Source organism: Camelus dromedarius, chromosome 1 (genome assembly GCF_036321535.1).
Source record: "Camelus dromedarius isolate mCamDro1 chromosome 1, mCamDro1.pat, whole genome shotgun sequence".
NCBI lineage: Eukaryota > Metazoa > Chordata > Mammalia > Artiodactyla > Camelidae > Camelus > Camelus dromedarius.
In genome coordinates this window covers 9,478,824-9,550,912 of record NC_087436.1, presented here as the reverse complement: position 1 = coordinate 9,550,912, position 72,089 = coordinate 9,478,824, and positions in this window count along the sequence as shown.

The following is a 72,089-nucleotide window of genomic DNA, read 5'->3' as shown; positions in this document are numbered from 1 at the left end:
TCCTTCTCCATTTCTTCTAAAAGTGGGGGGATGAATATTTTTAAGAGAAGATCATAAGGAAAAAAGCTCTGTGCTGGTTTTTGACACCAAACATTTAGTATAGAAATACTCATTAGTTCAAGTTTCTTGCCTTTTTTGGGGGGTGGGGTGGGGGGCGGTCAACCTTCTAAAACATGCTGAGCAAGGAGTCCCCTGGCTAAGGCAAATCAATTTCATAGTGTAGAATGTTGTTAACTGTAAATTATCCAAGCCTTGTCAATTTTTTATTTTCTTCTTAAATTATATCATTAAAGAGAAGGACTTATGCCATGTTGAGATCAAATTTAATTTAAATGCCTTAGAGATGTTGCTAAGGTTAAAATTAAATTCCTTACCTGTTAAGTTTCTGATAATCTTTCTGTTTGTGGTTTGTGCTTTAAAAATTATATTTTATCGAAAATAAATAACTGCTGTTTCTACTAAATAAGTAACTCTGTAGTGCAAATAAAAAAATAAAGATTGACTTTGTAGGTATGACAAGCCTGCAAGATAGTCTTTACATTATTAAAATGAAAACTAGTTTTCTAGTTTTTATTTCTGACTTAAAATGGTAAAGAATTATCTACCCCTTTTCCTCTCAGCTGTCATAATAATTATCAAGGAAAATGGAACAGGAACATAAATTATAACTTGAAGGAAAATTGGAGAAATGTCTAACATCAGATTACTAAGAAAGGGGAAGTGTAGGGAATCCTCTATAAATGCAAAAGGGTTGCATACAATTTGTAGTGAATAATAATTATTGTAGTTTTTAGACAAAGCTAGGTCATTTTCTAAAGACATAAATTGTCTGAGTTGAGCCCAGAAATGAGGGATAAATTGAAGAATACCAGTTATTATTAGAGAAAAAAGAAAAAATGAATGACAATCTCTGCTTCTAAAACATTAAGTCCGCATGGTTTTTCAGGAAAAAATCCCTATGAAGTTTAAGAAACATAAGACTAATGTTGTTTAAATTGTAGCATAGCCTACAGAATGGGAGAAAATATTTGCAAACAATGAGACCACAAAGGGATTAATTTTCAAAATGTACAAACAGTTCATATGCATACTCAAAAAAACAACTCAATCCAAAATGGGTAGAAGACCTAAAGAGACATTTCTCCAAAGAAGACATCCAGATGGCCAACAGGCACATGAAACGATGCTCAACATCACTAATTATTAGAGAAATGCAAATCAAAACTAAAATGAGGTATCACCTCACACCAATCAGGATGGCCATCATTAAAAAGTTCACAAACAATAAATGCTGGAAAGGATGTGGAGTAAAAGGAACCCTCCTACACTGTTAGTTGGACTGTAACTTGATGAGCACTAGTTACAATAACCTAGACAGAAGCGAACTAATTGTCCATTAACAGATGACTGGATAATGAAGATGCGGTGTGTATAGATATGTATATATACAGTGGAATAATACTTAACTCTAAAAAAGAATGAAATACTGCCATTTGCAGCAACATGGATGGACCTAGAAATTATCATAGTGAGTGAAGTCAGTCAGACATACAATGTTTTACATCACTTACATGTAGACTCTTTAAAAAAGGATACAAATGAATTTATTTACAAACTGGAAATAGACTCACAGACATAGAAGACAAACTTGGTTACTAAAGGGGAAAGGGGTGTGGGAAGGGATAAATTAGGATTTCGGGATTAACGTATACACACTACTATATATAAAATAGATAAACAAGGACCTACTGTATAACACAGGAAACTGTATTCAATATCTTGTGATAAGCTATAATGGAAAATATCTGAAAATACATTATATATATATAGGCACACACACACACACATATATATAAAACTGAATCACTTTTCTGTACACCTGAAGCTACCAAATTATACATAAACAATTCTTCAATAAAAGTTTTGAAAAAATAATAAATTGTACTACAGCACAGAACATGTACAAATGCTTCAGAATTATTTTATGTAGATTTATAACATTTATACCAAAATCCAACCAAGACTGCATATACACAACTAGAAAAAATAAACTAATCTCATTTAATAATACTGGTAAAAATCTTAGAGAAAAATATAAGCCTAAACAGCTAGGCTTTAAAATGAATTACATATAATACCATGAAGATGTTTATGCCAGCAACTCGATGCTTCAGTATTAAGGAAAGGTTTGTTACAGTTCTTCACATGAATAGAACAGGAGAAAAATTATTTAATCTGTTCAATTTTGAGAAACCTATGATACAAAATTTAAAATTTATTCTTGAGTTAAAAAAAACTCTTAATGTATAAATTTTACCTGTATTAAAATCAACTTGAAAACCCCACTAACATTCTCATTGAAATAATAAATTAGACCAAATTCTCCGCTATTACTACCATTATTCAATATTGTAAGGGAGATAGTGTCAACACATTTTGGTTAAAAAATGTTATTGTATTGGATACGATAAAATAATACTTAATTGCAACGAATGATTAGAAAACTCTTGGACCGAAGAGCTATACAATTCTGTAATGAATCTGTAAATCTGATATTGATTCCAATATCAAATTTACAATGAGACAAATTAATTACAAGTTTATGTGCAAAAATACACCTGTTAGATAGCCAGAAAAAACAAAATTGAATAATGGAACCAGAACTAAAGCTAATAAAGATTACTACACATTTATGTAGAGATAGAAAAAATAGAGTATTTTTAAAAACTCATAAAATGAAGACTTTTCTGTGCATAAGAAATTAAAAAAAAAAAACCACAAAGACTGTTAAATTATTTACATGAGGTACAAGAGCCTTATGTAGAGCCAACATTACAAAGTAAAAAAAAAAAATGAAAATATGGGGTAAAATAACTTCAACATATATTATACATAAGAGTCTAATTTTCTTAAAACATAAAAAAGTACCTAAATCAATCATAAAACAACAACAGGAAATAAACTGGTAAAAGTAAAGATTTGTGCAGACTATGCAGAAAGAAATTTATTTTCTTGATTATTCACTAACATTTGGTAATATCAAATTTTCTGATTTTTTTTTAATCAATCTCATAGGTTAACAAAATTTGCTGATCACTAATGCTCATAACATAGAATTTCCTTTCTGATAATTGGCTATTCATAATTTTACTTTTTTTTTCCTATTAGTGTTGTAGTTTGTTTACAAAACTCTCTTGCATTTTCTGAATATTAATTTATATTTTTTCACATCACACCAGTTTTTTAAAAATGTGTTACTGCTTCTTAACTTTATGCATGAAGTCTTTTCTTGGTTATGGATTACCTCTGAAAAAAAATTAATTTTGATATAATAATATATATCATTAAGTCATTGAAATTAACTGTGATTATAGCTTATTATAGGCTTATATAACTTAATTTTATGTGAAGTATCAACTCTACTTTTTATTTTTTTCCCTTTTTCGATATAGTTCAAATATATATTTCTGCTTCACAATGTGTACAGGCTAGTTTTGTTCTCTAGATCTCATCCCTGAAACTCACAAACACATTTATTTTTCTTATCAATTTTATAAGACTATAAGTACCCTTGAGAGAAAAAACTAACTCACAAGGCACCATTCTGTGGTGTCCCGTACCCTACTTCCAGCCTTCCATTATGGTGTAATTTTCTAGAAATTTTATTCTAGATTATCAATAAAGAAGTATCTTTTTTCTTTTCTCCTCTCCATTTTTTTTTTTTTCGCTTATTAAGGCGATAAAAAGTTTCAAACCTACATATCTAGCAAAACTTCCATTATCATATAGTACCCTGCTTGATGTATTTCTTTCTTGCAGGAATTCAACTTGGGTCTATATGTTAAGCTTTCTGAAACCTTGTTTTTCTCCTTCACTTAACTAGAAAGAAAAATTGAATTTTGAGGTTTCATTTTTTCCTAACTCCATTTTATTTTTCACAAAGTATAACTTATAATGTCAAATTGATTCTTTGCTAGCTAATTTACTTTTCCCCCTGGCACTTTTAGGATGTTCCAGTTTTCTTTGATGATTTAAAATTTTGTGACTACAAAATGCATGTGGAATTTTGCTTGGCGCTTTATAAAACCGGAGATCATTCTCTCATTCTGAGAAGTTTCCCTGTAATTATTTCTAAAAGAAATTGCCTTACCAGCATGCCAAAGATTTATCTGATTTTCCTGGGAGTTCTTAGTTTTTTGAAGCTATATTCATGGCAGTTGATGACGTGTAGGTTGGAGGAGCAGCTAAAGTCTAAAATCAGATGCTAGCTTATGCCTTGTGTGATGATTCTGAAGCAGGGATGACAAGTGTGAAATAAAATTCACATTTTGTGGTGTCAACTGAAATAAACGCACAGCCTAAAAGTTGAGAGTTATGTTTTATTTGGCGGGAGGACTCAAGCCAGGATGACAGCCTCTCGGATCGCTCTGAGGGGCTGCTCCGAAGAGGTAGGGCAGGAGCTAGGATATATAGGAGTTTTACAGCAAAGACAAGGTAGTTGGCACATTAAAAGATTACTTGTTATCTAAAGAAAAGCAGGCATCTCAAGTTAAAGAATTTCGTGCTCTTCTATGTATGGGAGGAAGCAAACATTTGGGCTCATTGAATTCATTCCTTTGACAAGCACCTAGCTGCCTAGGGCCAGTGTCCTGTCCCTTCTTATTCTGAGTCCCCTCAGGGTGCACCATTGTGAGTGGCTGCAGAGGTGGGGCTGCAGGCTTGTCTTCACTGAGGGGTGGCAGCAGCCACTGATGACTTGACGGCTTCAGCATTCTTTGTTTGCTGATGTGGTTTGCAGTATTTTTCGTTCACAGTAGCAAGACAAGAAGAATTTAAATATAAAGAAATTTTTTCCTCTGACCTTTGGCCTCCTCTCCCCCTTCCCCCCTGTGCATTGTGTTTCTGCATTGCGCATCCATCAAACCTCCCCCATTGGCAGAAATACCTGTTCAACCACAAAGAGTAACAGTCTCCCAGCATCAACAAGACAGCTTCTTAAAACATAACATCCCTTCTTGATCTTGTAAGGGATCGCAATGACACTAAGATCTTGAGGAAGGCAGTAAGAAAAGGAACTGAAACTCGGAACTATTGTCTGGAGACTTCTTGAAAAGTTTAAAATTAACCCTCTTAAAATTAACCTAGAGTTGGCCTTAGGAAATACTTTTGCTTGGGTAATGGAAAAGGCTAGGTTGTAGAAACCCAAAGCCCTGACTTGATTTAATATATGTATAAATATCCAACCACATTGCTTGAGGGACCTGGCTGCTAAATCTTGTTTCTTCTATTCTATTCTCTTCCTCCCTCCCCTCCCTTCTCCCTCCCTCCCTCCCTTTTTTCTTTCTTTCTTTCTTTCTTCTTTCTTTCTTTCTTTCTTTTCCTTTCTTCCTTCCTTCCTTCCTTTCTTTTTTTCCTTTCTTCCTTTCTTTCTTTCTTTTCCTTTCTTCCTTCCTTCCTTCCTTTCTTTTTTTCCTTTCTTCCTTTCTTTTTTTCCTTTCTTCCTTTTTTTCCTTTCTTCCTCTCTTTCTTTCCTTTTTTTCCCCTTTCTTTCTTTTTTTCACAAAGTGTTTGCTTCTCAAAGCAGAAAGAGCCACAGAAAAGAGGACAAAAAGGGCAGCCAATGAGAAGGAGACAAAGGGTCACAAAGAAGACAGGTAAAAGGATGCAGCCTAGACCCCAAAAGCAGAAGTTCTCACATCAAACCACCTGGGCTTACAGCTGCCCCATGTGAGTGTCTTTCCACTTGAGTGTCTTTTCCTCTGTTGAGCAATAAAGCAGCCTTTCACTTTGCCTCTCTGATTCTGCTGAGAATTCTTTCTCAGCCAGTGGGCAAGGACACACACGTTGGGTGGGCTTTTTAATTTGAGGGTCTTTCTATCTGCTAACGATCTGGCTTGTGTAAGCTATCAATGATATGTCAATGTCAGTCCTGTACAGTCTTCTGTCTCAGAAACATATAATTAGGCCATGACTTCTAATTGGAGGAACAGTTCTCATAGCTTTCTGAGATGCTGTTCCCAGATTATAATTGCATAAGAATAGACTTCATGGAGAAGAGTAGGTAGAGACCAACTCTGAGATAATAGATTAAGTATTTGTTCAGTCTCACATGACTTAACTTTCTTGTCCATGATTTTGCAGAAAATGCTTTTTAGTTTCCAAATACAGTGAGGTCATTGTGTTCACTGTCATTCTCATGGCTGCTGCTGCTGCTTTTTTTTGCATTTCTCAACATTTACAAAGCCTTACTGCTCCTCTCTGGACAATATCTTTTATCACAGGACACAGGTTATCACCCTATTCTCTTGCATCTAACACTTCATTCTTTCACCTCCCCTCCTTGTACCTTCTCTTAAGTGTGAATTTTTCCCCACTTCTGGATCTTTGACCTTTTATTTTCCTACTCACTCTTTCTGAGATTTAACATTTCTAAGAATTCCAATAATTTTTCTGTATTGCTGTTTTGAGAATCACCTGTTTTTATTACCAGAAACATAAAAAAGCAATTATATTTTACAAGAGGCGATATATTGGTGCCCTTTTGAAAAAAACAGCAGTCAGAGCACGAAATAGGAGGGGGCTAACACTAGCACAAAGCAGACTTTGGGGCCAAATTAGAGTTGGCCGACCATTAAATGAGATAATAACTAAATTACAAATTTAAAGAAGAGTGGAAATTGACACAGAATACTGTTCATTACTTGTACAAATTATATTAAAACCCAAAGTCTCTCTGTCTAGGAAAGGAGAGCAATTGATATTAAGAAAACATGAAAGTATTACATTTTTGAATTGGCAAATATGGAACAGCCTTCAGGGACTGAGAAATAATTCACATACTTCTACAGTAGAAGTATTAATGTATTTCTCATCCAGCATACTTTTGATTTAAAATGGTTACTAGACCTAAAACTCCTGGTATGTGGAAAAGATAAAGCCTATGAATCTTCAAACAAGTGGAAATTATTTCTTTTTTAAGCTGAGGTAATAAACTATGATTTAAGCAAAGTATATACATAGAAAATCAAATGAGATTCCATTTAAAATAATCTAAATAGAGACATTTAATGTAGAGGAGATGCAATACATATTTCTCTAATTTTTCAAGGAATCCAAGAATATTCATGATAAAATATGTGATCATTTAATCATGAGAAGAAATTCAGATGAAAATTTGTAAACAAATATATGTATATACTTATATATATATACATATATATGTAAAAAATTTATATATATGTATTATAAAAACTTCACCTTTTACTTGAATAATTTATATTTATTGAGATGTATTTCTTCTGGTAGTACTTTGTGCACACAGAAATTAGCATATTGTCACTGAATTATCCTCAGTACAAAATGTACCATTTTAATAACATGACACAATAAAATAGCTATTTGATTTCAGGGACTAATGCATCTGATTTGACAGTACATTTTAAATTAAATAGATAGCAAACATTTTCTTCCAAGCTTCCAATATAAAAAGAGGCCAAAAGATTTGCATATGAAATATATTAACTGTCATGAAATACTTATCTTCACAGCCAGTTTCAGCGGACAATATTTATTCAATCATGCAGTCATAATTCAAAAGGAAATGTAATGACAATTTTATTTAAGAACATTGTCATCTTGGTTCTGGAAAAAACTGTTTCCGCCAAAAGATTTAGGAAGCGCAAAGCTGCCAGTTATGCAAATTTCGTTCGGAACAACAACTCCGACGTCATTCAAGGACACCATGTTTGTAATGGTTTTCTTCTGCTGTGACTATCTTTGTAATTGTGCGTTTAAGAAGAGAAGTCATATTTTCAACCCATTTAACATCAGGAAGAAAATAATGAAGCTCAGCGGTGGTTGTTTTGATGATAACATTGAAATTGTTATAGATTTTGTTAGAGAAATGGCATTTTCCCATAACAGACTTTCCTTTTCTGTTTGCTTCATTTCTCGTTCAGTTGTCTTGATTGGCAGTAATAATCTGCAATGTTGGTAACGCATTGCTGTGGTATAACAAGTGAAAATATTGTCGATTTGGGGGTTTGTAAACATCCAATAAAGAATGTGTATTTCTTTTCCCCAAACTAATTCAGAACCATATAAGAAGAGAGATTTGGGATTTAAATGGATTAAGATTCAAACTTTTCATTTATTATTAATAAAGCTGAATGAAGAGCATGACTCTATGTGTGAAGACAACTTGCTCCTACTTAGCCCTGGTTTGGGCAACCTACCCCACTAGCTGGTGGCACAACCAGAAAAATTATAGGATTTCCATCCAAGAATAGTCGCATGTATCCTGTGGTCAGGCAGCTCGCAGAGACTAAAATACTGAGCAACACTTTCTCACTAACCGATTCCAAAACTGCTGTATTGACTTTGTATTGCTGCATAAAAATCACCACAAACTTACCAGCTAAAACACCACCCTTGTATTATCTGCCACCTAGGTCAGAAGTCCAGGCATGTCCTTATGGGCCCTGTGCACAGGTTATCACACCCCAGAAAGTAGATTTTGGCCAGGGATGAGGCTCAGGGCCCACTTCAAGCTCATGTAACTGTTGACGGAGTTCATTTTCTTCCAGCTGTTGAACACATGGGAAGGTGCTTAGTGAAGACTAAATGGGTAAACTCTCTGATTTCAGCAAGAGCCTAAACAGTCTTTTAATGACTCATTTGATAAGGTCAGGCTCACCCAGAATAAGTTTCTTTTTGACTAGTTCAATGCTAAACTGCTTAAAGGCTTTACTTATGTCTGCAAAATGCCTCCACCTTTGCCATTTGATGTAATAAATCATGAGAGTAAATTCCATCACATTCATAAATTTTTCCTATAAACAAAGGGAGGAGATTATGGAGTGTGTTAAGAAATGAGAATCTCTGGGGCCATTTTAGAATTCTTCCTGCCACACTTGCCAAGCAGAGAATTCATTCTTCAAGCAGTTAATATGGAATAAAGAGGGATGTCAAGACTTAACTAAAATTTTTCACTGAAAAACATCTGGCTAAAGGAAAGAATGTCTCCAATGAAGATCTTTGTTATGTTTTATTTTAAACATTTATTGAGTCAAATTTCCCTAGTGAAAAAAATAGTGTTCAATGTATGTTCTAACTTTCCCCAATTAACGCTTTAAGAATTCAAGAGGGATACAGCTCATAATATATTTTCAAACTCTCATGCACTTACATTGTAGCTTCTATGTGATTTGAGCTAATGGTAGATACAAATTTTAAAATGTGGAAGAGACTATTTTAAAGCTTTGTGCTTCACTTTCAATCTTACAGATTACAATTCTCTAGTATTCTCCATCTGTTCATCTGTTTTTCCACCTTTTCTTATATTTCATTGAAAATACTAAACATAAATGTAACATTCTTGCCTGTTAACACCAATATTTAGCTTACATTAGGATTTACTTCAATTGACTGAATTTTCTCTTATGTTTTGGACATTTGGTCCTATCTTTTGGCAACCCTGGTAATTTTATTAATTACCAGATATTGTTTGAAAAGTAGAGGTTCTAAATTATGTCATATTCTATCAAAGAGGGTTTACCCTTTGCTCTGCTAGGAAAATAGAGCTTGTAACTAATGAACTTAATCTAATTACGAACTTGCTGAGTTTGAGATGGAACAGAGTTGCAGTAATAATATGTCCTTATCTGTTTGACACCCACTTCTCATCATGAGCCTCCAGTAATTTCAACTGAGAGCCAGAGATATTCATTGAGGTTGGTCCCCCAGTGAGCTCTAAACTTGATAATCTTTGTTCAGCACAGTGAGACAAGGGAAAACTGTTCCATTTTTTAGAAAGTTTTGACCCACTCATTTTTTAGAAAGTTTTGACCCACTCTCTTCTCCTCTTACTGACATAGTTTATACTTTTGAAAATGTCTTGATTAAAAAATTATCTGTATTTATGCTCAGTTCTATGACTCCTGTTTTTAATCAGAAATTTGCTTTCTCTGATCTCCAAATTCCAAGTCTTCAGTCACACAGCAAATCAAAACACTTGCTGAGTTCTCTCTCAGCTGCCGTCCTCTTCCAAGCCCTGTGCCTACAGCCTCACCCTCTTTCCCTGCACCTAGAAACAGGCATATCCTAAAAAACTGGCTGCCGGCCATCTTCTCACCTCTCTGCATTCCCCTTCTAGGGAACGTCAAATTTTCGTCATTACCTCAGCAGCATTCTGCTGTCTATAAAAAAAAATTAAAAACCCAAGTTAGTAAATAAATAAATTTGCAATTTTTCTAGGTTTCTAGATCATTTCTCTGGAAGGATTGTTAAGCTATACACTACTCTGTCTTAGCCAGAAGCAGAAATTTTCTGCTGACCTAGTTTCAAAAGAGTCTGAATTCTTGCCTCAAATTAATAAATAAGATAATGGAAATACTGAATTTAAAGGTCTAAATTCAACCACAGAAGTAAAATAAAGTGAGTACATTGGATAAATTTATTGCTACTCTTTAAATAACTTGCCTTCTATTACCAAAGTTAAAGATTATGTAGTAAATCATTTGTCTAACTCAAGGTCATATTTTAAAAATCTCTAGGTAACATTTTAAAATCACTAGGTTGTATTTTAAAAAGCACATCTCGTTGTCTGATTGGTATGCTTTTAAGAAATTCTTAAGGATCATTCTCCAGTGGTAGATGAAAAATTTAGAAAAAATGTACACAATTGTTGGATCATCTCTGACATAAGTAAGTATTTTTTTCCTATAGTCTTGAAAGTTATTCTTTACTAAGTATACATTCTACCAGATAAGAAAAATTTATGGCTGTTAAGATCAGCAAATTTTCTATACCACTTCAGCATCATAAGTATAGTTAAATATGAATTTTGAGGAAAGTTCAACTATAGAGTTTATGTGTATATATATATGTGTATATATATATGTGTATGTGTGTATATATATATATAAAAATAACATACATAGGAAAGTTTCACTCAGAAGGGATTTTTTTCAGAGGTCACCGAGTTATATGCAACCATTTTCACTAGAAGGATAATTAGCATCTCTCTGAGTGAACTGTAAAATTTACTCTTCTCAGATCTCTTCTGGCTCTGCTATTTTATGTTAACCACATTTAAATGGAATATCTATTTGTCCAAATATATAAAGATGGACATCTACCTTATTGCAATATAAGGTGATAAAAATTACATTTAATTTTAACCATCCCACATAAAATTTCACAGTATATAACTGTCTTACTGTACATATATTGCTTTCTTATATGCTGACATTCTGATTTGATTTTCTTAAGGTATATAAAATCAGGTCTATGGCTGGGATTGAAAGTCTCCTATTGCTACTTCAGGATTAAAAGCACTATGATATAGATTATATAGATTATAAAAGAAACAGTGAATAAAATCTAAATATATCACCCTGGGTTATTATACCGTTAACCTAAAGCAAAGGGATTTGCATTATACATTTAGACAAGGAATTTGAAAGCAAGCAGTGCCGTCTTCAAGGCAGAGGTTTGATCTTCCATCAGAGAGCACATGACAGACAACATACTGGTGCAACAGACATGAAGGTAAAATATTATTGCTCTAAGAAGTCAACAGTCTTAGATGTGGATGGAAAGCTTGTGGGAAAGTAGACAGAAGGTTCATACGTGTATAAAATGTAGCTTTAATGCAAAATGGTCATGAGAGTTACGGGTGCATCCAGGGAAGCACATTATTGCTGTGTTTGAGAGTGTTCTTACAGAAAACTTTTCATTAGACCTAGTATTTTTAAGTAGGGCTGGAGGAATGGGTAAGCTTTCATTTTGTAAGGTCACTTCAAGGGTAGAAAATGGAGAAGCAGAAGCAGAGATGTGGGAGTGCATCTCAAGTGCAAGATAGAAAGTATCTGTAAATGAAAAAGGAAGGATGGATGGTGGTCAGGATATGATGGAGTGATGTTTCAAGATGATATTCCTTAATAGCAGTCCTTGGGGGCAGTTCAGGTACAGAGGGAGAAAGCTGCTATTGGAAGACCATGGTGAACATGGGAATTTGAAATCTATTATAATGGTCCAAACAGAAAAGAATGATGTCTGAACCAGAGTCATAGTGGAAAGAATGAAAAAGCAAAAGGCTGTAATCTGTTAGTTAATAACTTACTTTAGCTCAGTACCTACAGTTTCTCATCTTTTCTTAGAAATTTAAATTTGCTCATGCTAGAAAAAGGAAAACAATGCTAAGTATCTACCCTGTGACAGTTTACATCAACTGTGTTTATAATCTTAAGAAAATGTGTCATAAATCACATACACTTTGCAGCTGAGGAAACCAAGACCCAGAGATGGTAAATAACTTTCCCAAGGCCAAGGATAGAGATAACAGGAAATATTTACAGTTATATGTAAATCCCTTCATATTTTTCATGTAACATGTTTGGATAATTTCTTCAACAATTATATAGGTATATGTATTTTTTCTTACATTAGCTAATGATAAATGATTTTAAAAAATATGATCTTCAAAGGAGTAGCTTATTTTTCACCATCTATTTAGCAAGTAAAGGGTCACTGATAAGATCAGGTAGATAACACAGCTAAGCTAATCAGTGCAAATTGCTAACAGGTGGCACTTCTGAGGGAGGTCTGGCTGAGAGCGTCATAACATAGGGCCCTGCGCTTCTGAAAGAGATAAACCCCCATTCCAAACACCCAACAAGAGTTCATAACAACGAGCAATGGCCCAGAAAGAGTTAAAAAGTATTAAAGTGAAAATGAAAAAAAAGCGAAGAGGAAAAATATCAGGACAAGAGCAGTGTCATAAAGTTAAAAAGGAAAAGTGTGATGTACAGGAAAAGTACCCCATCTAGAGAGCTGTGTCCTTGCCCTGAAGGCTGGTTCTCGAGTCTCCTCTCAAAAGCAAGAAAAGCATAGCTATGCACTTCATTAAAAAAAAAAAAATTTAAAGAAAAATATGCTTAAATATCATGGTGTTTTTCTAGCTCTACTGATTTTTCTATTGCAAAGGAAAAAAAAGTATGAATGAAAAGAAGACAGTCACACAGAGATTTTCCTGAGTGGGCTCTCTTCTTCCTGTCTATATTGTATCAAATAGAAAAAAAAAAGTGTTTTTTTTCCCTAAACTTAATTTCTGTCTCAATGTTCTGCTTGTCACTAACATGCTAATATATATTTAAAAAAAAGGATGTTTTCTGTACATAGACTTTCCTGTTTGGCTAATGACAGATTAAGTTAGGAAGGATGTAATATTTTCATTATTGAGTTGAAGCTCTGATTGCTCACCTCATGACCGGCCAATAAATCTAGAGATGAAGTGTTGGGGCAAGGAATGGTGATTTTATTCAGAAAGCCAGCTTACCAAGAAGATGGTGGACTAGTGTCCCAAAGAACCATTTTATCAGAGTTAGAATTTAGGCTTCTTTTATACTAAAAGGGGAGGAGGTGTGGTTGGTTGTTGCAGACTTCTTGGTGTTGGACTCCTTTGTTCTTGCAGCTGTCCACGTGGGTCAGGTCACAGTGTTCCTGTAAACCTCCAACAAGACAAATTTTACTCTCTGTTCTGTTACCTTTTATCTCTATATGAATGGAAAAGTGTTGCACCCTTAAAGGTCAGAGCCTTGAGAATGGGCTCTCCCGTATATTTCAGGCTCCAGGCAACATCCTTTTACAAAAGGTGCAGAACCAGCATGACTGAGCCCAGGAAACAGAGCACAGGAAACAGAGCACAGGGTCAGAGCTACAGGAACAGATTTCATACAGAGTCAGATTTGTTCTTCCCTGTTACAGTCTGTCTAAGGAATGTGACTTGATGCATAATAAGAGAAAATGCAGAAAGCTTGCTACGCATCCACATTGCTTAAGCTCATTGCATATCTTAACCTATTGCACTCTAACAATAACTCATGAGGTGGGTACAAGTATATTTTAAAGGAAACTGAAGAACAGAAAGGTTAAGGAATGTATCTTAACTTACACAGTGTGTAAATGAGAGAAAAGGGATGCAAACCCAGGCAGTCAGACACCAAGTTCTCTGATTATAATCACAGTACCATATTCAATTTTACGGAAAACAAATTGGTAACTGTATTAGTTATTAATAAAATTAATACTTAAAGACACTCAGATTTTCTGTTCCAAATTATACTAAAACTGAATTATCCAACTGGTTGAATCTCATGGCTTAATTTAAGGAAAAAGCCCAGAGCATAGGCACAAAACTAATTGGTTCTAATTTTTTCCCTATGAAAATGTACCCCATTTGCCCCTTGTGATTATTCTGTGGCCGATCAGTTTATGAGAGTACTTGTGATTATTCTGTAGGTGCCTTAAATTTCTAGCATCAAAAAATATTTTAAAAATACTTACAAAATATATGTTTTTTTCATATTACATATAATTGTTTCTTTCTCTTTTGGTTTGATGTGTTGGATAATTGTTGGAAGGCACTGGGGAGATGAAGGCTTGGTCATTGCATCATAAGTTTACACACATGACTGGGAGTTGGTCCTTTCCCAGTCTGTTTTCATTTTTCCAGGTGAAGTTGGGCCTGCAACAGATTAATAAATAGCACCATCATTTGCTTCATCAGAACAAGTACTAGAATTTTGCTGAGTTGCTCACATAAGCCATTGTGAATTCTGCCATTCCTATTCTTCTAAAGGCAATTTCTAAGCCAGCAACTCACTGGCTCTGAGTGCGGAAATCACTAGAGATGTTAAAAAAAAAAAAAAAAAAAAAAGAACGTGTATGGGTTTTAGAACAGCATTATCTAAACACAGTAAGATATCGATTCTCATTATTATGATAATTGCTGAATAAATTAATTTCATGGCAGAAAATTAATCATAAACAGAACTCAAATGATTCAAGTAACCAAATTTCAGCATAGACCAGTGAGATAGAGAAATGAACAAAATGTACTTTATCTTAGAAAATGTATTAAGTAAGCTAGGTTGATATGTACTTCAGAATTTTTCTCCAGATATTCAATTCCATGGTATATTTAAAAAAACTGCCCTGGGTTTATATGAGTTATTATCAATAAGGCACTGAGGGCAAGGCCTGGCACAAAGTAAACACTCAACAGGTGTGTGGTTAGAAAATAAATAAAACTTTGAATTAGTTAATTCTACGCTAGTCCCTGTTATGCCAAAATTTAGAGGCTTTGGGAAATTCACTAACCATTTTGTTTCCTCATTCATAAAACGAGGGAGACACACTGAGAGATGATCTTCAAAGTCATCAGATACTATAATCTCATTTTCCAATGATTTTGCAGAAAATCATTGACATTTGTGATAAAGGGTGTTTGTACAATTTTCCAGTTAAAGGAATAAAATAAAAACAATTCTTCATGACACGATATTTCTAGATATATGCCATTTCTAAAATTTTAAGCGAATTGCTAAGAAATTCTGTCTCAGCAATGTATTTAGAATTTGGAATAACAAGATCTATAATTTTAGAGCTAAAATTTGCAGTTTTTAATGCTGGGGGAAAAAATACCAGAATTTTTAACAGACAAATGCATGGTACCAACCCCGCAATCACTGACAGCTTGAATACCAGGCACCTGAGTGCTTCCTTCACTTGTTGGAAAAAGAAGTCATACTGGCCTTATTGAAAATGAGATATAAAGAAATTAATGAAGTCAAGGGATAGTTACTAATTATGAATTTTAGTTCTGAATTGATGACTTCATGTACATTAGTTATATTTTGTTAATTACTCAAATGTTTGCAAATCTTTCTATAGAAATTTCTTTGTCATCTGTTTTTAGACATTTTTGTCATCTGTGAAGGTTATTACTTTTATAGATCACATATATTAAGGTTTACTACTGAAATATATGAACACAAATTTGTTAATTATGTAACTATTTGATGCTTATTTTTATAATAATAACTAAGGAAGGTTATTAAAATTTCCTGAATACTTTTTTCCATATATTTAAATTACCATATATTTTCTTTTAAAAATATTTTACTTGATAATGGATTAATTTCATTTATTAAATATTTCTAAAGGTAAGCATCCTTATATTTTGGATACTCAATCCTGATAAGTCCCATTGATTTCTTTTTAATATACTTTTGAATTAGGATAATGATGATTTTAGCCTTTTTTCCTCTAGTTTCGTAAGCCATGTCAGTATGTCGTTTTCTATCCTCGACTGCTCCTGTTTAATTTTACAAACAATAATATGTGTAATATGAATCGGATCTCTTTTCCTCATTTGCCAGTAAGTGGATTTTATTGGAGAATGATCGTTTGATCTTGAAGGTAAGGTAAAATTCCCCCATAAGAACTGTCTGTATTTGTTGCCTTTTGGGTGAGAAAACATGAGGAAAGATTTTCTAGCTAAACTGGATAAACAAGTTCTCATAATAATGTAAATGGGAGTGTAATATGGTACAACAACTTTGGGGAAAAATTTGTCACTTGTAAAGTTTATCTTTTTGATAGTGTAATAATTTTTAAGGCTATGTGGTCAAGCCACACTTGTTTATTATACAACAAAAATGGGGCTTTGTTTTTATTAATTTATTTTGTATTTTTATTTATCATGCTATTATTTTACCTTTTTTTTGTCCTTTCTCAGACCAGCATTAACTCATATTTTCACTTTTATGTTTACCCATTTACAGTGATATTGGCAATATCGCAGATTTCGTTGCATAGGGTTAGCTAAACTTCTAGCCTGTAAGCTCTATCTGGTTCACTCAATGCCTTTCCATATGAAATGGTTAATTTTATATATCAACTTGGCTAGGCTATGGTACCAGTTGTGTGGTCCAACATCACTCTAAATATAGCTGTGGAAGTATTTTGTAGATGTGGTTAACATTTAAATCTGTAGACTTTGAGTAAAGCAGATTACCCCCATAACCTTTAGAGGAATACCACTTTTACATTCACATAAAGATAAAAAGTTGCAGAATAGAAAATAACGTTTGTTTTGTTGGAGGTTTACAGGGCACCATGACCTGACCTACATGGACAGCTGCAGGAACAAAGGATTCCAACACCAAAATGTTTGCAACAACCAACTACACCTCCTCCCCTTCTTAGTATGAAAGGAGACTGAATTCTGTCTTGGGGAAGATGGTTCTCCAGGACATTAGTCCATCATCTCGGTCTGCTGGTTTTCTAAATAAAATCATTGTTCCTTGTCCCAACACCTTGTTTCTCTGCCATGTGGTAAGCAGAATGAGTTTGTACTTGGTACTATAGAGAAATTTATATTTTATATATATACATATATATATATATATGTAGTATATAGCCTCATAGGTTGGTCAATGGTAGCTTTTTGCTTTGTTTTTTTCAGAATAAATACTTGTTTTAGTTTTCTTTTTTTTAATACCAAATATGTTTGGGGCAGAGATAGAGATAATGGTTGGGGGCACATCAACTTAAATAGATTTCCTCTGCTTTTTATCTGCATCGCATTTCAGATTCTTTTATACCAATCTTTAAATTCTGTTGCACAGTAAAAATACCAAAGCATTTAATTTTTGTTTTCACTTTTAGCCCTTGTATTTTTTCTTAAAAATTAGTGATATTTATACTCCCATTTTATCTAAATTACTATGACTAAATTATTATAATTTAATATTTGTTTTTGGTTTTATATTCTTATCAATATTTGCTGTAAATAATTAAGCTTGTAGACAAATCATAGTAAACTTCTTGTTAATATTTGATTTAAATTCTCAAAATGTATAAAGATCTTTTTATAGAATATTTGTGGATTATAACAGATCAAGACAATAATCTCTCAAACAAAAGGAAGTACTGGAAGTTAGTTTTTGAAGTATTCACATAGATGTCCTCCAATGTCATTTTTCTGTGATTTGAACACATTTGTAATATGTCACGTAATTGCAAAAGTAAATCAAAACATTTTAGTTTGAAAAGCCATTATATATTATCTTACATTTACTACATTTTAATAGGCAAACATATGTTGTCAAAATATTTTTACTCAAAATAAAAAAGTATTTTTAAAAAATTCTGGGTCTATGCTATTTTGCTATAAGATTCTCAGAATATATTTACTGAACTCAATCTTTGGAAACAGTACCCACTTCCAACTTGCAGTTCATGTCACTACAATATAAAATTTGATTGGCTTATTATTTTTATTATGTGGAAAGAATTCAAGGTTATGCCAGTAAGTATGTCACTTTCCAGCACTTGCATTCTGTACACATTCTTTAGAAGGAAGAAGACAGCAATGGTACATCATTGGTATGTGTTTCAATGTTAGAATAAAAATGACAAAATGATTGAAAAATATTTCTCTAAACCATAAAAAGATTTCTACACATAGCAAGGGGAAGCCATACGACAGCTTTTGTACTATGCCGTTTTTACCCCCAACACACAAAAAAGTGAAGAAACGTATAATCACAAAGCGTTTTCAGTGAGTAAGACAGATAGATGTTGGCATTCACATATTGTCAAAATGCCATCTCTCTTGCATACATTATAGGCGCACATTGATTCCACTATTTCTTTTCCAGTCTACTCCAATGAACACAAAATAATCAGTGCTCAAAACAAAAGGTTCTGCTTCTTTGTCAGGGGCATTCAGTGATAAACAGTGCAAAGAGTTGCCCACAATTTCTTTGTTATGTATGAGTGGCTTATATGCTGACACTCATACTAAGGAAAACCTCAGTTCTGCTGTGTCTTTCCCACTTCATCAATTGTTCCTTCTGTTAGGTAGTTAGATAAGTGGGGGCACTAGGTAGATAAGGTGGAGGAGAGGAAGCAGGGTCTGGAAGATAAAGTATGCCCACCTCCAGCATAAAGGGGCTTTACTTCTCCTAAATGAGTGCCAGCCAGAAACCATTTAGAATCCGACAGCCATGACTGCGTGGTAGCACAAAGACCTAACCAGACATGACCAGTGCTCATTGTCATGTAATTAGCATTGCGGTTTAGCCCCCACCCATGGGTTTGTCTGTGTGCATTGTAAGGACATGCGCAAAAGGGGATGAGTATGACTAAGCACTGCTGTCAATCAGTCAAGAGACCACCTCTAAGGGAGAGTTTAAGACAGGCAACCAAGCAAACATTGGGGCTGGTATCTGCCCTTGGAGCATCCCACCTCCCATTCTTGAAGGTGTACTTTCCTTCTGCTAAATAAAATCTTTCTTTAAAATCCATCTTCTATTTGAATTCTTCTCTTTCAGGTAAGACAAGAACCAGGGTGATTTCCCTTCCCTTTTGGAGGTAATGCTTCTATATTATTTAATTCATAATATAAAATATGCCAACAACCTCTTTTTCTCCCATATGGGAAAAGGAAGCAATACAAAACTCTTTTTTTTTTTTTTGACCTGACATACACTCATACTACCATCTAATATCTCTGCTTCTTTTTGCAATAAAATGCCTGAAAAGAGTTCTCTATACTCCCTGTCTCCAATATTTCCCTCTCTGTTTTCCGTTAGATAAACTCCCATAGGCTTTGACCTTCACAATTCCATCCAACCTGGAATTACGAACGTCACTAAAGATTTCTACATTGCCAAATCCAATAACCAGTTTCTAGCTTTATCCTGGTTTACTTCTCAACATTTACATCTGCTTTCTCATAACATACCTTTTTCACTTAGCTTCAAGAACATCACACTATAGTTCTCTTTATGGAAGTGCTGGAAGATTTTTGTTCAGTTTTCTTTTGCTGCTTCCAGTTCATCTCACCAATTCTCTTTTCCTGCCTTGATGATCTTATCCAATTGAATATCATCCGTGTGGCATCTTCAGCGAGGACTCTTTCTTGATCTAAAGACTTACACACATAATTTCCGGGTGCTGGAAATGCAAAGATGGAGAAAGAGATAATCTCATTCTTTAAAACACTTGGTTTAGTAAGAGAAAGAAATACTTTATTAGACAACAAATTTTTAAAGTCTTAGCTATAAAAATGTTAAAGTAACACAAAGCAATGCATGTTTATGTAAAAAAGGGAGGGTAGGGATGGAAAGAGAAAGAGAGGACTTCAGCTTGTGGAAGAATGCTGCCAAATATTTCTTTAAAAATATTTTATTGATTATTGCTTTACATAATTCTAATTAAAATTAAATGTCTAGATTTATGATATAAGTCTTGATTTAAATTCTATGTTACAATTTTGCATTGTAAAGAAATACACTCTCTGAATGTTATACAGGGCAGGTAAAGTGCCCATTTAGTGGGTTATATATAGTGGATTATAGTCCCTATTCTTTTATTTTTCCCTATAGCCTCTTTCTATGTTTCTGATCTTTCATATTAAGTCATAGAAGAAAAACATATATATGCATTTTTTACACATTTATATGTTATATAAGAATGTTTCTATACACACAAGCACACATGCACTCTATATACCGAGTTATTACCAAATAAAGATATAAAAATCATGGGGCAAGGACAATGAGAGTTAACCGTTTCGTATCATTATCTTTTTCCATTTTCCTTATTTCAATACATCTATTACTTGCATATTAAAAACAAACTCAAGTTCCAGGGATTGCTTTATGAAACAAACATTTCAATTTTATGGACAAAGAGGGGAACAGCTGTCACATAATCTTTCTCCAGGATTTTCAGGCCAGCACAGCAATTATAAAGCAGGACACTCTGTCTAATGTAGCTGACATGTAATCAGCTTCCACTGTTGCTTTGGCCAGAATGGATGTGTGTTCAATTTTGTAAGAAAAACATCTTTATTGAGCAGGAAATTCTTCCTAAATGACTTTGCATTAGGTGAAACAATATTCTTTCATGATCATAATGGTGTTTTTGAAAGGATACCACAAATAAATTTGGCTTGATAAAAATTATCTATCTATAGTCTATCACAATTATTTTGGAAGTCAGCGTAAGTCAAAGGTCTCTATTTCTAGAAAATAAATACTAGCTTTTTCAAAATTCCACCTTCTAATAATTGCTGAGAATCCATTAATAGGACAACAAAATAATCAGATGAAAGGGCTGCAGAATTACAAAAACCTACAACATAAAGATTGTCGGATGGGCATCTTTTTATACATTTGTGTTTGGCATCCATATAGAACTCACTATGTGCTGTATAAATATTAATTCATTTGATTTTAGTACCAATACTATGAAGGAGTTATTCTTATTGTTTCCATTTTACAAATTCTTATTGTTTTCATTTCATTTTATAAAAATTAAAATTACATTTTTAAAATTTGTATTTATAAATTTTATAAATATAACCTTTTCAGGGAGGTTAAGTAATTTGCCTGTGGTTGCACATCTGGTACACGGCAAACCTGGAACCTGGAAAGAGGCACTCTGATTCCAGAGTCTGCATTCTTAAACAGGACTCTGTGTCTTGTTTAAGCACTAACTGCAGTGATAAATTTGAAGAGGTACTCCCATCACTGTTATCTCATACAAATAAAAAGTCTTCCACATACTAGGGGCAATTGAAATATAAAGAATGAAAGGAAAAAAGAGAGAATACAATTGATGAAACTTGAGGGGTGAGACATGAAAAAGATGATTATACAAAAAAGGAAGAAAAATCCTTTTCTTTTTATGTAGAAAAAAGTTATTATACAAAAACCAAGAATCTATTTCATGGTCACATAGTAAAATACTCTTAGTTTGGGATTAGAAGATTCATTGTCAGTTTGCCATTGCCTTTGGTATAATCTAAAAAATTCTGGATGAAAGGGTAGAGATTAAAATTCAAGTCTTCTGTCTGCAAAGTGCTCCATGTGCTGTCTAGGACAAACTGTCCTCTTCAGAACTGATTTCTCATTTTTATAAGGTTACTTGACGACCTATAATTCTACACAGTGAGTTGGCCAATTGCCTAAAGGCTTCTATAAAGACGTTGATAGCTTTTTCTCTTTGGACACTTTTTATCTTATGCAACTTGTTTCATCCATTAGGAGAAATGTATTTTTATTATCGCTTGTTACTGCTGTGAGACCAATTTTTTAAAGTGAAGTTTATAGACTACAGTGAAAGTAATTGACCTAAGTCATATTTTTGTCTCTTGATGGCAGAGGAAAAATGATATTTTTGAAGATTTTTGTCTTTGGACACTTTTTATCTCATGAAACTTATTCAAGTTTTTGTCACTCTACAGCTTCTGTCCTAGAATTTTGTGAAACTATTCGTATGTTTACTTTGCTTAGAACTTAGAGAGGAATTTTCTGCCCATATTTATCAACTAAACATTCAATTACAGATTTCAATGATAAATTCTAACCTTCCTACTGACTTTATATTCTCCTATTTCCAAACAGTTATTTTTTTATTTTAGGTTCTATTTTTCTGGAAGCCACTTCATTCCTTTATGGCATAAATTGATATATAAGTTAATAATAATAAAATAAAATATGATTTAAGTAACAGCATTAGAGTAGTCTTAGAAGTTTAAAAACCTTTACTTTCTAACTTTTTCCTTCTTTTTCCCTCCTTCTGGATAGCAGTGAACATCCATCAAAACTGTAAATTATGTCCTAAGATTAAAAAAAAAAATTGAACTTTTTTTCTGAATAATATCTTCATATCCTGAGTCCATATACTTCCATTCCTAATTCTAAAGTTTTTGCGGGCCACTGAATTATCCTATGTTCTGCTTCTCTAGAAGGAAACATTTGAATTAATAATAATTCTTCTTTGATTTCCATTTGCAACAGTAAGAGGAGAATCTATCAACTCCCAGAAGGAGATTAAGTTAAAATTGACAAAACATGCTTGGGATTTATACATATATACATGTATACATAATACACACACACACACACACACACACACACACACACACACACACACACACACACATATCTTATTGGCTCTGTTTTTCTTAAAACCCTGACTGAAATAGGTGCCTACATGAATAATTTAACAAATTAACTTTTAATTCTTCTAACAGAATGAACATAGCAGAATTTAACCAGTAAAATTCATTGACATGTGAAAGTTCCTCAGTGATAAAGCATTCCACTTCCTACATTCTGGAAAATTATGCTTACGGGGCTCAGGTAAGTCTTTCTCAATATTTCAGTAATGCCGTAATATTTAGCCTGACAATTTAATGAAAGGTGCCAAAACACAATTTCCAAATTATGTAGGAAACAGTTTCTGAATTATCTAGATGGTTTTTATTTGGTCCAAATATAGAATTATTTTTTTGTGTCTCCTTTGAGTGTTTCCATATGTAGAACATATAGAATACAAGGAGATTCGAGTTAATAGTTGAACATGCCCTCTTATGAAAAGAAGAAACTAATTAATTTATCAAATATTTATATATATTAACTTTTTTACTCTTGAGACTTAAATGTTTTATTGAAGTATAGTTAACTTACAAGATGTCAATTTTTTCTAGTGTACAGCTATATATATTTATTTTCAGATGGCTTTCCATAGTATGACATAGCTTTTAAAAATATCCATCTATCTTGATTTTTAATTTCAGAATATCATTGCTTTCTAAAATAATTCTTTCTTCTTCCTTTTACATTCAAATGTTTTTCCTGCTAAATTTCCATTCATTGTCTTCTTTAAGAATAGACTTTTATCTTCTGAAAACAAACAAAAATAAGAATTTGGAATGAACATCCTTTTGAATATTAAAGCTCTTTATTCTGGAAATAAGAGTAAACAGTTGTAATTTTAGAATATTTTGGTACTTGGAATCAGGATGCTTTCACCTGATTAAAGAAATATCCCACTTGTCCTTGGCTTTCTTAGATAATTATATGACTGATATAAAATAATGTCTTAATTGTTAATAGAACTAGACATTTGTTACAATAAATGTAATGACTAGGCAGCTAATCAGGTTGGAAGCAGACCATGTGTGCTATTATTTGCATTATTCCTGTTTGGATTGAAACAAATTGAATAATCTAAAAGAACCCTTAAGAGTGTTTTTACTCATCTCCCTTAAGTCTGGAACAGTTTCCAAACGACACATTTAGACTTCCGTCTGTTTCTTCACTGTACGATTCTCCACCATTTTGTCTATCTGCCTAGAACAAAAAGGCAACAGCAAATTAAAAGATATAACAGCTTCAAATAGGAAGAAAAAAGCACAAACATATGCACACATACACGTGTATGCACACACACACGAAACAGAAGAAACCAGAGACAAAAAGTCCACAATCACAGAAACAGACACCAAATGCAGCCCAATCACAATGACAACCCTTCCAAAACCATGTGTTCTTGTGTTCAGAGTTATTTTTTTCTCTTCATTAATTCACTCAACATATTCATTCAGCAAATATCAATCATGCACCTAGTCTATGCCAAGCACTGTTCCATGTATTAGGTTTTCACAGCGAAGAAGGCAGATGAAACTATCTGCCCTTCTGGAAGTTGCATTTTCTATATTCCAATGTATCTTTAAGGAACTTGAGTTTACCTGCTTTGTTCTGTGTTTTTAAACACTCCTTTATTACATTCTGTATTAGCATATATAGAGGTAAAATACATCTCCTTGGGGTAAGTACATTTCTCATTCAATCACTAACTCTCATAATGCCCTTACTGCATTCATCTCTGAGTTTATCATGTAAAATACCTTACTTCTCATTCACATTTATCTTTTAAATTTTATTAATTTTTTGTATTTATTATAATGGAAGTCATTATACATATAAAATCCATATAACACAGCTTTATATGTGTGTTTATATATGTATATGCATGGGTTTGTGTATATATATACATATATATATATTTTAAAGAATCCTTGCAACAAATTCTTACCACCACGTTAAGGTAACTGGTTGCTGATACTTCTGAAAATTCATAGTAGGTTCCTCCCAAGCCGATCTACCGCCTTTCCTCCTTCACTTTTACTCATGCAACTGTACTTTATGTTTATGTTACCTCTCTTGTATTCCTTAAATGTTTTATCATTTATATGTCTGTGTTTGTATATACACGTTTATATATACATAAACTTGTTGTTCAGTTTTTTATGTTTGAACTTTCCAGTTTCAATTTTGAATAGACACTTGTCCCCAACGATTTGCAATGGCATCTCTGAAAAATCAATCTTCAATAAATGTGATTTTATATATATACATATGTATCTATATACACACACATATATACATATATATGTATGTTTTATATTTGATAAGACTCCTTTTGCCTATTCCTGCACAAATATACCAACATTTATGACAAGTCTCATAACCTGGTACAGCATTTCTGCCCAACTTCTTTTCCTTGTTGCTATGATGTCAAGTCTTTCTATTCAATACCTTATCTTCTTTAATGTTCTGCAAGAAATCCTTTTACTCTTTATAAATTTCACCTCATATTTTGCTTTATTCTTTAGTACTTTTTACTGTATTATGAATTCTACTTTTAATAATTTTTTCTAACAGATGATTTCTTACATACAGAAGTGAAGTTTCCTTTTATATAGAAAATTACATCCAGAAATTTATCCATAGTACTTTGGGCACAGATTATTGTATGCATTCTGTGTATTCATTCAGTATTTTATTTATTGTTATTATATAAAAATGTTATCTTGCTAACAAGAAATTTCTGTAAAATATTCATTAAAACAATATTGTTATTGATTCTAAAGGAAACACTTTTTCCTATTTCTCCATTAGCAGTGACAGTGACTAATTATGTTTTCTTCTACTAATTAGTTAAATTTGATGAAGGATTAAGGCTGTGAACTGATTGCTAGTTTTAATAGAACAGAATTCAACAGTGTCTTTGGCCTGGAGTAACTGGGACTAAAATCTGATCATCAGGGCCTTAAGAGAAAGCCAGAAGTAAAAAATTAAAGAAGTTGGTGTATTAGTTTCCTATTGCTGCTGTAACAAATTATTATAAATTTCTTTGCTTAAAATGACAGGGTAGTTTAATTCTCTTACAATTTTGGAGGTCAGAGTTTCTAAAAAAGTCCAGCAGGGCTGTGTTCCTTCTGGAGGCTCCAGAGAAGAATTTGTTTCTCTGGATTTTCTACCTTCTAGAAGCCTCCTGGAATCTCTGGTAAGACTGGGCAAGGGAAGGAGGGTTGCAGGGAATGGCTAATCAGCTCATGCACAATTCTGATTGGTGGAAGATGAGGTAACAGGGTGGTCAACAGTACCAACCCCTGGGCACCAGAAGGTCTGGGGGCAATGTGCTCAGGGTCATCTAATCTAATTTCATCCCTTTGGTGGTGGTTTTTGGGGGTGGGGTCTGTCCCAGGAATGCCCCACAGGGTCCTGCTCCATTACAAATTTCCATTTTCCCTTTGTAACCTACCCCAATGATTTTTTTCCTTCTTATTTCAGTGATATTCCTAACTCCTACTGGACTGAGCCATCTTTGGTTCATGAACTTTAAGCACATTTCTCCATCCTCTCCTGTGCTAGGATAATTTAACAAGTCCGCCTCAATTCATCTCGACTTGCACAAACAAAATAAGGGGATTGTCTTATGAACACTGCTGCTTTTTGCTCTGTAACATAAAAGCTACCAAAGCAAGGAAAAACAAGTGTATTTAGAGACGGATAAGAGAAAATCAATATAGCAGTGGTAACAGAAAATAAATGACTACTTTAATATTTTTATGATATAAATATAAGAAAGCAGTATTTTGATTGTTTTTATTGAAATAAATAAGAGCAATAGCTCATACTCTTTAGTAACCTTTATACTTTATGTCAAATAATTATCTAAGGCATTTATTAATCTGGATTATATAGAGGAGTCTCCTTATAGCTGCTGTAATTTCTTATAAAGTGGAAAACTTTTCATGCAGCCATTAAGAAAGACTCTCTATAATGTTTCACATTTCACATGTTAGAAGCAAACAATGGTCATGGAATCAGGGAGAACAGTGGCAACTTTGGAGTATAGAGGACTTCAGATTAACGAGTGAGGGTGGATCTGTTAACATTCTTTGATTGTAAATAAGAGAAACCAACTTCACTGTAGTTCAGAAAAAATAATTTTCTTATTTTATGCAATCCAGTGTTGTCGTAAGGAAGCATCCTCTTTCAGTTTCCATACTCCTTGTGATATTCAAATTGTTCTACAGTAACAGATAGAATTCCCTGCGGTTATCACAAAGATGTAGGAGCCACTGTTGATAGATTAATTAACTGCTTTGCAACTTCCTGTCGTGGGGAGGTACTGTCTCATCTGGGTCTTCTAATAGCAGTCTCACAGCTCTTTCCCCAATGGGTAAATATTTCCCAATGCTACACATTTCTCGAAGGATCTATTGCTGGCCCTCACTCCTGGAAGTCATTTTGGGGCCAACTGGTATTCTGTGATTGCAAGCAAAACACAGCAACTCTAACTAAATGGAGGGAAAAATGAATTTTCAATAGGAATCTAGGTAATCTCATAAGCCCCAAATAGTAACTGAGTAACCTGGCTCATGAAAGATAAAAATCACTGCAGCTTCAGTGACCCCTGTCAAGGATGAGCAAGCTTTTTTCCTTACAGAGCCAGATGGTCGATATTTTAGGTTTGTGAGCCATTTGATTTTTTGCCACTCCTCACCTCTGCCATTGTCGTGTGAAATCAGCCACCCGTGGTATGTAAGCTAGTGAGCATGGCCATGTTCCAACAAAGCTATTTATAAAAATGGGAGACTGATCCTTTCCCCAGAGTTTGCTGACTTCTGGTCTACATCATGACAGTAAATTAACTCTTCTGATTTTCTTCATGCCATTTGCCCAAGATTCTAAAGTTCAGGAAAGACCCTCCTTGCACTTTGTAGCTTGCCACTTTTCTGGGGCTAAAAAGTTACTCTGATTGACAGCTCCATCACCCATACATAGATTGAGTGAGGAAGGTAGGAAGGTTGGGACGATGCTTCCAGTAGGAGAGGGAAATACTGAGAAGATGACACTTCATTATACATTCCTCTAGAAAGAACTCACGTTGTTTGCAATTCTTAACAACCTATGTGACGGAAAAAACTGACTGCTACATTGACAGACATTCACAGTTTAGATTTTCAACCATTCATGAGTGAACCTGAAGGTCTGTGATATGTTGCCATTTACTAATGTGCCAGGGAATAAAAGAGATGGGAGCCTGGAGTTACTTAGATGATAAAGAAACCTTATCTATAGCCCAATATCCGATCATCAATAAAAGTTTGTTGCTTTCTACGCATAATCAACACAGTAGTCTATTATCCACTTACAAAAAGTTCACTTCAATATTTCAGTCATTCTTCATTGCATTTTAAGTAGGAATTTTTACATGCCAGAGACATTAATACATTCAGTAGATGTTTTCAGGTCTCCTCAAGCTGCTATCCAAGTGGATATGTATGGAATACCCAGTTCTCTTAAGCAAGCAAGGATGAAAACTTCAAAAATGTAATTACTTTCCTATAGACAATAGTTCTGTGATATCGCATCTCTCTTTTGAATTAAATCAGGATTTTGCATTAATCCAAAAAAGCTGTATCCTATTTAAAGAGTTTTTAATTACAAGGTCTGAACCAGATAGAAAATAGATACATGGAACATTAAGGGACATAATTATCTAGAGCTGACAATTGGTCCAGATGTCAGATGCAACACCAATAGCTTTACATACAGAAGTGTTTTCAGCTTAAAGAGATTGATTTAACCATTTCACGCAATTCAGGCATAAACAATATTTTCAGATGGCATATGGATGGATAGTGTCAGATGGCTTAAATTTTGAATAATCTGGAAAGTGTGTTTACAGAGGAACAAGTACCATGCCAGATCACACTACATCAGTGACTACTGGGCAAAAAGAACTAATACATGGATATTCTGCTCTTCTTGCTAGAAGTCTGTATGTAGAGAGCTAGAAAAAACATGTAATATTACTAACTAAGAATTTTACAGTTACTAATTATTTGCAATATTCTTTTATCTTCATCCTGTCGTTCATTAAGACCTCTCCCAACAACTTCATACTGTACAGTGCAGGGAACTCTATTTAATATCTTGTGGTAACTTACAGTGAAAAAGAACATGGAAACAAACATATGTATGCTCCTCTATGACTGACGTATTATGATGTACACCAGAAACTGACACAACACTGCAAGCTGACTGTACTTCAGTAAAAATAGACTCCTCCCCCCAAACCGCTTGAACTATATGTGTCGTTTCCTCTCATATATCTTGCTTAGTGTCTGTAAGATCTTATTGTGTGTGTGTGTTTATGTGTTTGGGGGATGGGGAGGAGCAGTTTGAAGCCCTTACAATCACTCTCTGACTTTCAGAAGTCCACCTGTCCCACATTCTAATTAGTTTAGAGGAAATGCCATTACATCATTCAGTAAGTTACTATTTTAATCATTAATCAATCATTGAATTTATTTATTAATAACATTGAGAACCTACTTAAAAATGTGTATAATGATCTCAACTCCCAAGGAATTTTAGGCTCATGGGAGACCAAAATTGAACTTCTTCTTTTTACGACTATGATTCCATAAAATTATTCGTCCTGTTATACTGTTATTTTTAAATAATTAATGCGTTAATCATTTTTTAAAAAGTGACTATGTGATTGAAGCAATGATATTATCTCACGGTGATTTCTGTCAATTAATTTCATATTTTAATCTGCTTCTGACAATTTTTACTGTTCCAATTATTTATTGATATCTAAAAAAATTACCCCAAAATTTAATTATGCAAAAGAACCATTTTGTATGCTCACAGATGCAATGCAGCATTAGGACTGAGACAGGACAAAGGGGGGACCATTTTTCTCTGTTCAGTGATGTTTGAAGATTGAACTAACTCTCTACACATAGGGGATAAACTGGCTGATACTTGCTGGTGGTTGATAAGCTGGTCCCTTTGCTTGACCTTCAGTTGTAATACAGTGTTTGTGGCCCCCCAGTGGGTCAGAGCTTTCCTACAATATGGTCCATGGGTTCCCATGGTAAGTATCCCAAGGGACAGAAGTTGGCAGAAATTGCATTTCCTGTTGTAACTTAGTCTTGTAAGTCATGCCATGTTATTTCTGCTATGTCATATTTGCTTGAAGCATTTACAAAGATCCACCTGGTTTCAAGAGAAGAGAAAAGATCTCCAGCTCTTGCTGGGGTAGAGACAAATTTCTGAGAGAACATGTAAGATTGGAAATACTGTGTCCTTTGTTGGCAAACACAATTTGCCAGAGTCCACCATCTGGCGACAACAGCTCATATTGGAACTGATGTTTGTCCCAGAGCAGAATCTAAATCTGAGACAGTGGTTTTAGAACTAAGCTGCAGGTGGAAGCTGGAAGGGCCTTGAGAAGAATGTTAGTAAAAGACTGAGAAGAAACTGTGAGAAAGGTCCTAATTGCCTTCGAAAGCCTATTGATGAGAACGTAATGAAAGACAGATAAATGTTACTGGAAGCTGAAGAGCTGGGGTCCCTTGTGAATACAGTGGAAGAAACCTGGCAGCACCGCGGCCTGAAGTAACATAGAAAGAGAAAATGTACCTAAGGGACTGATGAACTAGCCAAGGATATTTCCAGGAAGAGAGCTGAAGGGGACCTGGCTTCTCCTTGCTGCCCATAGTAAAATGTGAGAGACTAGCAAACAGCTGAAGTAAGAACAATATCGTTTGAAGTATCATAGGTTTTCTTAGTTTAAAAATAAACATTTTTTTTGACCCAGCTTTTTCAGGTAGCAAATGTTTTTAAAATTGGAAACGGTTTCAAGGTTAAATACAGGAAACTGCAACAAACAAATAGTTCTATAAATGGAATCAAGACCCTGAAAGTAAAATACTTTGTCAAGACTTCTGAAAAATCTAAAATCAAGCCTCAGACACCTGTTCAAAAAAATAATAAAGCCCCTGTAAGTATGTTTAGGCCATTTGTCACATATCTTTTCTAAGCATATCTTTTCTAAGGGCTTTCTTGAATCTTAAGTCCTGTGAAAGACTTACAGGGTATAGAATAGCTTTTCTAGATCAAATTTCTGGGGTTGTTTTTTTGTCTAATGGAGTGAATTATAAATTGATTCATAAGAAACCTGCAAAAATTTGAAAGAAAATACATTGGCTAGTGCTGGAAAGAAGAGACAGTACAAAATGAAAAAAAAAAAAAAGAATTCAATCTTTGAACTTCTCAAGGTAGCAAGAATGCTGAGAAACTTACTAACCTGCAGACACAGGCCTACATATTTTTTTGAGGAGGAGGAATAATTTAAATGGTATCACCAAATTCAAGAATGTGGGGAATCTCTCCCAGGCAGGAGGGTTGTATTCCAGTTGATGACTAGTATTATATGCTTACCTGGACTTCAAAATTGCTATGGACCAGCGACTTCTGCGTGCATCTGATTTTCCTTCTTTTGGAACAAGACTACGTATGGCAATGGTAGTTTCTGCCTTCTTCTATTGTATATTAAGTGTATGGGAGTCATTTAATTAGTCTCTGTATTAACAGGTGTATTAGTCAGGATTGCCTAAAAAAAAAGAGAACCAATTTATTGAGAGAGAGAAAGAGAGAGCAGGAGAGAGAGAGGAAGTTGGACCACTAAGATGGAAATAACAATAATAACAATAATAATAACAACAATGAAAAAGCAAGTGTTGACGAGGATGTGGTGAAATTGGAACACTCATACATGGCTAGTGGAAATGTAAAATGGTTCAGTACTGTGGAAGATGGTTTGGTGGTTCCTCAAAATGTTAAACATAAAATTACCATATGATCCAGCAATTCCACTCTTAGGTGTATACTCAAAAGAATAGAAAACAGGTACTCAAACAAGTACATATGCATGTGTCTTCATTGTAGCATTATTTATAATAGCCACAAGGTGAACATACTACCAACTGTTATATATACACACAGTGGAGTATTATTCAGGCATAAAAAATGAAGAACTGTTACACAAGACATAGAGGAAGCTGAAAAACATGCTAAATGAAAGAAACCACATACAAAATGTCATATAATATATGATTTATTTTATAAATAATATCCAGAAGAGGTAAATCTATACAGATAGAACACATTTTGAAAGTTACCAGGGGAAGGGGTTAGTGGAGAATAGAGGATAACTACTTAACAGATGAGAGATTTCCTTTTGTGCTGATGAAGATATTTTTAGCTAGATGGAGTTGGAATTTGTACAACAATGTTCATGTACTAACTGCCACTGAGTTACCCACTTTAAAATGGTTGATTCTATGTTATGTAAATTTCACTTCAATATAAATGTTAAAAATTAACTAAAAACACTAAAAGGAAAGATTAATTATTCAATCACATAGAAAAAATATTCTAGCAAAGCCCACATACACAGAGGCAAAGAACTAATGTGAAAATTCTTTGAAACTGATAACACAGAAATAGACAAATATGTCTAAAATGTTCTACCTGCCTAAATCTTAATAAGAAAAAGCAATCTAATGAAAAATGGGCAAAATACAAGCACGAACCATAAATAGAAAAGTAAATAAAATTGTTTTGAACATTTACAAAAATGCTTAACTTCAGACTTTAAAAGGAGAATATAAATAGAATCTTTAGTATGTTACTTTTTAAACTTTTTAGACAACGATGAAAATGCTAAAATTACACAGACTGAGCTAGAGAACGGAGAATAGGCACTTTCTCCCTTTTTAGTGGGCCTCTATGTCTGCAAATTTTCTCATTGTTTTACTGCCACTGCACCAGTTCGCTAGTGAAAGAGAAGAGACAGTACCATCCCATATCTAGAATCCAAGATTTTATCTTCCCCACCACTCGCAGTGCTCCTCAGTGTGGATATTCTCTACAGAATGTGTATTCTCTAGAGTTTATCTTCATGTACCTGCTAACCTAGGGAACTGTCTTTGATGCTTATCACTCTTTTGGCTACTGGACACTTAGTATCCCTTCTTTTCATTGTTGCCCTTACGTAAAAAATAAAAATCTTTGATAAACTCAGTTGCACGTTTTTGCTCAATAGTCTCCTGTTAATATATATTGAAAACATTTAGTTCCTCTGCTTTATTACATCATGTATTTTACAACTAATTTTAATGTCTTTAAAATGAATACATCTGACACTTAATTTGCATGTAAGTTTATTTCTTAGGAAATAATAAAACTCATATTCTCGTAATAGCCACAAAACAAAACTTCTTCATCATAATTTATGGATGTGAGGGATGGGGATCAATAGACATTTAGGGTCTATGACTACTGTAAAATGTAAAACAAATATTAAGCCTTTGTGAGAATTTGTGGTTTCCATGAGACAATAATGCATATAATTTATAATATAATAATTATGTAATATTATAATAATTTATATTATTACAGTATGTAATAATGTATCATTAATGCATATAACTGTTATGTATATATAATTTATAATACATAACTTGTAATACAAAATCTGTTTGTTTATTATGTTCATATTTAAGATGCATAGTTCATCTTCAGTAGAGGATTTATCTACATCTACCTTGCAAATTAACATCTTTTCAAAATAAGTTATATAAAATGGGCATTTAGCTAATACCTAAATTTCTGTAAAAAATTTGAGAAGTTTGTATTGTTAATAATATAATATTTAGATAGTTATAAGAAGGCTAAGTATATCAAATAGTACCACAGTCAAATATTTATAGCAATGTTAAATTACTAAATAAACAACATATTGTCATTTTAGAAAATATAGAAAATCTAAAGAATAAAATGAAAACATCCTACCATCCAGAAGTAATCATTGCTAATTTAGTGGCATAAATAATTCTTTCTATTCCTTTAAAATTATATAGTTTAAGTCTACATAAAATCAGTAGTTTAATTCTTTCACACCCAGTAATTATATCTTGATATGAGTTTAAACATAAGTATTCATCTGATATTGCCAAACTTGAATCAAAAGACCTCTTACCAAACAACACAAGGAATTTATGTGTTTAAAACTTTTTCAGGAGGAAAGGAAAAGATAAAATACATTCATGATAACATCTAACTGCAGAATGCAAACCACTTCTTGATATTACTGTTTTTCCTGTTCATCACCATCCTCATAATTAAGCAGATAAGTGGAGGAAATTGCTTTTTAGCTATTGTAACATAATTGACCTTCTGTAAACATCCAATATTCCTCCATGAGGTATTCGGGGACAGCAGGTGAGGGGGGGAAATTGGTTTTTAAATATAAGCTGCATTTTTAATTTAGAAGAAATAGCTATCCGTATGCACACACATTTCTTATTCACAGTGTTGATTTGTATAGACAAAATATTGTCAGGTTAAGCAGGAATATGAAAGCATTGGTTAAAAAAAAGTGTTTCTTTTCCTGGAAAAGATAATGAGTAACAGATTTTTAAAAATTTTAGATAAATTATAGTGGTCATGGCATGTGAGGCAATATATATCCCTCACTTCCAATGGGCTCTGAAAGCTGCAAAATTTTTATTCAGAAGTAAATACGTAAGGTAAGCATTGCTATTTCATTTTGTCCTTCCAGAAAGAACTAATGTCTGAAAGGCTTGGACTTGCTATCTACATTTTTTTTTTTTTTTTTTTTTTTTGCTTTTTACAATGTTCTGATGCAAGTTGTTTATTTACTAAACACATATGTCCCTCCATGTGTAAAAGAGTTAATACCATTATTACCACCTTATCATGCTGCTGTGTGGCCTCGTACGCAGGGCCCAGCGTGATACTGGTTTCATATGGGGTTACTGCACTTGCTTCTCCTGGTATAATCGGAGGTTGAGCCTCCTCTCCTTTAGCTGGCAGGTACTTCATGTCATGTCTGTTTTTCCCTCTCCTGGTCTTTAAGGGGTCAGGTACTTAAATAGTAAGATGCGAGGGGGAGGAAAAACTACTTACCCATTATGTAAAATTCTCCTTCTTAAAGAGAAACCAGTTTTAAAAACAGCAGCTCGATCTCAAAGCTAGTGGCCAAGGAGGCAGTGTGTCTAGGGTAGGGCTTTGTGAATCACTGCTGATTTTCTCAGATCGAAGATGTCATGCCTGGAGGACCAAAGTTCACACTTTGAGGATGTGCTGCTCTGATCCCAAATCTCCCAGTTGCCAAAGATCCCTGACTTCAGTCTTAAACTCCAACTACAAAATAGTGTGACTGTTTTTTTTTTATTCTGACATATTGATGAACATTATTAAAAGGGATCAATCTATTTAAGTCTGTTTAACCAAGGGATGCTATACATCTTCTTGGACAAGGGGCAGAGAAAGAGACAGGGCAAAGGGAGAAGGAGAGAGAGTAGATGAATATTACGTGTATGTGACTGATTCAAGGATTTGTTAAGAATAAAGCAAGGGGAGAGGAGGTTTAAAAAAATGGCTTGACCTGGGCTAAGATCTGAGGTCATCTATTTTCTTTCTTAATCTTCAGTTGGCACTCTCATTTAAGGCACTTACACATTTGTAGTTTATTCACTTAACTGGTACATATTCCCCACTGCTAAATGCCAAACATTGTCCGAGAGCACTGGAAGTAGAATGAATAAGGCTGGCAAGTTCTCTGCTTTTGGAAACTGTGTTCTGATATGAGGACCAATACACAGAAACCAATTTATTGGCTTAAAACTTTGGGTAACTGATCAAGGGTCAGCTTACATTAAATGCGCACGGAGGATGAACACGAGGTGGCAGGGTACAAAGTGCCAGAGCGGTCACTTTGCGTGGCAGGGTGGCAGGGCCACAGACACCTCTCTGAGGAGGTTGTATGAAAGCCAAGTTCAGGATTCTGAGAAGAGAGATTGTGAAGATCGAGAGCAATGACTTTCCAGGCAGCAGGCTAATTACTGAAAAAGCCTTAAAATGGGAACAGATTTGGCATGCACGCTTGTGGACAAGCACATGGCATGGCTAGGGGAGTCTACCTTCCATGGTCAGAGGTGAGACCCAGGAAGCCCAACCACAAGCCCCAGAAAGGGCTTTAGATTTCATTCAAAGGGAAGAAACTGGAGAGTTCCAAGCAGGAAAGTGATCTGATTGGACCTATCTTTATTTTTCCCCAGACTTATTGAAATATGATTGACATGACATTGTTTGAGCGGTGCAATGTGATGATTTGATACATGTACATATTATGAAATGATCTCCATAGTAAGGACAGTTAACACATCCATCATCTCAGATTGTTGCCTTGTGTGTGTGTATGTGCATATGTGTGTGTGTGTGTGTGTGTGTGTGTGTGTAGTGAGAACATTTTAGATCTACTCTCTTCATCTCTTTCAAATATACAGTACAGTATTGTTAACTATAATCACCATGATCTATCTTTAAAGGAGACTTGCGGCCTCTCTATAAAAAAAAATAGATTGCAGAGGAGCAGTTACAATCAGGGAAGGGATGAGAAGAGTGAGCTGGCTGGGACGGGAGAGGCAGAGATGGAAGGATGAGGGAGGAGTCGAGATTTGCTCTGAGGTACAGCTGCTGGGACTTGCTGATGGAATGGATGTGTGGATGAGGACAAAGAAGACCATTTTTTTCTGTTATGATGCTGCTTACTTGTCCTGGACTCTGATGGGGGACTGTGCTGGGAAGAGTAGCTTAGTGCGGATGGAAGGATGTCGGTGGAAATCTGGGGATGCGATTAGCCTCCTTAAGCTTGGATATTAAGTGTCCCGGACAAGATGTAGAGGAAGCAGATCTGAATACGTCGACCCCAGAGTTCTTGGGGCAGGGAAGGATTGCTTCTTAGGTTTGGGAGTTATTGGCACAAAGATGGTGTTTAAAGCCATAGAACTTGATAAGGTTCCCTAAAAAAAAGAGGATAGACAGATAGGTAAATCTTCATATTTAAGGGGGACAAATGAGTGGAAGTTAGGAAAGGCATGCTAAATCGAACTTCAAGAAAGGGCAAGAGAAACAATGATGTTGAGAATACAGGTAAGGAGAGAATTATAAAAGGAAGCAATACCAGTGACTATTTGTGAAACTCCAGTCGCCGTGGAATGATACAAGAAACCAAGTCGTTTTAGAGGAGAAAATACGAGATGAAGTGGAAGCAGAAATTATGAAAACTTTGTCCATTTTCAAAAGAAATCAGAGGAGACAGGGTAGTCTGTAGAGGCATGTAGGACAGTGGGAAAAGTTCTGATTTTTAAAAATTTTTGTTACTGCTTTTTAATAGGGACATAAGAATGGTAGCCAACTGATGAGACTGTCTGGTGGAGAGGGAGAAACTGATCATGAAAAACGAAATGAACTATAAGAGCAGATTTCTTAACGTGAGAGTTCAAGTGAAAGACGTTTTCTGATGGGAGCAAGACATTTCCCATTCGTAGTCATAGGAGGCCAACAATATCATCAAAACATACAGTTTTAATTACAGTGATCGTTTACTAGGTAAACACAACATAAAACCGTGCAATGTTTATACTTTAAAGAAATCCGCAATCACCGCACGTTCTTCTGTCGTTAAAGATATATTTACCAAGCAAAATTAAGTCAGGGACTCACTGCAGAGTTTTGCTGTTTAACCGATTATGGGCCCACTGAATGTATGGCCATAAAATATCTTACATGAGTTTACCATAAAAAAATTTTCCCAATATTGACAAATAAGTCAGATCTATACAAGAGATTTCTTTGGAAGAAAGAATAGATACTAAAAATATAATAAATTATTAATTCAAATTGAAAGAATTCAATTTCCAAAACTCATAAACAAACTTACCTTCCATATTCATAAAAAGACCCTCTATATTAATTAAAATTTAAATCTAAAATCAAATTACAGACCTTTTTACTAATAACTGCTGGGTGCTGTGTACAATTTGAAAGAAATAGAATGGCTTATTTGTGAAAGAATGCTCTAAGTGGATGTGCTCTATTGATAATTGGTTTCTTTGGGATTATAGATGCTTTCACTTGATTTGTTTTTTAACAAAAGATCTGCATCATGCTGAAATATTATTATCTATAAAATTTCGGATTAGGTCAGCTTTTTAAATCAGCTTCAATAATTATGAAGAGTTATTTTTAATGCTCTAGAACGGTGGCTTTCAAGAATATAATTGTCATATTTATGATTAATTTCTGTTGCTAATAAATTGTTCATTAAACAAAATAATATATGCTCGTTTTTACTATTTCAAACAATATGGATTGTATAGAGAAAAGTTTCATGGTCTCTTCATCCTTCACCTTCATCCTTCCTCTTCCCCCTGAAGTACCAGCCTCTATCAGGTGGTTGTGCATCTTGGAACAAATATCTCTGAGTTCATGGGAATATATGCAAATTAATATATTTGCAAGGAGAGTTTTTCTCATTATGTTTAATAGGAAATGTCTCCTGCAACTTGTTTTATTCACTTATTATTGTATTCATATACATCATGTTCTCTGTATGTATGTCTATTCATATGCACACATGCACATATATCTGCATATTTATAACTCAAACATCTGGATGTATAAAACATGATCATCAGGATGACTTCAGTGGTTCTAAAGTAGAAGGCATATAAATATGCTTTACTATTTACTGAAAGTCTCTATATCTCCCTTACTCATTTCAAAATATCTCCATATTAGATATTACAATAATATTATCAGGCTTAAAGAATGAAGAACAAGAAAAAAAAATAATAGTGAGGACCAAATTTTCAGGAAATATTCATGCTCTTTTACATAAGTTTCAGTACTATTACTGTGTGAATGTGTGTGAGTATTTTTTAGGGAGCTTTTGAAAAGAAAAAAATTGTTCTCACATTATAATTATGTAATTCTTTTAAAAAGTTTTTAAAATATCTTTTTTCCCTAATCTGAAGACAATGCTAAAAGTTTTAAGCTTTTTTTTTCCTTAAGTGACTATTGTCAAATCTCTTTCAGTGTTGGAAGTAAAAATAAAAGTATAAATTATCTGTTATCTTGAAATATCTTAATCACAATGACAGCATGAGAGCAACTCTTTCAATAAGCAGATTATACTAAAAGATTTATAATTACCCTTTTAATAATAAGATTGTGAGTTTATCAGGACTGAGGAGAACTGAAGTAAGATTTACTGAGAATTAGGATGTGCCAGGCTCTGTAGTTTGAGATTTGAATGCATTGTTTAATTCAGACCCAGTAATAACCTTATAAAGGACCGATGATGGATAAACATCTATATTCATTAGTAATGCTTTCCAAAAATTATTTTGAGAATAATTACAAAAAATGATACTTTAGACTTACATACATGGATCCTATTCTAATAAGAATAAAATACTAGATCATCAAACAGGATTTGCTAACACCAATTACTATAAAGGTATAAGTGATCATTCAATTAACGATTGTTTCTTAATATCAAATATTGATGCATATCAATTTTTGGATTGACTTTTCTTAAAATTATGGAGTTTTCTCTAATATTATATTTGTGAAAATTTTGAGTATCACAGCAAAGATCAGAGGAATTACATTTTCTTGTATGTTTTATCTGTAGGAGAAACTCATTTCCACCATGAGCAGCAGGAACACTGAGTCTAAGGAAATGAGCTAATGAGAATCCTCAACTAACCGGTAATGTCACTTAATAGACAGGACTTTGCACCTAAGAAGAGGGATTTTGTAATAGTAGATGGAGCGTGGGAGGAGTTTAAGGAGAATTTATGGTAATTTTGTGGTCGTAACAACTTCAGTGAAAAAAGATACTTGCTTAAGTGTTTCATTCTCTTTATGAAGAAACCAGTGATAAATTGTGTCCATATCAAGAGCTCTTGGAACACATCCCCTTTACATTTGGATAATGGGAGTTATTTTGTGCAAAGGTGATCTCCAACTTTTTTTAATCGCTATCCATTGTCTTTCACACACAGTTTTTATAACATATTTCTACCATATTAAATGTGTTTTTTTATGTTCCTTTATCTTCCACATTTGAGCCTACTTCGAGCCTGGCAGCACACGCAGAAGCATCCCATCCAAATGAAACTAAATGTGTGACTGTGTTTTCATATCTAGTAACTTCTATCTTTGAACAAATTTATAAGCTCGTAGTAAGACTTTCATTTTAATGGTTTTTCCCCCTCATCCCTACTTCATAGCAAGAGCAAGAATCAATAATATAGTCAAATAACCACTGCTATGAGGAAAACTAAGAGAAAGACTAGAATTCATGTGACTGTTTGGGATGGATTAAAGACCAAGTCATGAAAGCACGATTTTATTGATAAAGATGGTTTGGCACGACCAACATGTACTGTTTGAAAATGCAGGTTGAGTGGAATCTAAATATATGAAATGTAAGGTATCTTCTCATGTAGTACTTTGTTCATTTTGCAAATGAGATGCATATAGTAATCTGACCAAAGTAATAAGCTTTGAGTGAATAGAGTCCTGCCTTGAATTTAAGGGCTGTGAATTCTTTTATTATAATCTATCTAATACGTTATCTTGCCTTTCATTTAAATTCCAAAGGTAAATTTATCTTCCTTTTACCATTATTGTTACAGTATTAAAAAAATAAGTTGAGGGCCCCATTTGAAGGCTATGTGAATCCCAAAATGGGCAGAAGACATAAACAAATATTTCTCCAAAGAAGACATACAGATGGCCAGTAAGCATGTGAAAAGATGCTCAACACCACTAATTTTCAGAGAAATGCAAATCAAAACTACAATGACATACTACATCACACCAGTCAGAATGGCCATATCATAAAAATGTCTACAAATAATAAATGCTGGAGAGGGTGTGGAGAAAAGGGAACCCTCCTACACTGTTGTTGGGAATGTAGTTTGGCGCAGCAACTATGGAAAACAGTGTGGAGATTCTTCAAAAAACTGAAAACTTATCCTATGTACCAGCAATTCCTCTCCTGAGCATATACCTGGAGGAAACTCTAATTGGAAAAGACACATGCACCCCAATGCTCATAGAAGCACTAGTTACACTAGCCAAGACATGGAAGTAATCTAAATGTCTATCAGCAGATGACTGGATGAAGAAGATGTGTTATATATACATATATAATGGAATACCAACTCAGCCATAAAAAGAAGGGCAATCTGCCATTTGCAGCAACATGGATGGAGATGGAGATTTTCTTGCTAATTGAAGTAAACTAGAAATAGAAAAATAACATATGTTATCACTTACATGTGGAATCTAAAGAAAAAAAAGGGACACAAATGAACTTATTTATAAAAACAGAGACAGACTCGCAGACATAGAAAACGAATTGATAGTTACTGGGTGGGAAGGGATAAATTGAGAGTTCTGAATTTGTAGATACTAACTAGTATATATAAAATAGATAAATAATGAGGTCCTACTATATAGCACAGGGAGCTATATTCCATATCTTGTAATGGCCTCTAATGAAAAAGAATATGAAATAAATTATATATATATATATATATATATATATATATATCATTATGCTGTATATCAGAAATTAACACAACACTGTAAATTGATTATACTTCAGGCAAAAAAAAAAGTATACCTGTTTATCTCCCACTGAACTGAATTATAAGACATAGGCAGAATCTATGGGCAGCATTTGAAAACTCAGGAAGGAAAGTATCAGTAGCCGGATTGGCAAAAGAAGACCAGAATTCAGAGTGTCACCAAACTACTGGTGAGTTTACCTTTTCTGATTACATCCCCAAGCTTTAACTGAACCACAATATCATCTGAAACCCAGGTGTGACAAATGTGTGTGATGAAAACAGAGAAAGACCTAGGAGAAACCTTCTAATTCTGTAGTTTATTACGTGGGAAAGGAACTCCTAAAGCTTAAAAGACTGGAGGAATTCCTTTTTTATTGTCTCTCTTTCTTCTGTCATTTCATACTCTAACTAGATGTTGGCAGCCAGAAAGGGAGACTTACAGTCTCAAAATTATGAGATCAGGGAACATTTCTCTCCAAAAGGAAGGGTCAAAATCCATTGTTTTAGTTGTTTTTTACCCCATTGTTCTTTAGAAGTGGGTAATGTTTGCCTAGAGGACCATGAAGGGGAACTTACGGAACTGCAAATGTTGGAGAGGCCATGGGAAGGTGAAGCTTGAGAAAATGATCTATTAAGGTGTTTCAAAACTCCTGGACTTACTACTAAATTGTACATACCTGGGTATACTCTTAATTATCCAACAAAGGCTTTGAAAACTCAACTAATGGGTAGAGTCCTGCTTGGTCCCAGAATGAGCAGTACTGGGTGGCAGAAATATGAAACAAACTCAAATAGCTTGGCAAACTATTTGAAAACGGAATTGACATTGGGTCCATAGCCCACAGATCACTAAAACGAAATGATCAACATTCTTCCTGGGATATAAACAGGAGTCCAAACCTAATGCAATATGAAAAATATGCAGAATACAAACTAAAATTACTCAGCATAGAAGAACCATGAAAACCTCAACCCACATGAAAAATTAAATCCAAAGCCACCAAAGATGAGATGATGTAAACATTGAATTATGTGACAAGGATTTTACTGCAGGTATGATGAAAATTGAAACGTTGTTGAAGAAAATATTAAAATATAAAGTATTAGCAAAAACCAAAATTAAGAAGAATCAAAAGGAAATTTTAGAACTGAAAATCACAATAACTGATATGAAAATATTTGGAATCATATTGGTTGAAAACTTCCCAAGTTTGTCAAAAGACATAAGCCAAAAGAATCAAGAAGCTGAGTAAATCCCAAATAGGATAGATCCAAAGAAATCCATGCTCAGATGCATTGTTCACAATTACTCAAAACAGAGAAAAAAATCTTTAAAGTATCTAGAAAAAAATGATACATTGCTCCTAGGGGTATAAAAACTCAAATAACTGCAGACTTCTCATCAGAGACTATGGAGGTCAGAAAAAGTGGCAAATTTTTTTTTTTTTCAAAGTCTTACAAGAAAATTGCTATCAACCCCAGAATTCTATATCTAGGGAAAATATCCATCAAGAATGAGAGTGACATAGAGACACTTGCAGATGAAAGCAAGCTAAGCTTTCAACAGAAGGGAAGTCAGACAGTTTGGAAGGTCAGGAATGAATAAAGACTGATAGAAATTGCAAATACCTACATAAATATCATAGCCTTTTCTAATCTTGAGTTCTTTAAAACCTGTCTGAGGGTAGATAGCCAAGCATGTAACACTGTCTGATGGTGTTTTTGTTGCATGCAGATTTGACAGATACGGCAGCTGCAGCATAAAGAGAAAAAATAAAGGGATATTTGTGTTTGATAGAGTTTCTGCAATACAGCTGAAGTGGTTAAGGGTGCATTTTGCAGTCAATAAAGCAACCAGTATGTGTGGGTGAGACACACACACACACACACACAAACACACACACACAAACACACACACATACACATACACACACACACACACACACACACACAGAGGACCCAAAGAAGACATGGAACGGAAAACACAGTAACTAAAAGCAGAGGAAAAAAACAGAAAACAAATAAGGTCCAAAATTCAAATGTATAAATAACATTAAATATAAATGATTAAACACACAGATAATAATAGAGATTGTTGTACTAGATTAAATACACCCCAACTATATTCTGTCTATAAGGTACCAATTGTCAATATCAGGAATAAAACAGGGTATACATACATCATGCCCCCTAGAAATTTAAAGCATAATAAAAGGAAACATAAATTCAAACATTTTGATGAAAAGGGCTAATTACACTAAAAGGACAATCTAAAAACCCACCAAAGGTTAAATAGCCCGTAGCCATGTAACTATTAAAGAAATTGAATTTTAATTAATTATTTTTCAAAAACAAATCTCCAGGTCCACAAGTGTTTCTATAAATATTAGCAAAGATGTAAAGAAATACCATAAATTTTCATAATTTCTCCCAGGAAACAGAAGTGTGTACTAGTTTCCTTCTGTTCTGTAGCAGTCATCCCAAACCTAGTGGCTCAAAACGACAGCCATTTGTTATGCTACAGTTTCTGTAGGTCAGAATTCCAGTTACTGCACAGTGGGGTTCATTGCTCAGAGTCTCACAAGGGTAAAATCAACGTGCCACCTAAGAGTGTTATGTCATCTGAGATTCGGAGTCCTTTCCAGCCAGAGGTTGTAAGATTGGGGTCTTCAGCTCCTCACAGACCCCTGTCAGTCCCTGCCATGTGACCCTGCCGAAACAAGGGAATTTGTTCCTCCAACCTTCAAGTCCAAGAAGAGAATCCTCCCTTCCCCTGCCTTCCTCATCTTTCTGACAATAATGAAGATCGGACCTGATTAGGTCAAATTTACCCAGGATAATCTCCCTGTGGTGGCTCAGAATCTAGTGATTAGGCATGTTAATTACATTGGCAAAATCCCTTGGCCACGTAAGGTACCATGGGAGTTATAATCCATCGTCTCCACAAGTCCTGCTCACACCCCAAAAGAGGGGATTATCCACAGTGTGTACACGAAAGGGAAACCTTGGGCTCATCTTAAAATCCTGTAAAAACAGATCACATCCCATTTTATCACATAAACTGCCAATCCCACTCCTGGCCACTTACCCGAGAGAAAGGAGACATTTCCTTCATACAAAAACCTGCCTATGATCATTTATAGAAACTTTATTAATAATAGCCCCAAACTAGAAACAACTAAGTGATCTTCATCAGTGAGGGAATAAACAATGCCTGGTAACTCTATTTAATGGGATAATAATCAATGAGGAAAATGAAACAAACTATTGATACATACAATGACTTGGAAGAATTTTAAAGGTATAACACTGAATGAAAAAGCCAGTCTTAACAGGTTACGTATTATATAAGTCCATTTATAGGACATTTCTTGAAAAGACAAAATATAGTGATTGAGAGCAGGTCAGTTGATGCCAAGTTACAGATGGGGTGCATGTGACTGAAAAGAGATCACCTGAAAGAGGTTTAGGAGGATGATGGGTATGTTCTGTATCCCGACTGTGGAGGTGGTTACACAAATATGTGTATGTGTTCAAATAGATACATACACCAAAAAAAGAAAACCTTAAAAAAAATAGGATTACTGCATTGTGTTGACTCTTATTTTGTGGTTGGCGTTATTCCTTTGGTAACTACGTAAGTTTAAAAAGCTAAAGCTCTAAACTGCTCTTAGAAACAATAAACAGTACATATATGTAAATTTTAAAACGATTTTCTCTCTCAGTGAATTACTCTTCTTAGAATAAACGTTGCTTACACTAAAAAAACTAGTGTACAATTTAAAATAAGGTTTTCTGTGCTTCTTTGGTTCATTTTCTATTCCAGACTTGAAATCAGTCATTTCTCTAAAAAGGCTTGTTTCATTTTACTAGGAAATGCCACTTCAATCCGGCTGACGGAGACAATCACTGGGTATGTTCCTAAATCTTTTATGCGGACAGAGCTGGGAAGGCTTTTTTTTAAATATAAAATACATTCTTTTTTTGAGATAAAATACATTGTGAGTTCAAATAGCTATTCCCAATTTAAATTCTAGACTCCGTAGTATTTACATAACTCTTCCATTCATAACTTTTATTCCTTTTCTCCCACCCAAAAAAAAAAAAAATAAGACTTCTTAAGGACCAGGGGGAGATATTACAAAAATATTATATAATTATTTTTTGCTTTTTTCTACATTACACATTACACAGAATGGCAACACAAACTCATCCATTTGATTACTGCACATATTATTAAATGTTTTTAAATTGTATTTATCTTATTTTAAATTTAAGTATAGCTAAAGCCATTATATAATCTCTCCTTTTTTTGTTCCTAATTTATTTTATTCTACACGTGAATATGTATCTAATATTAACAACTTTATGTCAATAATTCTTTAATCATTGTAATTATCAAGTGCTCATTCCCTGAAAGATTTCTGGGAAATACATTCCCTGAAAATGTGCATGTTGAAGACAGTTTATCTGCACTGTTTATACTTGAAAAGCAGTTTAGGTGGAAATAAAACCTTTGACTGATTGTCTTTTTTGTAAGTATCATAAAGATGTTCCTCAGCTTACTTTGTTCTTCTGCTGGATTTTCTCACCCTTCCAACTCACTTCTTTGTTCACCTCTTTGCTGGAAGGATTTTTCTTCTCTATTCCTTTCCAAAATTTACTAGAATATTTCTTAATGTTAGGCATTATGGGTAGATTTTTCCAGGTATGTGCTTCCTTCTTTAGAATGGGGTTTCCAATCTTCTTTTATTCTGCTTTCACAAATTTTTGAAACTTTTAGTTCTGATCTGGTTACTTGCTTTCCCCCCTTGCTCTGGTATTCCTAATGTATGGATGGAATTTGGATATATGCTTTGCTTGTCTTCAATAATTTTCATTTTCAGCTAATTTACTTCTTCAGTTCCTTATTGTATACTAAATGTTTCATCCTTTTTCTTCCACTTAAAATTTTTTTAAATTATATTTATTTTTTGTTTCTCTTTTTTTTGGAGGTGTGTGAAGTAATTAGGTATTTATTTGTTTATTTTAATGGAGGTACTGGGGATTGAACCCAGGACCTCGTGCATGCTAAGCACATGCTCTACCACTGAGCTATACCCTGCCAGCCTCATTTTTTCAACTTTTTAATGCATAATCTGTGTGTATTTGTTTTTATGTTATCTCTAGTTTACACTTTTGTCTTAATTTTTAATAGGAATATTCCATGGGATTCAATTTCATCACTTTTCTGTTTTTCATTTGTATGCAAAATTACTTCCCTGAACTTTTAGACAGAAGACATGATACGATTTTTGTCTAATTTCGTAACTCTAGAGTTTCCTCTTCTGTAAAGTTTTTAATATATGTGGCTTTTTTTTTTTTTTTGAGACTTCCTGGCTCTGTTCCCTTCCCCATTTTATCCAGATCTTCTTTTTCCTGTCTCTGCTGTCCCACTGTGTGACACTTGGAATCTATTTTTAGCAGTTTTTCCTAAGAATGGAGCTTTTTCCTGGAAGTGGGCTGTGGCTAGTTGGCTCGGAGAGTTAGGAGGCACAAAGTGCTTGAATCTCCTTTAAACCCCATCAGAGCCCTCTGTCCCTACCTGCTGTTGGAATGTGTTAACCCCTTACAGTTTTCAAATCAACTAACAAGAGTTTTTGAGTGACTGGTAGTTATCCTGAAAAATGAGGTCTCTCAGATGGCCCAGCGCTTCCTGCTGTTTCCTCGTGTACAAACAGTGATTTCACAAAGTTTTTGTAGTTGTTGATGGTTCATTTCCTTCCAATCATATTTTGTGTTACATGAGACTATTTTTCCTCCTAATACGTTTGTATGCATTTTCCATGAGTTATTGTTTGTTCTGGCTTGTTTGTCCAGGTTGTTCTGTTTGATTTTTTTGGAGGATTTAGACAATTTCAAAAACTGTATCACTGCTCCTGCTTTCTTGCCTGAATCCCATTTTCAAGAAGATTCTGTTCAAGTACTTCCACCTTTGTCCTTGACCTTACTATAGTCCAAATTAGCTCTAGCATCAGGGTCACTGTGGACTCTTCTGCTTCTTGTGTATGCATAACTTAGCAGTAATTTGTTGAGTGACATCTCAAACCCAGGTTCTTTTCGAGGTGTTAGCAGAATAAAGAAATAATTTGTGACACCTATCCTTGCCCCCAGGTCAAGGGTATGTGAGGGTGGAAGCATTAAGAAATATTTGTAACACACTATGTTAAATGTACATAGGCTCTTTTCACTTCACCTACCTAGTCACTCCCTTTCTTTCTGAATTCAGGGCTCATTGCAGACACCAGCTCTTCTCTGGAAATCTCTTCGCAAGCCTTTCTTCACACACCTCATCGCTACCAGCCCCAAAGGTACACTATGTAGTTAGGCTTCTAGTCACTATTTCTCTTTTTTTGGAGAGAACATGACCTATAAATTCTACATATCTGTCTTCTCTCACTGTTAGAATTTGGGTTTTCTTAAAGCATTTTTTAAAATATCTCCAACACAATAAAATGTGTGCCACGTAGCTGTTGATAATATCTCCTGAACGAATGATTTAAATAGATGAAAATAATGTTAAAACAGGAGGAAATAAATAATTCCATTCTAGAAATTAAAGAAATTTTATAGAGAAGGTACATTTGATCTGGGCCTCGAAATCTGGAATTAATCAATTGGCTTTAGGGGAATCAAAAGGGGAACGTTTTCTTTCTAATCATTATCTTCCTCCAGAGGTTATGCATTTTATTTCTTAGCTAGGGTTTGAATTCATTATAAATGAATCTTCTCTATGGACCGGCTCCCCAGTAAACTAAATAAATGTCCTAAAGCAACTCTTAAGTGACATATCCCTGCTTTTAGAGTTCAAAATTCAGTGAAACTATGAATATACTATTCATATATTCATAACTATGAATATACTATTAGGAAAAGTTGACTCTTGTGAAGAACCATTTGTGGGAATCTGCAGTTAATTCTGTGACTGGAATGATGTAATTATGAGCAGCTATAGTCATTTCACACACACACACACACACACGCACACAACACACACACACACATATACACACACAAATTCCTTTTAAGCTCTCAATTTCTTGAGTCCTTTCTGGTTTTTAAAGGCTAACTTCATTTTTACCCCAAATGGCTCCAAGCCATTATATTTTTCCTTCACAATATCTCTAAATGGCTTCTCATTTTCCCTTTAGACTTTTCTCCTTATTGACCAGTGCCTTCTCATTCTTTCTCTCTAAACTAAACATGAAAAGTCATTTTAAAAAGTTTTGTGCTTTATACTTTCATATATTGAATCATTTTTTGCCAAGATCACTCCATGTGAACCTTTTTCTAACTCAGAGACTTGCCTAAGTGGCTGTTTTTTCTTTATAAACCGTTACTTACTGATTCAATATAAGTCTAATTATATTTGACACAAAGGCAAGTCTTAACTTTTGAGTATTCAAAAGCCTATGACGATTAATTTAGAATGGATTTGCAAACCCATGGCTCTATAATTCTATAACCTTTAAATATACTTAGAAAGCTTATCAGAATCAGATATAAAGTATTTTTAAACTACATTCACATTGCTACCACTTAATCCTCCTTCACCTAACCACATGCATTCAAATGTATGCTCTTCTGAATAGGATCAGAAGCCAAAAAATATTGTTGAGACTTTTTACATCCCTCATCAAACCTGGACACAAAAAGACTGAGAACGGTGGTGTAGGATGTGCATCCAAGAGCTGGAAATTTCCACTCTGATTTACATGTAATCCTTAAACCATAAAAGCATTCTGTGTGTACATAGGTGCATGTATTTTCTGACGTTTGCAAAACAATCATGGGATTCCCTGTGTCCCCTGAAAGTTAAATTCACTGCAAAGCATAACAAGAAAAGAAACACCCACATTATTTCAGAAATGCCTTTTTATATGTTTATCTAAATATGTTTAAATATATGTTTATTAAAGAGTCATGAACATAAAAAGGTATGCTAAATGAGAGCTGTGATGAACCTTTTAATGTATAATTTAGCAAAAAAGTATTCTTAGTCACTGAATGCATTGTCTGATTTAAAAGTTACATCAGCTATTTCAGGTGGATAGTATTATTATTTTTTTAACCAGTGAGAACACTAAAATTATAAAGTTTAATTAAGCAACTCAAGGTCATGTAACTAGTAAACGGAGTAAAAGATTTGAACTCATGCCTAGTTTATCACGCGGCTCTTTCCGCAATAACGTGCTATTTGTGTGTGTAATACGCTGTGTAATTCAATGATTGAGGATAGTTCAATCCATAAATCCAGACCCCAAATTCCTAAAGTGAAGTAAAACTTGCTTCATTTGGTTGATTCATTCAAAATTAGTCTCATGAAGTGCTCTGCAAAAAAACAAAGAAAACTAAGGTTTATGTTACAAAAATATTTTACACTCTATCACCAAGCACTTCCCAAAGTGTTGTATTCACAAAGCATTTTTGTTAGAATGTGTATTACATACTAGTAATCCCAAATAGCTAGACATCCTTGGAAAATATTGTGTGAGATTAGACACTTAACTGCTTCACTGAATTACCCTTATCTTGATGTTCTGTCCATTAATACTACTTCTATGATGTTCACCCAAACGTTCTCATTTCAGGAGCTGTAGTTGAGAATGACACCCTCTAAACCCCTCTTCCTCTGATAAACACTAATATATCTGTATCTATACATTTGCTTTTGTTTTATCTTGTTTTTTTTTTTAGATTTGACATATGGGTAAAATCATATAATATTTGCCCTTCTTTATATGACTTATTTCACATAACAAAATACTTTCAAGATACATTCATCTCCCAAATGGGAGGCTTTCAGTCTTTTTTATGGCTGAGTAGTATTCCATTGTGTTTATATACCTCATCTTTTTTATTCATCCATCCTTACTGGACATGTATGGTGCTTCTGTATCCTGGCAATTGTAAATAATGCTGCAATGAATATAGACTGCATATATCTTTTCATTTTCTTGTGTGTGTGTGTGTGTGTGTGTGTTTAATTTTCATTTGCTTACTGAAATGTAGTTGATTTACAATGTTTCAGATGTACAGCAAAGTGATTCAGTTATACATATATATAAATTTATATTATTTTTCAGATTCTTTCCCAGTATAGTTTATTGCAAGATATTGAATATAGTTCCCTGTGCTACAAAGTGGGTCCTTGTTGTTTATTTATTTTCTATAAAGTAGTGTGCATATGTTAATCCCAAATTCCAAATTCATCCTTCCCCTCCCTTTTCCCTTTAGTATATTTTTTTCAAATTTATACTTTCATAGTCTTCAGATAAATACCCAGAAATAGAATAACCAGGTCATATAATAGTTCTATTCTTCATTTTTTGAGCAATCTCCATACTGTTTCCCATAGAGACTGCACCAATTTACAGTAGCAACTGTGTGGGGATTCCTTTTTCTCCACATCCTCTTCAATATCTGTTATTTATTGTGTTTTTCATAATAGCCATTCTATCATATGTGAGGTGATATTTCATTGTGATTTGCATTTCCATAATGACTACTAATGTTGAACATCCTTTCATGTGCCTGTTGGCTATCTGTATATCTTCTCTGGGAAAATGACTATTCAGAACCTTTGCCCATGTTTGAGTTGTATGAGTTCTTTATATATTTTAGATATTAACCCCTTATTGGATGCATGATCTGTAAATATCTTCTCCAAGTCTGTAGGATGTCTTTTTGTCTTGAGATGGTCCCTTTCACTGTGCAGCTTTTTAGTGTGATGAGTCCCATTTGTTTATTTTTGCTGTTGCTTTTGGAGTCAGATCCACAAAAGCATCATTAAGGTAGATGTCAGTGAAGTTAACATCTGTGTTTTCTCCTGGGAATTTTTTGGTCTCCGATCTTACATTTAAGACTTCATTTCTTTCAGAGTTAATTTTGGTATATGGTATTAAGATAGCTGTCTAGTTTCATTCATTTGCATGGTGCTGCCTAGTTTTCTCAACACCATTTACCAAAGAGAGTCCCATTTTTCCACTGCATGATTGCTAATGTGTCAAAAATTAATTGGCCATGGGTGTGGATTTATTTCTAGGCTGTGTATGTTGTTCCATTGATTTGTGTGTCTGTGTTTGAGCCAGTTTGTGATTACTATAGCTTTGTGCTATAGTTTAAAATCAGGGAATGTGATACTGCAGGTTTGTTCTTTCTCAAGATTGTTTTGACTATTTGTGATCTTTTGTGGCTCCATAAAAATTTTTAGAACTATTTGTTCCAGTTCTATGAAATATGTCATTGAAATATTTATAGAGGTTGGATTGAATCTGTACATTTCTTTGGTAGTGTGGACATTTTAACAATATGAATTATTTCAATCCACGAGCATGGAATATATTTTCATTTACTTGTGTCTTCTTCAATTTTGTTCCCTAGTGTCTTAAAATTTTGGGTATATAGGTATTTAACTGCCTTGGTTACATTTATTCCTAGCTGTTTTATTCTTTTTGATGCAATTGTAAATTGATTATTTTCTTAATTTTTCTTTTAACAGTTTTACCTTTTCCTTTCCAATTTAGATGCCTTTTTCTTTTTCTTTTCTAAATGCTGTGGCTAGGACTTCCAATATAGTGTGGAATAAAAGTGATGAGAGCGGGCACCCTTGTCTTGTTCCTGATCTTAGAGAAAAAGCTTTCAGATTTTCACTGAGGATGATGGTAGCTATGGGATTGTCATATATGGCCTTTATTATACTGAAGTATACACTCCTTCTATACCTATTTTTGAAGTTTTTTAACCATAAATGTATGTTGAATCTTGTCAGATGGTTTTTCCACATCAATTGAAATAATCATATGATTTTTATCCTTCATTTTGTTAACGTGCTATTTCATGTTGATTGATTTGCAGATATTGAATCATCTTTGCATCCTTGGAATAAATACCACTTGATCATGGTGTATGATTTCTTTAATGTATTGTTGGATTTGGTTTGCTAATACTTTGTTGAGAATTTTTGCATCTATGCTCATCAGCAATATTAATACCTATTTTCCTTGTCTGGTTTTCTATAGGGTAACATTTGTTTCATAAACTGTGTTTGGGAAGTGTTCCTTCTCTTTAGGTTTTTTTTTTTTTTTTTTTTTGAAGAGTTTGATAAAATACATATTAAATCTCTTTTGAATGTTTTTATAAAATTTACTAGTGAAGTCTTCTGGTCCTGAAGTTTTTCTTCTTGGGAAATTTTTGATTACTGTTTCAAGTTCCTTACTAGCAATTGGTCTGTTTAGATTTTCTATTTCTTCATGATTCAGTTTTGAAAAATTGTGTTTCTAGGAATTTATCCATTTCTTCTAGGTTGTTCAATTACTTTGTGTATAACTGTTTTAGTAGCTCTTATGATCCTATATATTTCTGTGGTATCAGTTGTAACTTCTCCTCTTTCACTTCTGATTTCATTTGAGTTCTCTCTTTTTCTTGGTTAGTCTAGCTAAATGTTCGTTGACTTTGTTTATATTTTTAAAGAACCAACTCTTAGTTCCATCAAACTTTTCTATACTTTTTAGTCTTTATAATTTTATTTCCACTCTGATCTTTACTATTTCCTTTTTCTACTAATTTCCTACTAATTCCAGGCTTCATTTGTTTTTTTTTCTAGTTTCTTTATGTGTAAAACTAATGGTTTATTTGGAATTTTTTGTTTGTTTGTTTCTTGAGGTAGGCCTGCATTGCTAAGAACTTCCCTCTTAGAACTGCTTTTGCTGCATTACATCAGTTATGGTATGTAGTATTTCTGTTTCCATTTATCCCTGAATTTTTTAAAATTTCTCCTTAGATTTCTTTAACGACCCCTTGTTTTATCAGTAGCATCCTTTTTAATCTCCATGTTTGTGTTTTTTTCTGTTTTTTTTTCCCTTGTGATTGAATTCTAGCTTCATAACATTGTGATCAGAGAAGATGTTTGATATGATTTCAATCTTGATTTTATTGAGATTTGTTTTGTGAACTAACACGTAATCTTCCTGGAGAATGTCCCATGTGTCCTTGAGAAGAATGTATACTCTGCTACTGTTTAACAAAATGATCTGCATATATCTATTAAGTCAGTGTAATCCAATGTATCATTTAACCCACTGACGCCTTACTGATCACTGTCTGGATGATATACCCACTGATGAAAGTGGAGTATTAACGTTCCCTTACTCTTATTGTATTGCTTTCAGTTTCACTAAATAAGTCTGTTAATATTTGCTTTATGTATCTTGATACATATCTTGGGTGCATATATATTTATAAATGTTATATCTTCCTGCTGGATTGACCCTTTATCATATTGTAATACCCTTTTGTCTTGTATTTTAGTCTTTGTGTTGAGTCTTTTTTTTCTGATATGAGTATAGGTACTCCAGCTTTCTTTTTATTTCCATTTGTTTGGAAGATCTTAATCCATCCTTCACTTTCAGTCTGTGTGTGTCTTTTCTTCTGAAATGAGTCTCTTGTAGGCAACATATTGATAGGACTGTTTATCCATTCAGGAGCTCTGTGTCTTTTGATTGACACATTTAGTCCATTTAGATTTAAATTAATTATTGCTATGTAGGTACTTACTGCTGTTTTAAAAATTGTTTTCTGTATGTTTTTGTAGTTCCTTTCTGTTCCTTTCTTCTCCTCTTTCTCTCTTCCCTTATGTTTCAATGGTTTTCTTTAATGTCAAGTTTAGATTCCTTTCTCATTAACTTTTGCACATTTACTATAAGTTTTTTTTCCCTTGTGGTTTCTGTGAGGTTCACGTATAATATTCTATGTAAATAGTAGTCTGTTTCAAGTTGGTAGTAACTTAAATTTGAACACATTCCAAGGCTATCGTTTTACTCACCCTCCCCCTATACTTTATACTTTCAATAACATACGTCACATCTTTTTATTTTATGCATCCCATTAACTAGTTATTGTAATTTAAGTTAATGTTACTACTATTTTCTTTTAATCTTCATGCCTGCTTTATAAGTGATTGATCCACTACCTTTATTATGTATTTGCCTTTTCCAGTGAGATTTTTACTATTGTATGTTTCTTGTTATTAACTAATTCAGCTTAATGACCTCCCTTTAACATTTCTTGTAGGACTGGCTTAGTGATGATGAACTTCTTTAACTTTTGTTCATCTGGGAACCTCTTGATTGCACCTTCAATTCTGATTGATAACTTTGTGGGGTAGAGAATTCTTGGCTAAAATGTTGGGGGTTTTGTTTCTTTGTTTGTTTGTTTTCCTTTCAGCTCTTTGAATAAACTATGTCACTCCCTTCTGGCCTGTAAAGATTTTGCTGAAAAATATGCTGAGAGCTTTATGGGGTTTCCTTTATACATAACAAGTTGTTTTTCTCTTGCTGCTTTTGGGATTCTCTCTTTGTCCTTAACTTTTACCATTTTGGCTATAATGTATCTTGGAGTGTGACTCTTTGGGTTCATCTAATTTGGAACTCTGTGCTTCCTGGACTTAGATGCCTGTTTCCTTCCCCAGTTTAAGGAAATTTTCAGCCACTAATTCTTCAAGTAATTTTTCTGGTTCTTTATGTCTCTCTTTTCCTCTGGGGCCCCTATAATGTGAAAATTATTTTGGTTGATGCCCCAAAGGTCTGTTAGAGTCATCTTCATTTTCTTGATTCTTTTTTCATTTTGTTGCTATGTATGGATCAACTCCATTGTTTTGTCTTCTAGCTCACTGATTTGTTCTTCTACCTCATCCAGTCTGATGTCAAACCCCCCCCCCCCAGTGTATTTTTCAATTGAGTTTTAACTTCTGTTTGGTACTTTCTTATATTTGCTATTTCTTTGTCGAAAATCTCACTGTGTTCATCCATTCTTCTCCCAAGTTTGGTGAGCATTATTACAACCACTGTTTTGAACACTTTTTGGGTTAGATTTCTTATCTTTGCTTCATTTCATTCTTTTTCTGAAGTTTTGCCTTTCAATTGAAACATATTCCTCTGGCTCCTCATAGTGTCTAATTCTTTGCATTTGTTTCAATGTACTACGTAAATCAGCTATTTCTCCCAGTCTTGAGGGGGTGGCCTTATTTAGGAGATATTCTGTAGGGTTCAAAGTTGCAATCCCATCTGGCCACCAGAGCCAGGCACTCAAATGGTGTCCCCTATGTGGACTATGTGTGTCCTCCTGTTGTGATGGGTTGTGGCTGCTGCTAAAGCATGCTGGTGGCTTGGGCTGGCCCTGGACCAGCCTCCAGACCTTCCACAAGTCTTTCATGTGTTGGTGGGCAGGGTTATCCTTCAGCTGGCAGTGCGGTTCGGTTGAGGAACAGAGTGGGTGGGACTCTTACAGGGGTGTATCCATTGGCACTAACAGGCTAAAGAATTTAAATGGTACCAACCAGTGCTGATATTAGCAGGTATCCTGAAATAACAAAAGTGTCACCTGCCAGTGTCTCTGTCCCAACTGTTTCCTGCCTCTCCAGCAGACACTTCAAGACTAATAATTATGTTCCATCACCTCTGGTCCATGAGTTCTTTAATCTGGTGTTTTGCACTAGTTTTCGAGTCATGTTAGTCTGCATGTGAGCCCTTTACGAGCAAGTTTTCCATTCCCTTTAGTTCTGTAGATTTCCCAGATGTAGTCACAGGTGGTTTTCAAAGCCAGGTGATTTGGAGACTTGTCTCTCCTGTGCAGGATCTAGGGATTAGGGAGACTGATGTGATAATTGAATCCCTTACTCCTTAGGGAAAAGATGTGACCTTTTGTGATCCCTGTCAGTTGTGGACTCCTGTGTCTGGGATGTGAATTTTTCTGTGACAAGACTATGTCTCTGCTTCTCCTGCACATCTTGATGCTGTACTTTTATCCTTTGTTGTGGAGGCTTTGTTCACCCAGTTTTCAGGTCCCTTTCTGATGTAATTATCCCATACGTCATTGTAGATTTGTTGTGTCCATAGAGGGAGGTGAGTTCAGGATCTTCCTACACCACCATCTCTAATTCTCAAACTAGGGATATTCTTAATTTAGATTATGTTTTGCTTTCAGAAATATCTATACTGTCAGGTCCTCTCAAGCCTTTAGTCTAATTTTGCCACTTAATTTGTTTTTATGCATTAGATCTTCATTTGTAAGTCAACTCATCACGTTGTCACTTTTTTTTTTTATTTCATAGTTAGTAAAGAGAAAATACTACTACTTGGAGAGAGAGATGAAATGCTACAGGAAGGTGTTTGAAGATAAAAAAAATCGCTTCTGAAAATAAAATCAGGGATTACTTTTAAGCTACTTTTGACTGCCAACCTAAATTTCAAATAGCTTTAGAATGTGGAATAATTAGATCACTCAAAGACAGCAAAGACACTAACCTCAGATAATAAGAACACATCAGTATATATCTTCGCCCTACTGTTGCAGCAGAATGCTTTTAAAAATTCACATTAGCTGTTTGTGAGTCTCTGTGCTATTTCAATAGAATGAGAAACCTTACAGAATTAGTAAGGCAATTACCTTATCAGGTTATTATGCTGCTTTCTTTGAATTCCCCAAATCGTTTACATTACAAACCAGGATGGAATATCTTTGTTTTGGAATTACTTGGCTTCCTAGAGGTTTGAAGGAACATCAGTTTGAGACCAAACAAGTGACTGAGCAACCCATAAAAGTCAAGCAGTTAATATAAGTCACACCTGCATCAAACCTCACTAAGGAAGATAAGAGACATCCTAACTCCTGAAGGGGCTGAAGAATGCGCTGGGAATTAAAGATGCTCCTTTTAATACAGTGAAATTGATCAAGGTACTCATCAACTAAAATACAAACACATTTAATAAGATATATAAGATAGTATCTAAAACATAGCATTTAGAACATATTCCTTAAACGTCTTTAGGATTTATATAATAATTTTTGTAAGATTACACATCATAGGATCCAGGCATGATTTCTGTGGGATCTTCAATCTCAAGAGGTCTGTTTTCCACAGACAAATTTTCACCACCACATTCCTAAGCTGTCATCTAGCCTGTGCCTGAAAACCAACAGTAAGTAGTGATGAAATTGCCAGTTTCACATGTGGGGAAGTCACCCTGAAAGTTCTTTCTCCTCCTCTCTTTCATAAACTTTCCAAAATACACATACACTTTTTTGGGTAAAATGACATTATTAAAATATTTACCCTAAACTAGACAGACAATTTCAGGAAGGCAGAGCCATGTTAAGATTAGCTCGTGCGGTATCCCTGACGGCCAACACAGTGCCTGGCGCATAGTAGACATCCAGGAAGCCGTCTATGAAACACCTGTTTATTTGCAAATTTGCCAGTTAGTCTTAATTTCGATTTTGAAAAATTTCAAAACAAGTCTCTCTATGGGGGTAGGAATTTGGTCGATGGTATTATGGAAGAGACAGCTGATTTTTCTCTGTATTATTTAGGATTAGGTTTTTCTTTGATAAAAACCTTAAATAATAGTAGCACGCAAGAGACAAGTTGATTTGTGTCTCAAGAAGTACCCTGGCAGTGCCTAATCACGGGCACCTGCTGTCTCACAATTCCATCCTTACGCCTCATAGAAACCATTATGTGAGCTTCTCTTCCTAAATTCCTCCTGTGGACAAATTTATTTATACAAGCTTCAGCTACCCTGCTTATGTTGTAGCCACCAGAAAAGGGAAAAGAATTATTTTTCCCTCCTTTAGTACTCTCTAAATTTTAGGCAGAAACATAAATGGCAAGAGGAAGATTATATTCCCTTGGAGCTGGATGTATCCACGTGACTAAGTTTTGGCCAGCGAGATGTACATGAAGGTGATGTATGCAAATTCTGGGAATTTTCTGAAATAGAGAATCATGCCGGTCTTATTTTCTTTCCCTCTTTTTGCTAGCTAGAATGATGACGTGAAGGCTGGAGCTGAATCAGCTTTAGGGGCATCCATGGTCACTTAACAGAAGAAACCTTAGTGTCTGATCAGTAGAAAAGAAGAAACCCAGTTTCATAGCACAGACCAGCACTGGGGACCAACATCTCCAGAATTTACCATGAGAGAAAACTCAACTTCTTTGTGGTTTACAGAACGGAGGTTTTCTGTCTCTTGCAATTAAAATCTAATTCAAACAAATAGATTATCATGTTCCTAGATCTCTCATTATTCCTCCTGGTAAAACATTCATCATTTTTGTAAATGCCTCGTTTGCTTCGAAAACTTATGTTCATACCAAAACCTGCAGACAAATGTTAATACTAGTTTTATTCATAGTCATTACAAAGTACAAGTAACTCTAGAAAACGGTGTTCTGACTGGAACCTGTCAGGCTAAAGACAAAAGTAACTGTACATAAACACTAGGCTCAAATTGGAAGATTTGTTCCTCATGGTGATACAGGTTAACAATTAAAAAACTGCTTTACATGTAAATGGGAGTTGAACAAGTAAGTAACTTGGTAGTGGGTAGTGGAAGTCAGAGAGGAAAGTTACAGACGAACAAGAAGACTAAAATTAGAATAAACCCTGTTTTTCCATTTACCTGGTACTTGATACATCCTTAATGTGGTTGATACAATGATGTGCTTGAATGTTATATTGTTCTCCTTGAGATTTTAACCTTTTCTTCAACCCTCACAAAAAAGATAATTTCTTTTATTGTTAGTCTTAATTAAATGAGTAGCTATCTGAAAGGATAACATTTATTTGTATTTTAACAAGCTCTTACTTAATTTTTTGACAGGTTTATTGAGCTTGCTGCTACAACAAGCCATGGATATTTAACAGAAGCACTGGTTTAAACACCTTGCCATTAGTTTCTAATTTTTTTCTGCCTTAAAACAAAAATTCTCCGAAGAAAAACTCCCATTAAGAAATCTCTTAAGTAAAATAAGAATAAAATGTGCTTTAAAAGAAGAATATGAAAACAAATAATGTGTATATATATGTATGTATGTATCTATATGGATGTCCCAGTGCTGGTCTGTGCTATGAAACTGGGTTATATATATATACACATATATACATATATATACATATATATATATATGACTGGGATATTATGCTGTATACCAGAAATTGACACATTGTAATTGACTATACTTAAAAAAAAAAAAAACAACGCAAAAACTCTAATTGCATACCTTCTCTTTCAACATGATTTCATTGCATCCAAAATCATTATCCTATTATTCAGAACTGTTGCCATTTCAGATCAAGCTTTTATTTATGGCTTATGAGTCCTATTTCTGCATGACCCCTACACCTTTCAACCTTCCCAAATATATCTCCCACCTTCCCAGATTTCCCATCAGCACAGTCTCTATTTCAGCCGCAACTTTCACAGACTATTCACTATCATCACTCCTCATTTAAGATTGAAATTAATACCACAAATCCATGAAAATTCATCTAGTCTGATCTTTTCAGCAAGAACTGATCTGTCTCATTGCTAACTCAGAAGGAAATTTATCTGCTTCTTCAGAAACGTGTTACATTCTACCTCGCAGCCTAGATGTGTGGGGACATGTGTCTGCATGAGCGTTTACATTCTCATCAGAGATTTAGTTCTTCTGCACAACTCTAGCCTAGTGCCTTGCACAGAGACACACTCAGTAAATATTTTGGACAAAATAACAGTACTTAATGTTATATCATTCTGACTACTCCCTTATTGTGTGGTGCATTTCCTTAAAACTTATGAATTAATTCTGCACTTTATTGGTGTGTTCAGTTGTTATTTATCCTGGTAACTGGTTTCAAGTTGCATCATGGTTGTTACGTAAGCAAGGACTGTGCCTTCCCCTATCAACTCATAAGGAGTATTTGTGTGAAAGAAGAAAGATTATGCTTTATGATAAAATAATTGTGCTCGAAATACCAGTTATATGCTCTACCCACAGACCTCCTATGGGAAACTTCCTAGATCTTGATGAAAAGGCAAACTGAAATGACAAGGTGTTTTTATCACATTATCCAAAGCACGTTTCCAAATTTATAGGCAAATGTGTGTGTAATATATGAGAATTTCTTATCCTATAAACATATCTGTCTAATTTCCTTTCTTACCCAAGTTCATTTTTTTAAAGATATATTTATTGAGCCAGATACAGGCAATCTAACTGTGAATAACATAGTTGTGGTCCTTGGCTTTCTAGAATCTATTGTCTCTGAGGGTGGAAAGTATCTCTTAAAAAGACAATTACAATATCCTAAGTTTCTGGCTAAGGAAGTTCTGAACATTGGTTCTATGAGAGCAGTTAAGGAGGCAAATAATCCCAGCCTCTGAGATCAAGGAAGGCTTCCTGAAGAGCCTGTTTAAGATGTGACCCAAGAACGTTCCCATAGGCTGATGAAAGTGACAATGGCCCATTAGAGGAGTAGAAAGAAGTTCCGTGTAAATAGAATTTAATTTGTAATGAGGGGCAATAGAAATAAATGAAGTGGGAAAAGTAACCAGGGGTCCGCGAACAATTTCAGAAAGATTAACACAAAGTTCAAGAGAATTAATACACTACTGTTCGGGGTTTTTTGTTGTTTACGTTTAAAAAACATTGTCTTTAATATATATATATATATATATTTTTTTTTTTTTTTAATTTGCTTAGATAAACTACTTTCATAATTACTGAACCATTGAGTGGGTAACACTTTCCTCCTTTGATTGTTAGGGTCTGCAGGCAGGGGAATTAACTACCAGCAGAAACTGACAGTTAGATATAATTTTAAAAATAGAGTTGATATCAATTTAGAAAAGAAATAAATGGCATTATATTCTTCTTATTGCAGCCTAAATGTCTATCAAGTTATGTAAGCTTCAGTATGTCTTATAGGGCTATGCTTTGAACCTAAGTTCTTCATTAAAATGGACTTGAATTCCAAAATTTAGCAGAGAGGTGATCAAAGGAGACATTGCAATGGGAGAAAATTATCCGAACAGAACTATTTTAATTGGAAAGATCTTGGAGTGTCAGCTAGCATCATGGCAATTAACACTGAAGGAGTGGCTTGTCTCAGAAGCACAACATGTTTTGATTAAGCTAACATCAAGGCTACACTCATTTATTTATCCCAGTGGCATCTCTGAAGCAGCCGCTACAAGCCAGGCACTATTCTGAGTATTGTGGATATGCAGTGGAGGAAACAGAATGTAACTAACTCTCATGGAGATTGTATTCTACAGCAAAAGCAGTCAGAAGTAAATTAATACCTAACGTGATAATTCTTAGTCAAACCAGAAGGATGCTACTTGACATATGGCTGTCGCTGAAGCCTTTACTAATGTGATAATGGTAGAATATCATTCTCACTGGAGGGCAAAGAATGAAAACACCATAAGTTAAAAGTGTGATGCCCAAGAGCATCAAGAAAGCCCAGGTGGCTGGAGGGAGAGATGGGAAAGGAAGTTAGAAGGATAGATGTGGACCAGAGTAGCAGGGTCATATCCACCCCAGTGAGACAACAGTCCCGATATGGGGGAGACTCCCCCAAAGGAGTTTACACACCTGCATTTCTCTACATTTCCCTCAGTCTCAATTTTCCACCCCCAAACTCTCAAAATGATCCTTCAAAAAGGATGTTTCTCCATCTTTTCCTCTTATCAGTATCTTTAAAGCATAGTGGGAAGGGATAAATTGGGAGATCGAGATTTACAGATCCTACCTACTGTATATAAAATAGATAAACAACAGGTTTCTATTGTATAGCACAGGGAGCTATACTCAATATCTTGTAGTAACTTACTCTGAAAAAGAACGTAGAAAGAAATACATGTATGTACATGTAAGATTGAAACATCGTGCTGTACACCAGAAACTGACACATTGTAAACTGACTATACTTCAATTTTAAAAAATGTCATGTGTATTATGTTTATGAGTGTGTTATTATCTTTTACTTCAAACATGGGATTTTTAAAAAAAGACTTTGGGCACGTTATCATGAAACATGTGTAGATTTCCTAGAGAGGAAGATTTTAACTACCCAATGTTAGCAAATTTAATCTCCTTCCATTATAGAGCAAGTAACTTAGGTCTAGATCCTTAAGAATTAATAAAATATCAAACCATATTTCAATAATAGTTGATGTCCCTTGGAATAATGAGAAAATGCAGCCTATAATAGCTCCCCTTTATCTTGACTTGGCTTTGCTAATTGACTTTTAATTTAGGGCAGTGTTGTTTCACTATAGATGTTTATTATAATCAATTCTTAACTTGAAATAAACCCTTTCAATCAGCATCTTACTTCTCTGCCCTTTTTGCTCACTGAAGTGGCTAAACTGTATTGCATCTCAGTGATACACCCTCATTATATTTACAACCTTCCTGATTGATTATCAGCACCCATGTAGCACCCTTTGCTCTGACAGATGCTGGGAAATTAGGTCTAACTCTTCTTCATACTCCCCCATTCATGCCCATGTATTTGAGCTAAGTCCTGGATGCTAGCAACTGAAGAAAGCACAATTTACCCATTTAATATTTATGTACTTGAAAATTTGTGATGACATCGAGTTCACTTCTAGTCACTCTAACTTGAACAAAAATCAGACAAACATATTTAATATAGTCTTCTCAAAACATGTATTTTATGTTTCATGGGAAGACTGACTTTCTGTTTGGTAATACAATTGGGGCATTGTTTTTAAATTTGGGAATGATCTGCCCTAAATATAGCCAATTTTCTTCCCAAGAGGCAATAGTAAGAACTCAATCATTTTTATGAAATTCAATTCAAAAACTATTTCTTGAATGTCTACTCTGTGCCACACTGTGCCCTGGACTTTTGGGATGGAGCTGGTACAAAAGAAGGTGGAAATTTGGAGGTCACTTTTCCAGCAGTGTAATCGCCATTTCATAAGGCAATGGCGTGAGATTTCTAGAATGTCATACTGAAAAACAGCTTGGGAATGACTCAGAGTATTTGCTTTATAAAATGTTTCTAATTAGATTTTCTCAGCTCTTCTTCAGTCTGACAAATAGTTTTTGACAAATACCTGACAACTTTTCACTCTCAGCAACAAAGACATTGCACCGGGTCAATTTGACCATGCGCTAAAAACGGATGTAGCGGGCACAATCCAATCTGCCAGCAATAGTTTAGAAAATCACCAATAGAAGACAGCAGGTGTCATTAGGAAGGGTTACAATGGCGCCCTAACTTGGTGAACAAAGCATTAAATATCCAACATAAAGCCTTCACACTGTATTTTGTGGGGATGAAAGAGGAACCAAATCATCTAAATTAAAGTTGGCCATTCTGGGCTAATTTCACTCCACAGCATTACTCTTAATGCAGACCTTTACAATCACCATCTGAAGCTCAAGGTGTCGAGCAGCCCAGAAATGATCCTATAGCTTTAGAGCTAGAAAAGACTTCAGAGGAATGTGTGTTCAATCTCATAATTTTGCAGAGGATGACGCTGAGACACAGAGGGATTATATGATCATTTTGCAGTCCTGGGCTACCCATTAGCAAAACTTTAGGTCAAATGTGCACATTCTAATCCTGGTGGCTTGCTCTTTCTATCAAGTTATGCAACTTTCCTATGTCTCCGTAAAGTATTGATCATAAAATAAAATACATAACATTGTGCAATATATTTTCTATGTAAACTGATGGCAAAAATTTATCATTCTAGAGTGCAGCTCTCAGGCAGAGGATCATTTGGAATTCAGGAAGAAGGCAGCGCTTTGTGAGTTGTTTTTTTTTTTAGGTTTGCATTGGCTGGGATTTGTGTTTGACTCTCTGTAATAGAGAACCCAAATAACAATGGCTTAATCAGGTGAGGGGCTGATATTCTCACATAACAAGGGAGTCCGCAAAAGGGAAGTCTAGTGCCAACAGCATCAATGATTTAGGTCCAATCTGTCTTTCTGCTCAACCATCCTTAGCATGTGGCTTTGTCCTCACACTTCTTACATAATGATTATAAGTCAGTTGCTCCATTTCCAGCGATGAGTTCTTATTCCAGGCAAGATGAACTGAAAAATCAAGGGTGAAATAGTCTTGCCCTGTTTTAAAGAGATTTCAGCAGCGTTTCATCTGACCATTGCATTCTATTGGTCAGGAGTTGATCACATGAGCCTCCCATGCACAAGAGCCTTTGGGAATAATTTCTTCACTGGTTGTTTTGTTGAGAGGTATGAAAATATCTCCAGTATATTCTGTGGTTAAGAACAATTTACATTCTTACGCCCTGTGGAATGTCTTCCAATGGGCTGCCTTTTGAATGACAGAGTAATAAATAAAACATACGTAACTGTCATGCATGACAATTACAATTAAAATGGGGGGAAAAAGGAAGAGGGGAATGGAGAAGCCAAGTTGCATTTTTAAATAGACTCAGTAATAGTCAAGGAACACTTCGTTGAACAGAGCTGTTTGTGTAGAGGTCTGAAGTATGAGAAGCGACCCCGGCAAACATTTGGAGAGAAGGATTCTGGGTAGAGACAGCAGCTGCCACAGTGAACCACGCTTTAGAACTTTAGGGGACAAGGGGAAGAACAGAAAGTTAAGTGAAATAATGTCATTAAAGCAAAACAAAGTTTGCTCTACCATAATGTGATAGTTTCTTTTTTTTAAATCATCTCATTTAAAATGATAATTATATATTTGAAAATTCACATTCTAAAACATTTTTCAGTGGAAAAAGGAATCGTAGGCAGAGTTTTAAATACACAAAATTTTATTTCCTTTAGCAGGGAATTTTTTGTGATAAATTTGCAGCATAAACAATTTTGAGAGCACAACTGGATTCCAAAGCACTGCTAAGCAAGGTGTAAAAGGGACAGACTAAAGCAATTAGAATTATTAAAACTATTTTTTTTAATTTGTTGATAATTTATCTCAAGATTTCAGCACCTTCCTAAAGGGAGCAAATTCAGAAGCTTATCTGAATTTTTTCTCAAAATAGTCTTCATTGTTCTCATTTCCATCCCATATGCCCTTGCCTGGAATATTTCTTTCCCCACATATCTGTGTACCCTGCCCTTCCCTTCGGGCAAGCATCTATCTCAATTGCTTTATTACAATGACAGCAGTATGAAATGCACTGATTATCTCTAATTGTCTGTGACCACACTTCTATGTGCATGTCTACATGCATACATCTACAGACTGATGGTATTAGTCAGCTCTTCTCAAGGAGATTAAAAAGTCCCCCCTTTGTCAAAAGGTACAAACTTCCAGTTGTAAACTAAATACATACTGGGGATGTCAAATACACCACAGTGACCATAGTTAACACTGTTGTATGGTACCTTTGAAAATTGCTGAGAGAGTAAATCCTAGAAGTTCTCATCAGAAGTTAAAAACATGCTTTTTCTTTTGTTTTTGTTTTTTCATTTTGTTATCTATATGAGATGATGGATGTTAACTAAACTTCTGTGGTAATCATTTTGCAATATGTCAAGCTATTGTGCTGTACACTTTAAAGTTATATGGTGTTGTGTGTCAATTTTTGCTTAACAAAACTAAAATAATAAAATAATAATAATAATAATAACAATAACAACAACAACAACAATAATAATAATAATAAAGTCCCTAGTTTTCTCAGTTGCTGAGAGGATTATTCTGGGTGTTGGCCTTTACAAATCCCAAATTGCCTACAATGACAGTCTGGGTTTTGCAAGTTATAATGACCAGAAGGGGCCAAGTGAGGGCCCCTGAAATCCAGTCTTGGCCCCACCAGCCCTACTCTGGGCCCACTTTTATGGGACATTTTTTACTATTTTTCTTAAAGTCACTATGTGGATAGTTCGGTAATGGTAGACCGTGGTTGACATCCAGAGGTCATTGACTTCAGTTTCTCAAGAACCACTTCCCCAATTTTGCTTTTAAAAATGACTGGGTAGGTCAGAAAAACCCACCAACAGAGGTATACTTTGCATCTCTCAAACACAGGTCTGAATACAGGGACTAAGTCTATGAAGAGAGGTTTGAAAATTGCTCCGTGTCTTTCGGGAGCGAGCCTGTGACAGAGCCTCTGTTCTATGGCATTTGGCACCCGAGGATAAGGACTCTACGCTGAAACTTTACAGATACTTTCTTAGCCAGTCTCTATATTCTAACCAGAGATTCGTAATTTTAGAGCAGATGGTCATGATTTGAAAACAATGTGGAGTGATGCTTATTTCACCAGCACCAAAGTTGACCACCTAAGCTGAAATTTAAACTTTTTCTAATAGCTTCTCTTACTGCTCAATTTGACACTTGGGCAAGTGTTATTCATCTAGATTGAATACACTTGAGTTGAAGTCATATCAGACCAACTGAGTAGCAGTTGGACCATCATCATCAAATGGTTTATTCTTGGAATAAAATGGGTATCTAAGTGAAAACTGTATTAATGCCCTTATTTAAATTTTATAGTTACAATAACCTAACCAAAAAGGAAACAAAACAAAACAAATTAAAACATAAAAAACCTTTATTATGAGTGCAGTGCAGGGCAAGATAACCACCAGAAATGTCAAAACACTGACACAAATAGAAGGCTTATAACTGCACTTCTAGTACACACTGGCAAAATGTCTCAAATTTCGGTTGTCCCATTACAGAAATTTCAGGACTTCTTGCACTTGAATAAGATAATAGATACATCACTAAAATTTGCTTCTTAAAATTTGTATTTGACACAAAGAAATATGTGGTATAGATCAGTTAGACTTTTTTAACCAAATTAAATATGTGATAGAAACAACAGATTTTGTAGAGTAGGATGAATAATCTTTCTTTTGGTGCAAAAGCACTGGCCAAATTCCATGAAAAATCAGTGTTCTACAAATTCCTTTGTGAGTTTCCTTGAAAACGTATAATCATGTAAAAAAAAACTTTTAAAGAATGATGATACGTTTAGATCTCACTGTAATATAAAAAGATATGTCATTTTAAATGGCTTTTGATTCTAGTAAGAAATGGAGAGCATTTATCCTCAAAAAAAAAAAAAGAGATATAAGTCACATATTATAGAAAATATTACAAATAATTCTATAAGCTTCTAATTGCCTAATGGGCCCTTGAACGTAGTACTATGATAGTAATGTGCACCACTTCATGTGAAATTACACATATTTAAATTTTTTTGATGTTTTATGTATAGAGTAAAGCTGTGAAAGTTTAAATAGAGACTTTGACATTTTGAGAACCCTTGAATGAAGTGACAGTATTTTTGATAGCTGCTTTCAACTGTCCCTAAATCACAGACTTGATTAAAACAAGTGAAAAGCACTCCACCACAACGAAGTGAAATGCAGTGAATCAACTTTCCTCAAATAGTCCGAGTCCTTGCTCCTTGCCAGGGCACTGTTGTCTCTGACAACAGTGTTTGGGTTTGTTTTTTCAGTTACGATAGGGAATTTGGGCCAGTGTGTGTGAAATAAGAAAGGAGACATTTCAGAATTTCTTCTTCCTTGATTCTTGATTAGCCATCTGGTGTCAGCCTGGGAGATTCTGAAGGACTTAATTGGACCCAGCAGAAGGTAGTTTATCCAACCATCCCTCCACGTTTTTAACAAGCACTCACACTGTTCTTTGGGATGATCTATGGTCACATTTCCCATGTATACTTTTTTATCTTTTTATTTAACTTTTTTGACATTTTTTATTGATTTATAATCGTTTTACAATGTTGTGTCAAATTCCAGTGTAGAGCACAATTTTTCAGTTATATATGAACATATATATATTCACTGTCACATTTTTTCCTCTGTGAGCTACCATAATGTCTTGTATATATTTCCCTGGGCTATACAGTATAATCTTGTTTATCTTTTTTACATACCTAGTCTCTGATTGAAAGATGCTATTAATATAAGGAAGGAGGTACAATAAAACATTACTTTAAATATTAGTCCACAAGGGGCAATCATCCATATTTTTAGTGAAATTTTACAACTGTCAGGAGAAATTCGAGGATGCTGCTTTCTACTTCTGTCTTCCAAAAAAGAGAAGGCTGATGTGATACACGAAGGCGTACTAGACAAAGACTCATCAGTGATAGGGTGGCCATTTACAGCAACATGGATGGAACTAGAGATGCTCAAAGTACATACAGAGAAAGACAGATATCATATGATATCACTTTTATGTGGAGTCTGAAAAATGACCCAAATGAACTCAGTTGCAAAACAGAAACAGATTCACAGACATAGAAAACAAACTTGAGGTTACCAAAGTTGAAAAGAGGGGGTGGGATAGATTAGGAGTTTGAGATTAATAGACAAACACTACTATATACAAAATAAATAAATAACAAGGACCTTGTGTATAGCACAAGGAACTATATCCAATATCTTATAATAACCTATGATGAAAAATAATGTGAGTGTGTGTGTATATGTGTGTGTATATATATATATATATATATATTTATATATGTATAAATAACTGAATCACTATGCTGTACACCAGAAACTAACACAACATTGTAAATCAACTATACTTCAACTTAAAAGAAATGATAGGATCAGATCAGCAGTAGTGGTTGTAATTCTGAAGGAAATGATTAAAATCAAATGTACTTGGGAATATTCTCTGCCTTCTTTGTGCTCTTCCTATTTGATTAATGTGATAAGATTCGGCCTAAAAAGGTGCCCTAGTTTGTAAGGACAAATAGAAATATAAAGGAGATGAGAAGTAAGACAAGGTGAAGGAACTTGCTTACGTGTGACTCAAATATAATCTCTTTACTCTAAAGAGTCAAAATGAGCTTATGCTTGAGTCCAGCCCAATACATGAATTTGGAGGCTATATATATATACATATATATACACACTAACAGATATAATATACATGAATTTGTGAAAATGTCCTCCATCTATATACATTTCTTCGTGGATGTAGGGAATTGGATGGCAGTGCCAGCAGTAACTAGCTATTTGGATTGCTTAGAATCCTCATTTCAAAACTATTGTGACTTTGGACCCTGCTTTTATTTTTAATATACTAAAATTTTACATCACATGAGCACAGCTTCATTGTGTACATTCTAGGGAGTAGAAAAGTGATAGAAAGTTCTTGATTGTTCCTTAGGAATCACCATGAATAAATACCTTTGAGAGTAAGTAAATCATTGCCAAGGTTGAACACAAAACTAAAATGTATTTTATCATAATTTGGATGAAACCTTTCCATTATGGTATAGAGTATTTCTTTAAATTAGATTTATGTAGACGTTGATGAATCCATTTCCTTTCTGGAGTCAATCTGGGTTTTTTTTTTGTTTGTTTGTTTTTTTCCCTGAATGTGCAATTTAAATTAAGGCTGTCAGGAAATGTTGTCATGGTTACCTGCATCATGTTAGCATAAAATGAGAGAATTTTTGAAAATTTCCCTTCCAATTGCTATTATCACTGCATTACGTGGAAAGCAATTATATCCTTTGGGGATAATAAGCATTTTACTACATCTACGTGGCACTCATTTGTAACTCACTTGTAATGGAACTCCCTTTTCATTTTATTCCCTACGGGGGGCAGGATAATGAAAGAATGTTACAGAATCTGGGAGATGATTTGAATTTGGACTTTCCTTATAAAATAGGTACACATTGCTTATAATTTCCCTTCTCTGGGGTCTTTATTTTCGTTCTGCTTAGTATTTTTTGTTATTCTATCTCCAACAACAACAACAACAACAACAAAAAAAAGACAGGCTTCCCAGAGAAATAAATTCAAATGCTTCTCAATCAATCCGAATAATCTTGTTCTTTGAACTACCTGGAAGTCTTTATTCAGTGTCCTGCTAGGTTTCAACCTCAAAGATGGATACTGTCTATAATGTTCTCTCATTGCATGTGGTAGAGAGCCTTGGCTATTTCATAGTTAATCTCACAGTTAAAGATGTTGACTAGTAGATTCTGTTTGGGTGAGTTTTGGGACAATTTCTCTTTATTTGTGTGTTTTTAATACTTCCTCCAGCTTTGTCTGGAATCTGACTTTTCACCCATGTTTACCATATTTCTTTTTATTCTAATATGGAATGAAAACACTGTACTTCATATAAACTATAAACGTGATACTTCCCACAAGAGACTAACAGTACAGAACTTGCAGGTCTTCTCTTTGGCAAACTCAGATTTTTTAACATCGTTATTGAGACATGGTTTCTGTACAGTAAACTACACATATTTCAAATGTACAATTTGATGAATTTTGATAGATGTGTACACCAGTGAATCCACTACCACAATCAAGATAGCTCACATTTCCATCACTCCCCAAGAGCTGTTAAACTCTTTTTTTTTTTTTAATTGAAGTACAGGCAGTTACAATGTGTCAGTCTCTGGTGTGCAGCACAATGTCCCAGTCATGCATATACATACATAGATTTGTTTTCATATTCTTTTTCATTAAAGGTTATTACAAGATACTGAATATCGTTCCCTGTGCTATAAAGAAGAAACTGCTTTTTAACCTCACTCTTTTTCTGTGTGGCCCTGACCAGATGGAAGACTTCCTTCTCAAAGGCAAGGTCTCCAGTGCAGAATTATTTTCCTTCATTCACAGTACTGTGGGGGAATAGCTCCCTACAACCAGAATTGCCATCGGGACAATGCCAATGAAATGTCAGCTGATAATGTGTGCCCTGTATTCTCTCTGCTTCCAATTCCACAAAGCGAGAATATTACTCAGTAATCCTTGTGACATCGGTTTGGTGGAGACTTGGAGAATTTCACCCAGCCGATCCCAGAATTAACACGATGATAACCTGATGTTCACTTGCATGGCAATTGAGAAAGAACTCGCAAGTGCATCAGCGAACGTTACACACCTCACCCCAGAAGCACTTAGAGCTGGTGTTTTCATTGTCTCTACTTTACATGGAGGGGAAACAAGGAATTAGAGGCAGGCAGTGACTGGACAACATACCCTTGGTATCTGACCCCCAAGGTGATGACAGATAAAACCCAAGATTTTTCTGCCGTACATCATGATTCCACCTCTTCAATCTCCATGCCCACACCTAGAAAAACAAATACTTGTGCAAAGGATCCAAACTAGAATGAGAGACAATGAGAAAAGTAAGGTCTGTTTCTTTTTTTTTTTTTTCCTCACTTTAGTTTTTCCCATTTAAAAAGTATTATACTTTTATTGATTATTTTTCTGGGTGAATATTAAGACCTGAAATGTGCATTCATTGTGGTTTTCTGATTTTGTATGGTTCAAGTGCTATTCTGACCCTTATCTTCTCTATTTTAGAAAAATACCTGTTTGATATTTTAGTTAAAATATCATTTTTTTTTCTTTATGGCAAAAATCTCTTTGCTGACTTCACCTAATGTAGGAAAAGCCCGGATTGCTCCCAGAACAGTTGATGCTCAGAAGTCTGACAGGCAATTTCCTGGAATAGCCCAGCTCTGAGAGGGTGAGTGCACACAATATGCCAGAGGAAAACAACTAAATGGTGACAGGGAACAACTAAACATAGCATTAGAGTAAGTGGCTGAATTAGTGACAATCAATGGAAGTTTCCAGAAAATAGGTCTAGGCTTTTAGTGAGTGTCTGTGATCTAATTCTACTCAACGCAAATAATTGAGTTTCCAGAAACTAATTTGAAGTTTCTCTACCCAATACTCACACACAGAAATATTTACTCTAAACATTTTGGTGAATTTTGAAAGCAATCTAATAATGAACTGAATTACCTTAATATAGCATAATGCTTAAAGTGTATATTTTCTGAGTCTGCATTATGCTACCATTAAAACATGCCATTAAAATAGTGGTTTCTTTCTACCTATCTTCTTTTGTAACATATACTGGAATTACACTTTTATTAGTGTTCATATTATTACAAAATTGGCTTC